Genomic DNA, 72,089 nt, shown 5'->3' on the forward strand with positions numbered 1-72,089 from the left:
GCAAGCAAAACCGAAGGCCAAACTCAACGACCGCAAATCAGGGTGCCGCAGACAACTTTTCCGGCATTCGAATGTAAAGTCTAGTCCTGGAACAACTACATACAGCCTCTGGAGATTCACTATGCTACACATCAGATATCAGGTGATGTGGAATGAAAATCATGTTTACTAGATTATGCGGGCCCCAATGTATTTCAGCTTCTTCTGAAATTCCTGCCTGCTTGTGAACTTGTTGCCTGCTCGGACGAGTCTCGTTTCAAATTGTATCGAGCGGATGAACGTGTACGGGTGTGGAGACATCACGAAACCGTGGACCCTGCATGTCAGTAGGGGACTGTTCAAGCTGTTGGAGGCTCTGTAATGGTGTTGGGCGCGTGCACTTGGAGTGATAAGGGACCCCTGATACGTCTAGATACGACTCTGACGGGTGACACGTACGTAAGCATCTTGTCTGGTTACCTGCATCCATTCATGTCCATCGTAGATTCCGACGGACTTGGGCAATACCAACAGGAAAATACGACGCCCCACACGTCCAGAATTGCTGCAGAGTGGCTCCAGGAACACTCTTCTGGGTTTAAACACTTCCGCTGGCCATCAAATATGAACATTATTGAGCATATCTGGGATGCCTTGCAACGTGCTCTTCAGAAGAGATCTCCACCCACGCGAACTCTTATGGATTTATGGAAAGCCCTGGAGGATTCATGGCATCAGTTCCCTCCAGCACTGCTTCAGACATTAGTCAAGTCCATGTCACGTCGTGTTGCGGCACTTCTGTGTGCTCGCGGGGGCCCTAGGCAGGTGTATCAGTTTCTTTGGCTCTTCAGTGTACTTGTAATGAAACTGAACAGCTCACTTCGCTTCTGTGGAGATTTCATAGTGACGGATTGTACTCAATCTAGTATTGACTCATATCCTATTCCCAAGGAAAAAAATGATGTCAGATTCGAACGATATGAAATTGCTGTATCAGTGCTGTGGAGATGTATTATGCAACGTTCCTACGGACATGCATCGATGTCGGAAGAAACATTGCATCGTACTTCTTTACAGAACAGGTACTGCAATTTCGTATTTATCGGCTGATACCAGGCCTGCAACTTACAAATAAAATGTGTCACCTGTACTGGAATACCATTAATGGTATGTAACATGGGCGAAACATGGTATGAAACATGGGCGACGACAAGTGAAAGTTTTGGTCTGGGAATGAGATACGTTCGGATAGCTGAAGCAGTTAAGACGACCCCTTGCGTAAAGAACGCAATCTGGGTTTGAGTCCCTGTCCAGCACAAATTTTCGCCTTCGTAAATCCATTATACAGCTGGAGATGTTACATATTCGCAACTGTGAGTACGTTTCATGATGTCAAAATTAGCTGGTGGTTGGGTACTTTGCCAAGTTGTATCTTAAATAAGCATACTTGCAAATCTATTTACATGAAGACACACAGAGCTGAATGGTGATAAATACCCCCATTTGGTCTCTACCATTACCGAAGTTTACTCTTCGGAATGGCCCACACACCGAGTTTGTTCCAGCGGTATTTACAACAATCACTCTGGAAAGCTCCGAACGCTGTGATACAGAACGACATAATTTACAGACGCAAATTTGAAATGTAACAAAGGCAAGTGAACCTTCTCTCAACGCAAAGTCGAATTCTTAAGACAAATGCTGTCTGCATACGGCACACAGCATCAAACCTTACAGCTACCAAGGACGTCCAGCAGTCATGTACTGCATTACAACAAATAAAGTACTATCGGAAGTTCCTTCCTCATGAAGCTTCCATCAGTGTACCACTGCACAAGTTGTATATAAGCGAACCAAATGTAACTGGAATAGTGAATGCCAACGTGAAATTAACAAATTGAACTAAAATTTGCTTGATGGCAAATCCTAGCAAAATGCTTCAGTTGTTGCAGATGATTCAGACTACAGCTTCAAAGAGGGCGACAGTAGTACAACGAAATTATAATCAGATCGAGAAGAAAGCTCGTGTGATTATACCTGCAATCAAGGAATTTCATTAAACTTCCTGGAAGATTAAAACTGTGCCGGACCGAAAGGCAAAGGTCCCGAGTTCGAGTCTCGGTCTGGCACACAGTTTTAATATGCCAGGGAGTTTCATATCTGCGCACACTCAGCTGCAGAGTGAAAATCTCATTCTAGAAACATCCCCCAGGCTGTGGCTAAGCCATGTCTCCGCAATATCCTTTTTTCAGAAGTGCTAGTTCTGCAAGGTTCGCAGGAGAGCTTCTGTAAAGTTTGGAAGTAGGAGACGAGGTACTGGCAGAAGTAAAGCTGTGAGGACGGGGCGTAAGTCATGTTTGGCTAGCACTGTTGGTAGAGCACTTGCCAGGTAGGAAAGGTCCCGAGTTCGATTTTCGGTCCGGCACACAGTTTTAATCTGACAGGAAGTTTCACATCAGCGCACACTCCGCTGAACAGTGAAAATCTCATTCAAGGAATTTCATGATTAGATGTACAGATGTAAATTTACCCTCCTCGCAGACCACAAACCATTAGTGGCTATTTTGGATCGACCAAACTTGTTCCTACACAGATAGCACAACGTTTTCAGTGCTGGGAGATACTTCTGTTTAATTAAGACTATGAAATTACATCCAGATCCACAGCACAACACACAAATACAATTTGCTCACACGTTTGATAGTAGGGCAAGATAAAAAGTTTCACTCACCTGTTGGTTTTTCAGTTGACGTCAATACTAAAGGCACAGTGGAAAAGTTCCCTGCATACTCTAACTTAATTGTCAAACTTGTACCTAAAGACTCTGTTTTGTCGAAGATGGAACAGTACATTCAAGCACACCGGCCTAATGATAAGAAGTTGCTTACTCACCAGAGATTTAATATTTTTGGAATATGAGGTATGCAGTTACAGTATACAAAGGTGTCATTCTGGTACTTTCAGAATCACCCAAGATGCCATAGCAGCGCCTTTGGGGCACAGTTTGTACAAAACACATTGTCACTGAGCATTGCTACTGTAAAGAAGTTGACAAAATCACTGAAATTATATTGGCTAAATGATCACTCATGTCAAAAATGCCAATCATTTCGGCCTCGCCGATATTTTCTGTGACCACAGGTAGCAAAACACTGGCCACATCCGAATACTAGTTTAGCAGGGCCATTTCTAGAATATTACTTGCTCATCCTCATCGATGGTTACTCCAAATTTCCATTTGTGATACAGACGTCATCGATATCTTCAACAAAGAGTATTCATCCTCTGCCGAAGGCTTCTCTATTGAACGGTTGCCGCAATCTGTTGTCACCAACAACGCTACACAATTTTTGTCTCGGAAATTTAAACTGTTCTGTGAAGCCAAAGGAATTTCACATTTCACAACTACAAAGTTTCATGCTGAGACAAATCCACTCGCTGAAAGTTCCGTGTCAAATTATACATGACGACGGTGACTCAACGCCACGATAAAGACATTGCTTTACCGATCTTTCTCCCTCAGTACAGAGCCATTCCACACAACGTGCAGTTTCCAGCTGAGAAACTACATGGAAGAGTATGTCGGATATTTATGTCAATTTTAAAGGCACTCATGCTGCCACATACAGAACTTCAGTGGCAGCGCGAACAAAATGTTTTTTAAACTTAATGAACCAGGAAGCACTTCACAGTGTAAAAGTATGGGAAAAAGAAATGTATAGCAGGCTTAGTCATGAAGTAGCTTGGCAATGTCATGTATCACATTAACCTTTCATATCGCAAGCCGTTACAAAAACAAAATCAGACTGCTCCACGCTTACGTACATACAGGAAGAACTCCTACAAATCAGGAGACCTCAATAAATTTGAGGGATCTTCCGCCACCTGCATCCTGCATGAACTGATGAAAGTAGACATCGCACCTCTCACCTCAGAGCAGGCTACAGCCGTCGAAATGGCAGCCCCCTCACTATGGTTTTGTGTGGGGTTCCTGTGGTGCCGCGAGCAAATGTCAGGGGGAGCAACATACATGCACCCACCAAATACTCACGCAAGGAAGCGAGAGAGAGCATTCGAGGGATCTGATACAACGGTTTTGTGACACCATTTGCCACCGAATCAGTCCATGCATCTACGCCAGAGCGGTTGCTAATAAGTGGTATCAGACTGCCAAGTTCTTTGTAAATCTGACTCGCCTTTTAATCACCGCAAAAACACCACATACACTAATTTTTTTTTCTTTACTGTGTTTCGATTCCCCCTGAAGGGGGCGGGCTGGCAGCTACTTAGTACGCCGCTCTTCAGCATACAGAACTTGTCTGAAAGAGATGAAGATATTAAATAATAAAAGCACGCGATAAAATCAGTGGTTTTATGAAACGTCCTCTTAGAAGAATTGTACATGATTGTGCTTAAACTGACACACAATATTTTTTAGCGCAACGCAGTCTGACTTTCAGTAATCCCTACAAGAGAATGGCCCTGACTAACATTGACCTATATGTTTCACAAATCGCTTACCTCACCAAAAATCTTCGTTACTCGAACTACTGCAATACAGCGAGCGCCTCTACTGCCAGCTAAATAAACGATTCAAACTACGGAACGCACTAACTACTGATAGGCATAGTTAGCAAATGAAAGATTTTAATAGAGAACAAACAATGTATTTACCTTAATAGTCATAATATATATAGCAGTTCATGACATCCATTCTTACGCTGCCCAACAGTACAATGGCAGACAACAATGCAAACCAGCCACAGACTGCACATGGCACAGCCAGTGATTTTCATACAGAGCGCTTCGTGGCGGCGGCGTTACCAATAAAAAAACCTAAACAGCCTACTTACAACTTAAATAGTAAAATGGCGGAAAATTGTGGAACTTAAAACATAAAACAAAGGGCTGATGATACTAATAAAATACTCAGGAAGCAGATAGGTAAAATAATAGACAGACAATTAAAAAACACGGCGACAGTCTGGTTTCTCTTCACAAGAGATATAAAATTCACACCCAGTGACAGCATGATTTCTGTTCGCAACGCTATGGAAAGATCCACGACACTGAACACTCACTTGAATGCTGCCCGAAAAAGTTGGCACAAATATGACATACCACAGCTGAGGGCAGACGTGGGCAACCTGGACAGATGATGGGAAAGAAAAGGGTGGAAGCAGAGGAAAAAACGAAGTAGGAGGGAGGGGGGAAGGAGCCAATAGAGGACAAAAACCCATAAGAGAGGGGTTTGGGGGTGGGCAGACGTGACAGGGTGTGGGGAAGGGTAGAGGATGGGAGTGCAAAAGTACTCGGGGGGGGGGGGGGGGGGAGGGAGGCAGAGAGAGGTTAGGTGGCGAGAAAACAGGATGGAAGGGGAGGGGGGCAAGAGGGAGCCCAGGGAAAGGACAGAGGAAAGGAGGGGGAGATGAGGATCAGAATTGATGGGATCATCCAGGAGGGGGAGTTGACAGAAGCCACCTTGGGAAAGGAGATGAAGGGTGAAATAATGGAGGGTAGGGGGGACACAACAGTGAAGGCATGTCAGAGGACGGGGGTTTGGGAGGAGAGGAGCAACCAGGGGATGTGGGGGATCAAGGCGGCGGGAAGTTTAGGGTATGCGAGGAATAAGAGCAGATAGGGGAAAGGAGACAGGTTCTAGAGGATCGGCGTGGGGGCGTGAGCCGTATACGGAATGCGAAGTGCATGGCACTCGAAGATCTGGAGGGACCAAATACACTATCGACCCGTGAAATTCCGTCTCTCCCACCCCTTTCTTCAGGAAGAATATACAGTGAACGAGATCCATGAAATATGGTAGTACGAAACCAAAACGCTGCAAATTTTCCGTCCTAATCATAGCGGAACCAGTGCTCTGTATCTCACGATTTTAATGAACACAACACTTTTCTATTATACTCTTCCTGCATCTTTCTCCGCCAGATCCGCTCTCGTCCTCCAAGAGCGTTTCCCTGTTGGAGCGACAGTAGCATCTACAATGAGCAGGCGGCGTCATCTGTCGCCGAGGCCACGCAACAGAGCGCGCGTCGTGCTGCTACACCAGTCCAGGAGGTGGAGAACGAGCCAGCTCTGTGATTGGTGGACGTCGGACGCCGCGCCACGCCGGCCGGCGGGAGAGGGACGGCACGCGGCCCGACTTGGCCCTCTGCTCCGCGGCCGAGTAATTAATGTGGCTTTATTAACAAAGTTGCGGGAGCCGCTGTAGCCAAAATACTGCTTTCAGGCCGGGCCGGGGCGCGCTGTGTCGCCGTAACGTGATTACTTTGGACAAGTCGCTCCTCCAAGAGCTCAGCCAGCCGGCTGTTCAGCTACCCCAAGACGTGGCAGCACGGTGGCCGCTGAAGGCCGCAGCTGCCGTCTCCCATCGCATTCCGAAGGCTACACGCACCGTGGCAGACAGACCGCTGTGCATACTGTGTCAAACTGACAAGCTGATTCTCTCAAGGAAACGACATCAACTCGCTTTCCTACTTTAAGGACAAAAAAGCACCGTAGCAGGATATCAGCTCCAGGAAACTAACCCTTACCCCGGAAATTTGGACCGTACTTCTCCTAGTGTGCATTTATGACCTTCTGAGAGTACGTGCGCACCGTCTGTTTGTCATTCGATCCTCAGCACTGCATCCGCTTAATACCGAGGGTGAAGTACAGTACAAGGTGCGGTGGCGCGATTCCTTTTTGTGATTAAACCTGCACCTACCTGTGAACTCGCTGCAGCAGATCGCCGGTAGGGATGCCGTACAGAAACCTACCGTAGTGCGACTCGCACCAGGCTGTATACAACATTAATATTCTAAAAATCTGGAAAAAGGTCTTAATTTTGAATGAAAGGTACAAACACTGGCAAACTTCGGTATATTCTGAAGTTTAGAATTACAAGTACGCTGCCAAGCCCATAATAATCCTAACGCGGTCATGCACAAACACTTTCATTCAAGTTAGAAAGTTTATGGTAACGTATTTGCCGAAATCTGAACAGCTAATAAACACGATTTTTCTTAAACGAAAATGCTCGCCACGCTATTAAGTTTATCGGTGTCTAATGAACTCCCGTTTTGGTCACCGAACTTCTCAATATGCCACGAGGAATTGCTGTCTTTTCTCATACACAAAATTACACAAAAAATCCATACTTCCTAAACAAAAAAAAAAAAAAACAAAAAAACACTGGAATAAATGTGCCTTCACTTTAAAGCACTAAAATCGGCAAACAATAACTTTGTTCAAAATTAGAGTTATATTAATACCGTCATCAGCTAATCGGCGTCGATATATATCAGAGAGGAGAGGTGAAAATGTGTGCCCCGACCGCGACCCGAAAGGGGGCTCTCCTACTTACATGGCAGACGCTCTATTCATTTGAGCCACAGAGGGCCCAGTGGAACGTACAACTGCAGAGACTACCTCGCGCACGCCTCCCGCGAAACCCGCATGTCCACACACTACATTCGTAGTGTCCCACCCCAACACACTCATTACTCGTGGAAGACATTCCTACCAAGTCCTGTAAGAGTTCGGGGAATATGTGTGCATCCGCACAGAAGAAGAAGGTCATGGCCAGTATTGCCAGAAGTATATAAATTTATGGATAAGGTGTCTGTTCTTTCGGAATTGTCCGAAAGAACAGACACCATATCCATAAATGTATATAACTTCATTCGGAGCATATAGTACACATGACCGTGCCATTGAAATGCTGGGCCCCTACTCCTTTAGACTGCTGTAAGCATTCTCTATCTCCAAGAGAAAAGAAACGCGAAGAGTACTCCCTTCTAATTGGTCAGGTTATCTTTACGGCTTTTTTTTTGTCATCAGTCTACTGAATGGTCTGAGGCGGCCCGCCACGAATTCCTTTCCTGTGCTAACTTCTTCATCTCAGAGTAGCACTTGCAACCTAGGTCCTCACTTATTTGCTTGACGTATTCCAATCCCTGTCTTCCTCTACAGCTCCCTCTAGTACCATGGAAGTCATTCCCTCATGTTTTAGCAGTTGCCCTATCATCCTGTCCCTTCTCCTTACCAGTGTTTTCCACATATTCCTTTCCTTTCCGATTCTGCGTAGAACCTCCTCATTCCTTACCTTATCAGTCCACCTAATTTTCAACATTCGTCCATAGCACCACATCTCAAATGCTTCGATTCTCTTCTGTTCCGGTTTTCCCACAGTCCATGTTTCACTACCATACAATGCTGTACTCCAGACGTACATCCTCAGAAATTTCTTCCTCAAATTAAGGCCTTTTTTCCCATAGCGAGTCTGCTTTTGATGTCTTCCTTGCTCCGTCCGTCATTGGTTATTTTACTGCCTAGGTAGCAGAATTCTTTAACTTCATTGACTTCGTGACCATCAATCCTGATGTTCTTGCAGTTCTCATTTCTACTGCTTCTCATTACCTTCGTCTTTCTCCGATTTACTCTCCAACCATACTGTGTACTCATTAGATTGTTCATTCCGTTCAGCAGATCATTTGATTCTTCTTCATTTTCACTCAGGATAGCAATGTCATCAGCGAGTCGTATCATTGATATCCTTTCACCTTGTATTTTAATTCCACTCCTGAACCTTTCTTTTATTTCCATCATTGCTTCCTCGAAGTACAGATTGAAGAGTAAGGGTGAAAGGCTAGAGCCTTGTCTTACACTCTTCTTAATACGAGCACTTCGTTCTTGATCGTCCACTCTTATTATTCCCTCTTGGTTGTTGTACATATTGTATATGATCCATCTCTCCCTATATCTTACCCCTACTTTTCTCAGAATCTCGAACAGCTTGCACCATTTTATATTATCGAACGCTTTTTCCAGGTTGACAAATCCTATGAACGTGTCTTGATTTTTCTTTAGCCTTGCTTCCATTATTAGCCGTAACGTCAGAATTGCCTCTCTCGTGCCTTTACTTTTCCTCAGGCCAAACTGATCGTCACGTAGCGCATTCTCAATTTTCTTTTCCATTCTTCTGTATATTATTCTTGTAAACAGCTTCGGGGCATGAGCTGTTAAGCTGATTGTGCGAAAAGTCTCGCACTTGTCAGCTCTTGCCGTCTTCGGAACTGTGTGGATGATGCTTTTCCGAAAGTCAGATGGTATGTCGCCAGACTCATATATTCTACACACCAACGTGAATAGTCGTTTTGTTGCCACTTCCCCTAATGATTTTAGAAATTCTTATGGAATGTTATCTATCCCTTCTGCCTTATTTGACCGTAAGTCCTCCAAAGCTCTTTTAAATTCCGATTCTAATACTGGATCCCCTATCTCTTCTAAATCGACTCCTGTTTCTTCTTCTATCACATCAGACAAATCTTCACTCTCATAGATGCTTTCAATGTATTCTTTCCACCTATCTGCTCTCTCCTCTGCATTTAACAGTGGAATTCCCGCTGCACTCTTAATGTTACCACCGTTGCTTTTAATGTCACCAAAGATTGTTTTGAATTTCCTGTATGCTGAGTCTGTCCTTCCGACAATCATATCTTTTTCGATGTCTTCACATTTTTCCTGCAGCCATTTCGTCTTAGCTTCCCTGCACTTCCTATTTATTTCATTTCTCAGCGACTTGTATTTCTGTATTCCTGATTTTCCCGGAACACGTTTGTACTTCCCCCTTTCATCAATCAACAGAAGTATTTCTTCTGTTAACCGTGGTTTCTTCGCAGCTACCTTCTTTGCACCTATGTTTTCCTTCCCAACTTCTGTGATGGCCCTTTTTAGAGATGTCCATCCCTCTTCAACTGTGCTGCCTACTGCGCTATTCCTTAATGCTGCATCTATAGCGTTAGCGTATTGATTCTTTCTGACTAATGTCTTGAACTTCAGCCTACTCTTCATTACTACTATATTGTGATCTGAGTCTATATCTACGCCTTACAATCCAGTATCTGATTTCGGAATCTCCGTGTGACCATGATGTAATCTAATTGAAATCTTCCCATGTCTCCCGGCCTTTTCCAAGTATACCTCCTCCTCTTGTGATTCTTGAACAAGGTATTCGCTATTACTAGCTGATAATTGTTACAGAACTCAGTTAGTCTTTCTCCTCTTTCATTCCTTGTCCCAAGCCCATATTCTGCTGTAACCTTTTCTTCTACTCCTTCCCCTACAACTGCATTCCAGTCGCCCATGTCTATTTGATTTTCGTCCCCCTCTACATACTGCATTACCCTTTCAATATCCTCATACACTTTCTCTATCTGTTCATCTTCAGCCTGCGACGTCGGCATGTATACCTGAACTATCGTTTTCTGTGTTGGTCTGCTGTCGATTCTGATTAGAACAACCCTGTCACTGAACTGTTCAAAGTAACACACCCTCTGCCCTACCTCCCTATTCATAACGAATCCTACACCTGTTATACCATTTTCTGCTGCTGTTGATATTACCCGATACTCATCTGACCAAAAATCCTTGTCTTCCTTCCACTTCACTTCACTGACCCCTATTATATCTAGATTGAGCCTTTGCATTTCCCTTTTCAGATTTTCTAGTTTCCCTACCACGTTCAAGCTTCTGACATTCACGCCCCGACTCTTAGAACATTATCCTTTCGTTGATTATTCAATCTTTCCCGATACTCATCTGACCAGAAATCCTTGTCTTCCTTCCACTTCACTTCACTGACCCCTACTACATCTAGATTGAGCCTTTGCATTTCCCTTTTCAGATTTTCTGGTTTCTCTACCATGTTCAAGCTTCTGACATTCCACGCCTCGACTCGTAGAACGTTATCCTTTCGTTGATTATTCAATCTTTTTCTCATTTTAACCTCCCCTTGGCAGTCCCCTCCCAGAGATCCGAATGGGGGACTATTCCGGAATCTTTTGCCAATGGAGAGATCATCATGACACTTCTTCAACTACAGGCCACATGTCCTGTGGACACACATTACGTGTCTTTAATGCAGTGGTTTCCATTGCCTTCTGCATCCTCATGTCGTTGATCATTGCTGATTCTTCCGCCTTTAGGGGCAATTTCCCACCCCTGGGACAAGGGAGTGCCCTGAACCTCTATCCGCTCCTCCGCCTTCTTTGACAAGGGCTTTGGAGAATGAGGCTGACTTCTTATGCTGGAAGTCTTCGGCCGCCAATCCTGATTATTTTTCAAAATTTAGGCAGTGGCGGGGATCGAACCCGCGACCGAACATGTTTTGAATATGAGTCAAAGACGCCACCCCTAGACCACGGGTAAGATCCTTTAAGGCTACTAGAAGAATATTACTCTTCCGCGTTAGTCCGCGCTTTTCATGACTAAACAATCAACTGATAACACGCTTTCGAATTGTTCTTTTTCCCGAAGTAAATACTTAACACTTTGATATTTTAATTATATTTTAGGTTATTAACTATTTTCATTTGCCCTAGAATCAGCTTTCCATTTACCACAAACTTACTTAACATATTATGATAGAAAATACCACGTCGTCTGCATTCACACTGTTTTAAAAATTTCTCATGTTAGTTCGTACAGCGTTTGTCAGTATAATAATGATCTACACATTCACTTTACACCACATTCACGCATCATTCGCACTAGTAATAACCTATACAAAACTGTACAAACATAAATAAAAACCAAACCTTCAAGAAAGAAACCAGGAAAGAAATGGAGCCGGCCGTTGTGGCCGAACGGTTCCAGGCGCTTAAGTCTTGAACCGCGCGACCGCTACGGTCGCAGGTTCGAATCCTGTCTCGGGCATGAATGTGTGTGATGTCCTTAGGTTAGTTAGGTTTAAGTAGTTCTAAGTTCTAGGGGACCAATGACCTCAGATGCTAAATCCCATAGTGCTGAGAGCCATTTAAACCATTTTGAGCATGTCCTATGGACCAGTACCGTCTTCTTGTCAGAATTTTCATAATCACAATAATGGTCGACGGACGCAGTAAGTCGAATCAAGTAACAGTTGTCTAGCAAAAAAAAAAAAAAAATAATTGCAGAGGCAGTGAGAATCTCAAGCGTTCATTTGAGGTATGTCGTGGTACAGTGAAATTTAGGATTCTTGAGCCAAAGAACTCAGCTATAGATGGGTGGTGTATTGACGAAGGGAACTTTGAATACGTTTTGTTTCCATAAACAGTGTAAGTAAGAGCAAAGAGTACTTGATGTGCATTGTCAGAGAGAATTGTTTAGACCGCTTTAACGTGATGAACATCGGTTATATTTGATTATTATCCAAAAGAGATCGTTGAAGGCTATATAATGTCCCCAACTTGGCTTTAATGAGCGTAAGTTCTCGTCAATGAGCTCTTGAAGTTGTGTCATTATTAATATTGCTATCGTTAATTACCCATTTAGGAGAGCGTTAAAACACAATCAAATCTCATGGGACCTTTTTTTGTCTCTTTCTTCTCACATCCCAAAAACCTCTCATATATTCACTTTGTTTCTTCTTCCTCTCTTCTGTCCACTTCTTTCCTGGTTTCTTTTGGTGTTTCCTCGAATTTCTGTTTCCTGATTTTTTCTCTGTGTTATTCTCTGTTTGTTATTTCTTCTGTGGAGATATTTAGTTTCCTGATGTCTTTTGTGGTTTCGTTTGCCCACTTAGTTTTCATCGTATTACTCATCACTGTGTTAAAAATCTTCTTGATCAGCCTGTTTTCGTTCATCCTATAAATGTTCCCATAGAATTTACCCCTTCTTTTTCTGATGTTGTCTGTAACTATCTCTTATTGTTTGTACAGTTCTTTTGACGGTAATTTTATCCAGATTCCCTGTCTCTGAACTGCCCCATAGCTCTTTCTCAGAAATCTCCTCTCTTGCTTTTCCTTCATTTTCGTTCTTCCCCTGATTACTGTCGTTTCTGAGGCATGCAAGGCTTCTGGTAAGACTACTGCTTTGTAATGTCTTAATTTGGCAGTAGCGGAAATACGTCTTTTGTTGTAATGGTCCATGATGTCTGTAAGCTTTTTGTAACTTTGCAACTCTTTTTTCACTGGCTGTCGAGTTTAGTCCTGTTTTCTGTATGATCTCTCCAAGGTATTTGAAACGTTCTACTTGTGCTACCTTTCCATACCTTGTTGCCAATGGGTTTTTGTCTGTCGATTTTGTGTCCATGTACTGGGTTTTTTCATACGAAATTTGTAGTCCTGTTCTGTTTCATGTAGTGTCCGTAGGGATTCTTTGGCTCCTTTCCTGTTATTTCTTCTGATGGCTGTATCATCGGCAAAGGCCAGACAATTTATGTTGATGGTTCTATTTTTGTATCTCCCAACTTTACACCATTGACTCCTTCGTCCCATGTCCTGATTACTTTCTCTAAAACTGCGTTAAATGAAATGGGTGACAGGCCATCTCCCTGTCTCACTCCTGTCTTGATTTCGTACGGTTCCGAAAACTCTACCATGAACTTCACTTTGCATTTTGGATTTGTTAATGCGTCCTGAATTAGTTTTCTGGTCTTTTTGTCTACCTTCCAGTGTAGTGAAAAGTCTTTCTCTGTCTATGGAATCGTAGGCCTTCTTGTAATCAACGAATGTTATTGTGGTGTTTCTGGACTTTCTCGTTGTTAATATTGTTCTCTGACACCAGATCTGTTCACTGCACGATCTTCCCTTCCTGAACCCTGCTTGGTATTCTCCGATATGTGGGTCCATCTGCGGTTCTAGGTGATTTAATAGAGCTTTAGATAGAATTTTGTACGTCACAGACAGTAACGAAATTCCTCTATAGTTATTAAGGTTTGTTTTTTCTGCTTGCTTGTGGAGGGGTGTATTAGGTCTGGCTTTCATTCCTCTGGTACCTTTTCTGTTTCCCAGATGTCTTTGATTATTCTCTGTATTTTGGGTGTAACGTTTTCATGGTATAATTTCTTGCCAGGTTAAATAAATAAATAAATAAATAAATAAAAATATTGCTACAATCAGTCCCTCTTCTCCTGGTGCTCTGTTATTCTTCAATGATTTCATTATTTTCAATATTTCTTCATGTGTTGGGGGTTCGAAGTCCTGGTTACATTCTGGTTTCGTAAACTATAGTCTCTGTTTTGGTTCATCGCAGCTGAGTAATGTTTCAAAATATCGAGCTAATATTTCACTGATTTTCTTCGGATTCGTCTCCAGTGTTCCATCTCGTCTTTTGAAGCATAAGCTTGGAGGCTGATATCCTGCCATATTGTCTCGGAATACTCTGTAAAGGTTCCGTGTGTTGTTTTTGGTAAGTCCTCTTCTACCTCCTTCAGCTTGCTGTTCTCGTAACCTCTTTTTTTCTCTGCCGATTATTTTTGAAGTGTTTTTCTGAGTCCCGTTGAATTCTTCCCATTTTTCTTGTGTTCTATGGCTGTTAAATTTTTTCCAGGCATGTATTGTCTTCTATGGCTCTGTCGCATGTCATGTTCCACCATCGATGTTTCCTTTTTCTCGGTAATTGTCCCTTTTTATCAGTTCTCTCATTTTTTTGACAGTTCTGCCGGTTGTTGCTGTTGATTTTCGTAATTTCTTCTATTATTTCTTTCTTATTTAGCTACTGGATCTGTTCTGAAAGGTCTTACGGTTCTCTTCATTTGTCTGTTGGGTATAAATGTTGCTTTGTTTTGGAGAAGGTGACGATCAAACTCAAAAACTCCTTTCCTGGTTCTGACTCTCATTATTTCTCTAGCGTTTTTCATGGTTATTGCTGCGTGGTTTATCTGAAATTCTCATAGAGCATTAGTAAGGGATTTCCAAGTTACTAGTTTTCTGTGTGGTTTCAGTGACTGCGTCGATATGATTTTCAGGTCAAAATTCCTGCAGAAATTTACCAAGTTCTCTCCATTTTTGTTTGTTCTCTTGTGGACCATGAGTTTCCCTGTCGTGTCTCGGAAATTTTCTTTCCTTGCCTAAGTGGGCATGGAAATCCCATAGTAACACTTTTACGTGATTCTTGGTGATTTTGCTGGTACTTTCTTTCAGATCTTTGCAGAATTCCTCTATCATGTCTGGATTCTTCTTGTTATAAGTATTGGTGGAGGAACGTGTACTAATTAGTGTAAAGGCTTTGTTTCCAGATCGTATCTTGAGTGTTGAAAGTTTGCTCTGATTTTGAGGTGAAACCTATTACATCCAGTATCGATTTATGTACTACAAATCCTGTTGCGAAGAGTTTGAGATTACTTCCTGGAATGGTTATGGTTGGTTTCCCCTTATATATTCCCTAGTTTTCCGAGTCAAAGTGGTTCTCATCTGCGAATCGTGTTTCCTGTATTTCCATAATTTTGATGTTGAATTTATCCACAGTGTTTGTTGATTGTTCCAATTTACCTGGCTTCAATAGCGTGTTTGTGTTGAGAGTTTCCATGTAAAATATTCTCTTAGTCTTGAGGGTTTTTGAGAAGCTCCAACTCTTCTCTTAATGACATGCATGATCCCTTGGAATTCGATGGTTAGATCTGTTACCCACTCTCACTGACTGGGGCCCATGGTAGTGGATTCTTTCCCATTGTTCTGTCATGAATATTGGTTTGTGTTGAGGTTTTGGTGGTGCAGTCATGCTCTCACATCATTTCGGCAAGGGTTTTGAGTTCCAGGAGATTCAATCTCAGCCGAGCTCAAAGAGCCAACAGACGCTGACCAGAGTACCGATGGCCGCCACACAGACGTGTCTGGATTTTGGAGCTTCACTTGTAACCCTAGGCCGGGACCCTCGCAGTGTGCTACAATCCGGAGCCACATGGACCCAGGATTTTTACGAGGTGTTACTCCTCTCCCTCCTCCTTCCTCGTCACTTGCGAGGTGAGACCCCAGGCTTGGGACCAGCAGTGGTGGAGTTGTTGTGTCATTATATATATGATTTGTATTCAAGTGATTCATGTGGAAAGGTGACCAACTTGATTATGGCCGCTAGATCGGAATTAACAGCCTCAGAATGATGAACAGTAGTTGGAACTAAAGCGATGTACATTCCATTTCGGAAATCCGAGATCAACAGTGTCAACAGTGTGCCGGTAATACCTAGATTCAGGCATTACCTTTCACCACGACCAATGCAATACTAACAGAAAAGCAAGTGTGCATGAAATAATCGCAGAAATAAATGTGGGACATATGTAGAACGTATGCGTTAGAACATGTGGGGCGGCGGATGGAATAATAGAATAAATATTTTGTATTTATGCTGTTTGCCGTTCTCAACACTGGCTCTCTAACTACAATATTGGCAACCAGAAAGTGATTAGCAAAACGTGAAGCCTGTAATTAGAATTCCTAGTGCCCACTTCATCTGAGAAATACATATATAGCTACAGCTTATAGCTCTGAGGAATTAGGAGATTGTCTGGGATTCATAATCAAAAACCATTCTCTCTAAAATGTTCACTATATTCTGAAAGTCACAGACCAAAAAGAATTCACACAATCCAACTACCAGAGCAGTTCAGAGTCTAATGCGCTGATTCCACTATAACTATTCAAATTAAATGTTCAAGTGAATGCTCGCCATAATTTGATGATAATGTTCATCAAACGCCACACTAATAATGGTAGAATGTCTGTCCTGCGGCGGCGCGTGAAAATACGACATACGCAAACTAAAGATAGATCATTTACGTCATCCCAAAATTAACACTTCACTCGTAAACGATTTCATGGTTACGTGTATCCCGAGTAACTTATTAGTGCATCCGAGGCTGTTTATAGCAATGATAGCGACGCTACGCTTCCTTTGCTGATGGCCGATGAAGCTTTCAATTTAATTGCGCTATCAGCACACAAGTAAGTAATCATAATAAAAGTCTGACGTGGCTAAGTCAAATATTTTGGGCGAGAGAATTAATTTAATTACACTAAACGCAGTAGACGAGCTCTGAACTTGCTCTTTGGAGATACGCTATAGCTATAGTTTTATAGTTATTCTTTTGAAACTTCTCACATTTTTATGATTATAGCGGATCTCCCTTCTACTTAAATTTAAAGAACCTAGCTTTATTTATTCGCCTACTTAATCTATCTTGCTTCCTTAATTTCTAAGACAAAACCCAGAAAATCATTAATTTCAACTAAAATTTTAATCTGTGGGATCCAGAATACTAAATTATTATGCAAAAGGAATCTAAATATAAATTTTTAAGTTTCTAGCTCTTTCCTGTTGCGCCAATTATTTTTACAGAAAAACGTCCAAATTTCGAAAATGGTTTAAGTTATTGAACTGATATTCAACATGATTTAGTATTACTCCTGACATGCTAGAAACGTTTCAGGTTATTTACTTGATTTTTAAAGTATTGCGCAACATTTATGACATCAGAGCTAGTTACAGCAGCCTGGCTGGCACACAATGGAAAGACAGATGTGAATTCCCTACAAACAGTGCGATGAAATATGGCTTTAATGGGTCATGGTAGCAGACGACCGACAAGAGTGCGTCTGCTGACGTACTTCATCGCCTGTAGCGCCTCTTCTGGGCTTGTCACAGTATCAATTGGAGCATAAACGGCTGGAAACCCGTGGTCTGGCCAGATGAGGCCCGATGTAAGTTGCTAAGAGCGTGATGGTAGGGTGAGAGTGTAGGGCAGTCTCCACGAAGCCAAATTGTCAACAAGGTGGCTCCATAAAAGGTGTGGGTTGTGGTAACACGGAATGGACTGGTGGGTCCTCTGGTCAAACGCAACGTATCATTGACTGGATATGGTAGTATGCGGTTATTTGCAGACCATTTCCAGCCTTTCTTGGACTTCATGTATCCAAACAACAATGAAATTTTGATGTATGACAGTTCGCCATATCAGCAGGCCATACTTGTTCCCGATTGACTTGAAGAAGATTCTGGACAGTTCGGGCAAATTATTTAGCCTCCCAGATCGCCCGTCATGGGACATAGTCGAGAAGTCAGTAGATAGCGTAAAATGGCGCACTGACATTTTTTTGTTTCAATTATGGATGGATATAGTGGCAGCTTGGTTAAACTTTTCTGCTGAGGTTGCTGCACTAGTCGGGCAAAAGGAGGTCCGACGCGGTATTAGGTGGTATCCCACAGCTTCCGTCACCTCAGTGTAGATACATATTATACAAGAATCAGACACAGAAACAGCACATTGATCAAGCAGCATGTTACAGTTGCACACTATTAGAGTTCCACAGTTATATAGCGGAATAACAATTCATGAAGACTTAATTATAAGGACACGTATTTCAATCTAACTCAGGCGTGTACGAGAATTAGTCCAACTGAGGCCGCTGTCTACACATCCATACAGCTAACCTCGGTTTACGCCATACAGGGTAGCCAATGCCCTTTAATTATTGGTCCATGCAAAATAAAGGGCCAAGGTAAATTTTTTATAGATGAAAATATGGGGAATTGGAATAGTAAATAAAATAAAATGCAATTTTGACCGGAGACACACAAATTCAAAGAAATTTTACGTCTAACGTTACATTACGTCATACTGAATAGCTAACGACATCCACTTTTAATCCCTTTTTGTAATAGAATGTATTAATGTAAAAATGTTTTTTATAAAGATAAAACCAATAGGAATTCAAGTAGTGATTAAAATGCCATTTTCTCTGGAGGTGCAGAAATTCAGAAATAAGTATCACAAGTGTTACATTACACTGGATCATTTATAATAAAGCACATCAGAAATGTGAACCACGTCTCCGTAGAACATAGGACCAGGATTAACAAGTTGGTGTAAAACTGTAATTTGGCATTAACTTAACTGCATAGTCTTAATATAAATAATAGTTGCGGCTGCACATTGTGGAGACGATGACTTTTTGAAACAGTTGTCTTAGCTGCTCAGCGAATGTGACAAGCAATAAGAAGTTTATAAGATGATTATAAACAAACTGCAAGCGATATAAGGAACCTACAGTCATCTAGCTTCACGTTTTTGTAAACAAAATATCTATAGTTTCTGCTGCGTCTTCGCAGGTTGAAGCATCAACTAATGTTACCCACTAACGGTGCTATAATTGGGCGCTAAATTAACAAGTCTCTTTCGCATTTGCTTTTCTCTGCATAAGTTGCAGCGACACGCGCGTGAACGCGATTGTATTTATCGGTTTGGCATTAATCTCGTTTGGCCTACGAAGAAAAACACAGGACACAGACATTAGAACAGAACTGGTTCGTGTATCTATGTATCCTTATCGTACGTCTCCTTATATCCCTTATGTTTATTCCATGTCTTACGTGATAAGCTTCGAAGTGGTTTGATTTTGCGTTTCCTCCTTCATCGCTAAAAAGCCTAACGAAAGCCGGGCATGCTGTATTTGTTTGTATTTGGCATGTCACGATTATAAAAGGCCGGACATATCTGGCTTAATCTAGATACCTGGCGACTCTGTATCCAAAGTTAGTGTAGACAGACGTGGTCGCCTTTCAGCCGTTTTATTTTTATTTTTACATGACCAGTTTCGATCTTCTAAGACACTACCATAGATCTTATGTTCCTTAATGATAGCAGGCTTTGAGCAGCTCTGTGTGTGCTGGCGTAGATAACACACGCCTCCACAGATGGACCTGCTCCACACCAATGGTTCCTACTGTCATCAAGGAATGTAAGATCTGAAAATTATACGTTAGAACAGTGGTTCCCAACCTGTGGATAATAACCCCCAGAGGAGTAAAATGAAATTTTGTGAGGGGTGAAAACTAAACGAGTCGATTCCGTTTCAACCACAAAATTAAATTATTTTCAAAAGATCATTACTATTATGAGAGTTCTGTATGACTCTAATACTCATTATATAAGTTATCAGTAATTACTTTCTCTCAATCAGTTGCATTGATGCGGTTCGGATTATGGGTTAATCACATAGTCCGCCCGATACACACGAATGTTGTGCTTTGTTCGTTCATCGTTGATGATGAAAGTGTGAGGCATACACATAACAAATGCTAAACACCTCAAGAAAGGTCTTCTCCAAGTTGCAGACAGTACCTGCAGTAGCCGAGAAATTACTTCATTACTCGCTTCAAAACGAATAGCTGAATTAATTGACGGCACAATACAGAAGTAACTACATAAGGGCTACTATATCATCATAATTGTTATCACTGTTCAAATCGAAGAAGAATAGCCTGCACTGTTATTTGTATGAGTAGTCAAAACCAGGAAAAGCGTAAGGCATGATGAAAGTGAACAAATACGCAACAGTTCCTAAATATCTCATATCTTCTCCAAGTTGTAGACAGTACCTGCAGTACCCCAGAAATTGCTTTATTACACGCTTCGAAACAGATAAATGAACTGACTGACAGGAAGATACATCAGTAAATACATAAGGGCTACTATAATGTTACACGTAGTACTATTATTATTATTATCATTATCATTATTATTATTATTATTATTACCCTTATTGGATGTGGTTCAAATGGCTCTGACCACAATGGGACTTTACATCTGAGGTCTTCAGTCACCTACAACTTGTTGTTGTTGTTGTGGTCTTCAGTCCTGAGACTGGTTTGATGCAGCTCTCCATGCTACTTTATCCTGTGCAAGCTTCTTCATCTCCCAGATCCTACTGCAACCTACATCCTTCTGAATCTGCTTAGTGTAGTCATCTCTTGGTCTCCCTCTACCATTTTTACCCTCCACGTTGCCCTCCAATACTAAATTGGTGATCCATTGATGCCTCAGAACATGGCCTACCAGCGGATCCCTTCTTCTAGTCAAGTTGTGCCACAAACTTCTCTTCTCCCCAATCCTACACAATACCTCCTCATTAGTTATTTGCCCTCCCCTCTAATCTTCAGCATTGTTATGTAGCACCACATTTCAAAAGCTTTTAATCTCTTCTTGTCCTAACCAGTTATCGTCCATGTTTCACTTCCATACATAGCTACGCTCCTTACAAATGCCTTCGGAAACGACTTCCTGACACTTAGATCTATACTCGATGTTAACATCTTTCTCTCCTTCAGAAACGCTTCCGTTTCCATTGCCAGTCTACATTTTATATCCTCTCTACATCGACCATCATCAGTTATTTTGCTTCCCAAATAGCAAAACTTCTTTTCTGCTTAAATGTCTCATTTCCTAATCTAATTCCCTTAGCATCACCATACTTACTTCGACTACATTCCATTATCCTCGTTCTGCTTTTGTTGATGTTCATCTTATGTCCTCCTTTCAAGACACTGTACATTCCGTTCAGCTGCTCTTTCAGGTCCTTTGCTGTCTCTGACAGAAATACAATGTCATCGGCGAACTTCAAAGTTTTTATTTCTTCTCCATGGATTTTAATACCTACTCCGAATTTTTCTTTTGTTTCCTTCACTGCTTGCTCAGTATGCAGAATGAATAACATCGGGGATAGGCTACAACCCTGTCTCACTCCCTTCCCAAGCACTACTTCCCTTTCATGCCCCACGACTCTTATAACTGCCATCTGGTTTCTGTACAAATTGTAAATAACCTTTCGCTCCCAGTATTTTACCACTGCTACCTTCAGAATTTGAAAGAGAGTATTCCAGTCAAAATTCTGAAATGCTTTCTCTAAGTCTTCAAATGCTAGAAACGTAGGTGTGCCTTTCCTTAATCTAGGTCAGTATTGCATCACGTGTTCCAATATTTCTACGGAATCCAAACTGATGTTCTCCGAGATTAGCGTCTACCAGTTTTTCCCATTCATCTGCAAAGAATTCGCGTTAGTATTTTGCATCCAAATCTTATTAAATTGATTGTTCGGCACTTTTCACATCTGTCAGCGCCTGCTTTTATTGGAATTGGAATTATTATATTCTTCTTGAAGTCTGGGGGTATTTCGTCTGTCTCATACATCTTGCTCACCAGATGGTAGCGTTTTGTCAGGACTGGCTCTCCCAAGGCTATCAGTAGCTCTAATGGAATATTGTCTACTCCTGGGGCCTTGTTTCGACTTAGGTCTTTCAGTGCTCTGTCAAACTCTTCACGCAGTATCATATCTCCCATTTCATCTTCATCTACCTCCTCTTCCATCTCTGCTTAGCCATTTTGCACGTCCTGTTGATCTCATTTTTGAGACGTTTCTACACTTCTGGAAATGGAAAAAAGAACACATTGACACCGGTGTGTCAGACCCACCTTACTTGCTCCGGACACTGCGAGAGGGCTGTACAAGCAATGATCACACGCACGGCACAGCGGACACACCAGGAACCTCGGTGTTGGCCGTCGAATGGCGCTAGCTGCGCAGCATTTGTGCACCGCCGCCGTCAGTGTCAGCCAGTTTGCCGTGGCATACGGAGCTCCATCGCAGTCTGTAACACAGGTAGCATGCCGCGACAGCGTGGACGTGAACCGTATGTGCCGTTGACGGACTTTGAGCGAGGGCGTATAGTGGGCATGCGGGAGGCCGGGTAGACGTACCGCAGATTTGCTCAACACGTGGGGCGTGAGGTCTCCACAGTACATCGATGTTGTCGCCAGTGGTCGGCGGAAGGTGCACGTGCCCGTCGACCTGGGACCGGACCGCAGCGACGCACGGATGCACGACAAGACCGTAGGATCCTACTCAGTGCCGTAGGGGACCGAACCGCCACTTCCCAGCAAATTAGGGACACTGTTGCTTCTGGGTTATCGGCGAGGACCATTCGCAACCGTCTCCATGAAGCTGGGCTACGGTCCCGCACACCGTTAGGCCCGTTAGGCCGTCTTCCGCTCACGCCCCAACATCGTGCAGCCCGCCTCCAGTGGTGTCGCGACAGGCGTGAATGGAGGGACGAATGGAGACGTGTCGTCTTCAGCGATGAGAGTCGCTTCTGCCATGGTGCCAATGATGGTCGTATGCGTGTTTGGCACCGTGCAGGTGAGCGCCACAATCAGGACTGCATACGACCGAGGCACACAGGGCCAACACCCGGCATCATGGTGTGGGGAGCGATCTCCTACACTGGCCGTTCACCTCTGGTGATCGTCGAGTGGACACTGAATAGTGCACGGTACATCCAAACCGTCATCGAACCCATCGTTCTACCATTCCTAGACCGGCAAGGGAACTTGCTGTTCCAACAGGACAATGCACGTCCGCATGTATCCCATGCCACCCAACGTGCTCTAGAAGGTGTAAGTCAACTACCCTGGCCAGCAAGATCTCCGGATCTGTCCCCCATTGAGCATGTTTGGGACTGGATGAAGCGTCGTCTCACGCAGTCTGCACGTCCAGCACAAACGCTGGTCCAACTGAGGCGCCAGGTGGAAATGCATGGCAAGCCGTTCCACAGGACTACATGCAGCATATCTACGATCGTCTCCATGGGAGAATAGCAGCCTGCATTGCTACGAAAGGTGGATATACACTGTACTAGTGCCGACATTGTGCATGCTCTGTTGCCTGTGTCTATGTGCCTGTGGTTCTGTCAGTGTGATCATGTGATGTATCTGACCCCAGAAATGTGTCAAAAAAGTTTCCCCTTCCTGGGACAATGAATTCACGGTGTTCTTATTTCAATTTCCAGGAGTGTATTCCATTTTGTCTGCTTCATTTACTGCGTTTTTATATTTTCTCCTTTCATCAATTAAACTCAATATTTTTTTTGTTACCCAAGGATTTCTACTATTCCTCGTCTTTTTACCTACTAGATCCTCTGCTGCCTTCACTACTTCATCTCTCAAAGCTACCCATTCTTCTACTACTGTATTTTTCCCCCATTCCTGTCAGTCGTTCCCAAATGCTCTCACTGAAACTCTCTACAACCTCTGCTTCTATCAGTTTATCCAGGTCCCATCTCCTTAATTTCCCGCATTTTTGCAGTTTCTTCAGTTTTAATCTACAGGTCATAACCAATAGATTGTGGTCAGACTCCACGTGTCCCAGGAAATGTCCTACGATTTAAATCCTGGTTCCTAAATCTCTATCTTACCATTATATAATATATCTGAATCCTTTCAGTATCTCCAGGCTTCTTCCTTATATACAACCTTCTTTTATTATTCTTGAACCAAGTGTTAGCTATGATTAAGTCCTGCTCTGTGCAAAATTCTATCAGGTGGCTTCCTCTTTCATTTCTTAGTACCAGTCCATATTCACGTACTACAATTCCTTCTCTCCCTTTTCCTACTACCCAATTCCAGTCACCCATGACTATTAAATTTTCGTCTCCCTTCACTGTCTGAATAATTTCTTTTATCTCCTCATACATTTAATCAATTTCTTCGTCGTCTGCAGAGCTACTTGGCATATTAACTTGTACTACTGTAGTAGGTGTGGGCTTCGTGTCTATCTTGGCCACAATAATGTGTTCACTATGCTGTTTGTAGTAGCTTACCTGCGCTCCTATTTCTTTATTTACTATACAACTGCATTACTCCTACTTGATTTTATATTTATTCATCTGACCAAAAGTTTTCTTCCTCCTGTCGCTGAACTTCACTAATTCCCACTATATCTAACTTTAACCTATCCATTTCCCTTTTTAAATTTTCTAACCTACCTGCCCAATCCGTAGAACGCCAGTTTTCTTTCTCCTGATAACGACGTCCTCCTCAGTAGTCCCCGCCCGGAGATCCGAATGGGGAACTATTTTACCCCCCTAATATTTTACACAAGAGGACGCCATCATCATTTAACCATACAGAAACTGCATACCATTGGGAAAAAGGCCGTTTTGGTTAGTGTTACAGGGCCAGATCAGTCAATCATCCAGACTGTTGCCCCTGCAACTTCTGAAAAGGCTGGTGCCCCTCTTCAGGAACCACACGTTTGTCTGGCCTCTCAACAGATACCCCTCCGTTGTGGTTGCACCTACGGTACGGCTATCTGCTTCGCTGAGGCACGCAATCCTCCCCACCAACGGCAAGGTCCATGGTTCTTGGGGGAACTTAGAACTCAGAACTACTTAAACCTAACTAACCTAAGGACATCACACACATCCAAGCCCGAGTCAGGATTCAAACCTGCGACCGTAGCGGTCGCGCGGTTCCAGACTAAAGCGTGTAGAACCGCTCGGCGACACTGGCCGTCAGTGGCTGTGTCAGACACAAAACATTAACTGCCTGAAGTCTTTCAATTTCCGGCAGTTCAGAAGTAAGGAGTGCAGCAATCAAGTGATTTACGAACAGTAAGTATAGTGCACACATTTTAACTTGGGTGATTTTAAATGAGGTCGCAGTGTGCAGATCAAGCAAGTGGCGCAATGGAGAGAAGTAATTCAGGGGAAGAATGTTTTGTAACAAATGTCTACTTACACTGTGGATAGTTAGCTTTCTCATCTGAGATAGAGTTGTGGGTGGCACTTGTAATGCACCGCGAATTCCTTCGTCATTCATTCAAACACGCATCATCATCATCAGTTACCTGCTATATTAGCAGGTCCTTTGCCTCTCCATTTCCTGCGATCCATTGCTTCCTTCTTAAGGCTGCTGTATGTATCTGGAATCTCTTCCTTCCTCGCTTCATGTTCCCTTCTACATAACCTTCTAAGACTGTTTTTATCAGTCCGTCATTCTTTCTTAATATATGCCAAATCCAATTTCTTTTTCTTCTCTTTATTACATCTAGTAACTGTCGTTTCTCTCCCACTCTTCTCAATACCTCTTCATTTTTTACTGTGTCTATCCAACTTATTCTTTACATCCTCCGCCATGTCCAGATCTCATAAGCCTCCAGCCTTTCTCTGTCTTTCTTCCTCATAGTCCATGTTTCAGTGCCATATAGAAGAACAATCCATACAAGACATTTTATGAGTCTCTTCCTGAGTTCTCTGTCCAGACTGCTGCAGAAAATTCTCCTTTTTATATCAAACGCCTCTTTTGCCATTGCTACCCTTGTTTTAATTTCTGTGGTCCGCTTCCAGACAGTGTCTATCCTGCTTCCAAGAAACTTAAAATTTTGTACCTGTTCTAGTATTTCTCCATTCAGCATAATTTTTATTTCTTTATTTCCTCCTAGTCCCAATACTTTTTTTTCATTTGTGTTAATTTCATTCCATATTTTTTCCGTTAGTTTCAATGGTGTCTACAAAATCCTGTAATTCTTTTTCCCCTGTGGCTAGAAGGACCATGTCACCAGCAAACCTCAAACATCCTACTCTTCTTCCTCCAGTTTCTACGCCTTTGTCATTTAATGAGCATTGGTCAATAATATTTCGCAAGTAGAGGTTGAAAAGAGTAGGTGATAGACATCTTCCTCGTCTTACTCCTTTTCCTAGCCCGATCCAGTTTGTACTTTCTCCTCTCACTTTAATTGAAACTTTTTGATTAAGGGATAATGAGTTTACAAGTCTTCTGGTTTTCCAGTCCACTCTCTCTTCCCTCATTATAGTCACCAGCTTGTCCCAAACCACATTGCCAAATGCCTTCTGTAGATTGATGAAGCATATTTATAGGTCTCTTCCTTTTTCAATAATCCTTTCTCCCAAGATTCGGATGAGCCCTATTGCATCTCTGGTGCCCGTATTCCATCTAAAGCCAAACTGCTCCTCGCCAAGATTCTCCTCCATTACTTTTGAAGTCTTTTATTAATTATTCTTAACATCACTTTGGTTGCATGTAAAATGAGTCTGATTGTCCAGTGCTCGCTGCATTTCTAGGTTCCTTGTTTTTCCGGTAATGGAATCATTCAAATACACACACATCTTAAAAGTTTAAAAATAAAAGTGTTCCAAGAAAAGTCTTTGACGCCGCACTTTAGTTGGATGCTACAGTTGGTCATAATGTGGGGGAGGGGTGGGCGCAACAGACAGAAGGGGATAGGAGAGAGGGGCGGTACTAGCTAATGTCTAATTGCATAAAGGCTGGTAACCGCTGTCTTATAAAATCGAAACTAGTCATCTAAAAATGAAAATGAACAACTTAAATGCGTTCACCACCGTGCATATGTATTGAAATAAGTTGTACTTTATAAAGATCACTGATTTTCCCGGAGCAGCGTTTCAAAAATTTTAGCTCTGCATTGCACAAAGTTCTCGACAACGAATTCCTTCTCCTGCCACACGCAGGACGCGCAAGCGCTGGTGCTTCTGGTCTTGCACATTGTAGTGTGTGTGTGTGTGTGTGTGTGTGTGTGTGTGTGCTTGTGTGCTGCGTCAGCTGGTTGCGTCCCCAGGAGAGGTGGCCAGAGGCTGGTCTCCCACAGCCCGCCCTGCGCTGTGTGCCGTGAGGTCGGCAGTCTGCTGCCCTCGTCTGCGCAGACCTGGCTGTTGCCTGCGCGCTGCTCCGCTGCAGCCGGCGTTTCCCACGGGCCTGCGGTCAGCTCGCTTGTCGCTACAAGCCCCACGGCAGAGCGCCCTCTCCCTCCACTCACCCACCGCACACCAGCTGCGCGTGTCCTGCGGTCGATAGGACTTCTTTTCTATATACACGAGTCGTTTACTACTAATGCCGTTCCTCGGTTCTCAACACCCCTGTTTCACATTCCTGGAATGCTTAACTTCCTTAACATCTGCCGTACATCTGTTAGGTGATCGCCCTCTTCCTCGTTTCCTTTTTGTTATTACAATCTACGTCCATACCGACTTTCATTATCCAAAACACTCTAGTAAAAAAAAAAAAAAATAAAAAAAATAAAACCGACGCAACACGATTATTATTATCACAGTCTTGTAAGACTAATATTGATTATTTGAGTTATCAATAATTACGATTACTTAAGTTATCAATAATTACTTTTTCTCAATTACTGGCGTTAATGGGGTGGAGGTTACAGGTTCCTCACGTAGTCCGCCCACTACACACAAATTTTTGCTTTGTTCCATGCATCGCAGACGATACGTAACAGATGCTAAATATCTCAAGAAAATGTCATCTCCAAGTTGCAGATAGAATCTGCACTAGTCCAGAAATTGCTTCATTACTTGCATCGAAACAGATAAATGAATTAATGACAGTACGACGCGGCATTAACAACATAAGGCCTACTATAGTGTTACACACATTAATATTACTGTTACTATTAGTGGCTGTTGTCAGACACAAAGCATTAATAGCCTGAAGTCTTCCAGATTCTGCCAGTTCAGAAGTAAGGAGTGCAGCAGGCAACTTATTTACCAACAGTATGTATAGTGCACACATTTTAACTTGGATGATTTTAAATGAGGTTGCATTGTGCAGGTCAATCAAGTGCGACGGTGCGGAGGAGTATTACAGGCGACGTTTGTGACAAATCTCTATCCTCAATGTGGATAGTTAGCTTTCTAGTCTAAGAAGGAGTTGTGGGCAGTATATGCGATGCACTACAAATTCCTTCGTCATTGATACTAACACACTAACATTGCTCTAGCAAGATGGAGCAAGGCGCTAACCGCAAATCACAAGGTTGTTTAAAGTACGCCAGTGCTGCGTGTGTTTACCAGTAGTAATTGCTGTTGTAACCGGTGTTATCGTCGACTGCCTGCAGTGCTCGAGGGGTTGCTTTGTAGGTGGCCCATGGCGCTGCAACTGCGACGATGTGCGATTGCGATAAACAACGTGTTCGTGACCAGGCTACCGCTAAGTAAACTACTACAGTAGAGCGTCGATTATCAGAAGTAATTGGGCGACATAAGTGTTCAGAAAACTGGTTTGTTCCGATAATCGAACTGTACATGTTTATTTGCCAAAAAGAAGTACTGTACAGTAAATTTATTCATAAAGATAGGCATCTCTTTTAGTATTATAAAGTAACATACAAAGGCAACTTCAGTAGGAATGCATAGTACGTGGCACAGTTTTTTAAACAAAAACATATACATTTTACATAAGCATTTTGCATGAACAATACACACAGTATACAAAAATTAACGTTTAAAAAAATCCTTTATTTTCGTCTGTCTAAGCAAGCCTTACGAACTGCTGAGTCAAGTTCACTTCTTCACGCAGCAGCACACAAGTGGTCGTAACAGAGAACAGAAGGTGACTGTTTGCAACGTGGGAAGCTCTTCTTGGGGGCGCGCAATCCTTCAAACTGCGCGGAGCGGCACGCCTCAACTCTAAGCTGGCGCAGCTGTTGCTGTGAACAGCTTTGATACTGCCACTACTTCTACTGGCAGTGCCAAGCCGACAGAAGTGTGCTGCTTGTTGAAACACAGCGACTGGCGGCTTGGCCGGTCAGCAGCTTCTTGTGAAGGCCCAATTAGAAGAAATCTTCCGACAGCTGTGGCCCAGTGCGTCGACTACCGTGGGAAACTTGGTTTGGGTGTGAGGGCGATGATGGACGGTGGGGTGGGAGAGTAACAGGTACGAGCGAGTACACAGTTCGGTTAAGCGGCCGTTCGGTTGACCGACGTTCGGATAATCGATGCTCTACTGTATTACCGTATTCTGTAGCGGATGATTCAGAGTAATACGACTGTTCGCTAAGGCACTCATAACACAAAACTCCCTTTTAGGTTAGAGTGTAGCGTCAGTTTCTCCTGCTCTGAGTCAGCGGCTGTCCAATCTTCGTCGTGCAACAAAATTTCCGCCAATTCCCTGTCTTTCCTCCAAACAGCGTGTGCGCGGGAATCATCGCCTCACGTCACACAATTCCAATGACTGGCTTCTGCGAGGCGTTTTTAAGTTGAAACGTTCTCGAAGCGTCTCTGTCGCTAACGGAACCAAACGGCATTTATTTATTTATTTTTTATATTGTTTTTGCAGAATCCCACGCAAATAGCGTAGCGGCGCCAGACCCGTTTTTTGTACTAATACAACGCTTTGACCGGAAAAGTTGAGGGTGGGTCAGCTTTCTATGTAGTGGAGAAATTGCAGCTTTGTGTTTTACGGTGCAGGATAAGGCCGCCACCCCCACCCCGTCCTACACAACGCCTGCCACACGCTTGGGTCGGCGTGCCCGCTGGCTTTCTCTTGGACCAAACGTGGAGGCCGCTATAAACCACCCCGACTCCAACGTTCCCTCGTCCCATCATGCAGGTCGCTTGTGGCTCACTCACAGAACAAAAGCTAACTGAAATGTTTCCATCTACTAAAAAATTTTCTATTTGCATGAAATGCATCATTTAATCACCAATTGCCCCATATGGTTACACCCAGGTGAAGATAACTAGAAACGTTCAGAATGATTCCGAAAAACCATATGCATATTGCGTAATTGTCTATTAAAAATGTAAGATGGGCGAATGATGTGGGTCTTGCACTCATTGTCAACGGGCCTCATTCGTTGCCACCTTCCATTACTCCCTCGGTTATACCAGATTTTTGTGAACGGCACAGTTAAAAATTATGTAATTGGTGTGTCACAATCGAATAAATAATCTGAACTACGGCTAGATATAAGCACTGATAAACATGCTGTAATTGTCATTTAAAACAGCCTCGTAAATGTGCCAACTATTACAATGTTGAGTGAATCTACATAGAAAAAACACGAACATGTTCATTCAAGCTGAAATGAGACTTAATTAATAGGCCGATGTGCCCCTGAATGTTGTCCAGTCGGACAGGTGTGTTGAGCACAAGTGGACCTAAGTTGAGACAAATGTTCTGCACGATAAAATTATAATAAATACAAGAGATGACAGCTGCCGGCATACAAAAATTTCCCTAGACTTTCGTTGAGGAAGGTTATAAATGTCACCAGGAGCAGGTCGTCCCTACGAAATTCGTCATTTTCGTCTGCAAGTACACTACTGGTCATTAAAATTGCTACACCACGAAGATGGCGAGCTACAGACGCGAAATTTAACAGACGGGAAGAAGATGCTGTGATATGCAAGTGATTAACTTTTAAGAGCATTCACACAAGGTTGGCGCAGGTATCGACACCTACAACATGTTGACATGAGGAAAGTTTCCAACCCATTTCTCATACACAAACAGCAATTGACCGGTGATGCTGGTGAAACGTTGTTGTGATGCCTCGTGTAAGTAGAAGAAATGCGTACCATCACGTTTCCGACTTTGATAAAGGTCGGATTGAAGCCTATCGCGATTGCGGTTTATCGTATGGCGACACTGCTGCTCGCGTTGGTCGAGGTCCAATGACTGTCAACAGAATATGGAATCGGTGGGTTCAGGAGGGTAATACGGAACGCTGTGCTGGATCCCAACGGCCTCGTATCACTAGCAGTCGAGATGACAGGCATCTTATCCGCGTGGCTGTACCGGATCGTGCAGCCACGTCTCGATCCCTGAGTCAACAGATGGGACGTTTGCAAGACAACAACCATCTGCACGAAAAGTTCGAAGACGTTTGCTGCAGCATGGACTATCAGCTCGGAGACCATGGCTGCTTTTACCCTTGACGCTGCATCACAGACAGGAGCGCCTGCGATGGAGTACTCAACGACTAACCTGGTTGCACGAATGGCAAAACGTCATTTTTTCGGATGAATCCAGGTTCTGTTTACAGCATCACGATGGTCGCACCGTGTTTGGCGACATCGCGGAGAACGCACATTGGAAGCGTGTATTCGTCATGGCTATACTGGCGTATCACCCGGCGTGATGGTATGGGGTGCCATTGGTTACATGTCTCGGTCACCTCTTGTTCGCATTGACGGCACTTTGAACAGTGGACGTTACATTTCAGATGTGTTACGACCCTTGACTCTACCCTTCATTCAATCCCTGCGAAACCCTTCATTTCAGCAGGATAATGCACGACCGCATGTTGCAGGTCCTGTACAGGCCTTTCAGGATACAGAAAATGTTCGACTGCTGCCCTGGCCAGTAGATTGTCCACATCACTCACCAATTGAAAACGTCTGGTCAATGGTGGCTGAGCAACTGGCTCATCACAATACGCCAGTCACAACTCTTGATGAACTGTCATATCGTGTTGAAGCTGCATCGGGAGCTGTACCTGTGCACGCCATCCAAGCTCTGTTTGACTCAATGCGCAGGCGTATCATGCCTGTTGTTACGGCCAGAGGTGGTTGTTCTGGGTACTGATTTCTCAGGATCTATGCACCCAAACTGCGTGAAAATGTAATCACATGTCAGTTCTAGTATAATATACCTGTCCAATGAATAACCGTTCATCATCTGCATTTCTTCTTAGTGTAGCGATTTTAATGGATAGTAGTGTACGTCTCTTGTCTCTTTGTATCCAATGAGATTAATCCCAGTACTTGTGCGACTGTTATTGGGTATGTAACAAGATGACTATGTTTGGTTTTGGCATCAACTATGGCTAGAACTATTGTTCTGCAAGCCAATAGGTGGATATGGATAAGCAATTCAACCAATTCTCCATTGCGGTCAACGTATAGCTGGCCGTTATTACCATTGCTCGACTACTGGCTATCCGCCCTGTCACGCCAGTATGTATTAAATCTGTTGTTTTTATGATTATCTCGGTTGTCCTGTTTGTTGTAGTTCCTTATGTTATTCAGATTGTGACCCTGTTGCCTTTTCTGATGTTCACGCTGTCCGTTATTTCTGTGTGACTGGAAATTATTTCTATCTTTTGATCGTATGTAACGAAAGTTTAGCGTCTTTCGAGGACTCTATGTACAGGTTACATCCAGAGCGCCAAGGGACAAAACCCATACAAGAACAATAGCCTGCGATCTTAGTGATCTTAAGAGTGCCCCTAAGACAAACAGCACATCTTTGGATCAATATTCCTCCAAACTTACCAATACTGACATCAGAGATGCGCTGAAGAACATCAAGGTAGGAAAGGCACTTGGTTCGGAATACACTCAGAATTCCATCTTCCCTGAGGGTAGTGTGCCAAAACCGGGCTTGCGGAGTTTTATAGAAATGAAATGACAAGAGGGAACATACCACAGAAAATTAAGAGCTCGAACTGCTGAAGCTGGGGAAATCAGGCGACCAGCCAAAGAGCTGTAGACCAACAGCACTGCTCAGTGTCGTCTTATAAGCTGCTCAAGATCAAATCTATTCCAATTGAATAAGCAGGATTCTGACCTATATGGAGACAGCTATCAGATAAGGCAAAATTCGTAGATTTGAGCATAGCATTTGACATTGTCTGGAGACGAGGGCTGTTGTACAAATTAATTCAGATAATTCCATGCAGCAATACTGTCAGACTGTTCGATAACGTAATTGCTGGGAGAGCTTTTAAAGTGTTAACTGGAGAAATAAAAAACTCCAGCGAGATACTCAACAGCAGATTATCACAGGGCTCAGTCTTTGCACCACTGTTCTTCAATCTTTACATTTCCGACATTGCAGACACGCAGTTTATGAAGTTCGGCTACATGGACAAATGGGCCCTAACTGCACATCATGTCTCACTTGAGGTCACTGAAGACATCTTGTGCCCCGATCTGAATTCGCTGAGTGGCTGCCTTTGCAAATGAAGACGGCAGTCAAAGCTGAAAAAGACTTCCACATTTGCGCCCTACCAGGAAGAAATCTCAGTGTTGTTTTTGAAGAGAAACGCCTTAACCATAACAACTACCCCAAATATCTAGGATTTACTGTGAAGAGGACGCTCAGTTACAAGGAGCAGCTGACAAAGACTGCAGGCAAAATGAGGACAAGAAACAATTTGTGCAGCGCTACGTGGGGATCCACAGCAAACACAATCCACACCTCAACAGATGGGCTTGCTTTTTCATGTGCCCCAGTATGGATTAAGAGCCAGTACACAAACAGGATTTATTTGGTGTGAAATGACACCATGTTCATTATTAGCGGCACAATAAAATGAGCCCCTACTGTACGGCTGCCAAACCTACGGCGCAAGAATTCTCTCGTCAGAAAATGCAGCAAGGTAATTAATAACCCTTAGCTGCCCGTACATAATGGCACAGATGACGAGGAACGCAGAGCACATAAATCGAGAAGACTATCACTAGCTACTGCTAAAGAGATGATAACCTCTAATTTTGACATCCACAATCTCTGGAAGCCTGACTGGCGAGAACACTGCCCACCAAAAAGCCAAATCTTCATCAAAAATGGGAAACCACACGTCTTTTATCAGTCATGCGTAGTGTGGATAACTTTAAACCGCATACACACTGGCCACGGAAGAGGCGCCGACAGTCTCTACAAATGGGTAAAGATACCAACTCCAAATTGTGACTGTGCTGCTGAAGAAAAAACAGTCGAACACACAGTGGAAAAACGCCCAGTTCGAGCTCACATGGGAACATTAATCGACTTTCTAACTGCAATTGAGGAGACTATCGATCATATTTAATGTCTGGGTGTCATTTTGTAATTAAACGGCATATAAAGTGTATAATAATAGCTATGTATGCCATACGATAAATAAATAAATAAACTCTACTTCCCTCATTAGAGTCTTGAATGTTTCGAAACTCTCGCTACCCCGCCCAGTTAATCCTTGTGGTTACGGGTAGGAGAGTTACGAGTACAAATGCGCACTGTCTTCTCATCCGAGTAAGATGTGTCCAGATATTGATTCTTGCGTTTCAGTTCATCCAACATTTTCGGTAGGTTTTTGTAGTCAGACATCACTAGCTCAGGAAACATCAATTTTTATTCTGGTTTGCCTCTTACGGAATAAATACGTTGCCATGAATGCGTCTCTTAATTCCTCATAAGTTTTGTCGTGCACCGCAGTGTTGCACATCTTGTCGGCCACACCACCGTCCATATGTGTGTATAGAAATTCTAATTTGGCACATATTGGCAGGTATGCTTATACCAATTGCCCGACCTCGCTTTGCGTTGAAGTGTGCCGCCTTCCTTGAAAGCCAGAAACTTCAGTATACTCAAATAGTGTTTACAGTCGAAAGGTGGCTCGACTTCTTCGCTTGCGTATGTAATTGACGTGCGCTGTGAATTTCATCGATCTTGCGTGTGGCGCCGTGCCTATTTAAATTTAGGCAGCTACCTAGTGCTGTAGTCGCACTTAAGTTGACAGGCGTCGCGTGTTTGCATGTAGGGTGGCGACGAGATCACACGACGCTCTCCTTTCCGCAGTGTGCGAGAATGCTCGCACTATTATGCAGGCAGTTAGCGGGTTCCGTCCATGAGGTAAACTGGTGCTAATTTTCTCGTGGTTATTTAAACAGAGCGTAAGAGTGACAGATGCTTACTCGAGAGCCTTAAGCATTAAGCCTTTGTAAATTTAGCTGATACTCGTTCGTCTGTTTCGTGATCTTGCTCGTCTAATTTAGGAACTCATCCGTGTGTCTTTCAGTAGCTTGTCACCCTGCTCTCCAACCTTTGGCTATTGCTTTATTCGCTGTCCTAATTGCGGTTACTTGCGACCTGAGGCATTTTTTTCGCCACTGCCGTTTCTGATAGCGGCAATCGTTCGTCTCTTTTTGCAGCAGTCGCGATCTTTTGAACTTCCAGCACCTTGTCACCCAGTACATTAAACTAAACTGCAAGTTTTTGGTGTTGTTCTTTCGAAGTGCCTGTTTTCTATTTACATAATTCTTGAACAGTTTCTGCCCGTTCCTTTACAGCTTCTTTCTTCCAGGGTTGTTCTGCTGCCCTAGAAATGCGAGTATGGAGTCTCGCAGAACCTCACATTCCATGTCAGTAACAGGAGAACGTACTTGGGATTCTGGTGCACTGTTGACCTGCCACGCTCTGACCGCACGATTTGACATGAACAGTTGTTCGTGATGGGTGTCGAGAGTGGTGCATACTCTGGCTGCACGCACCAGATGATGTGTGAAGCAAGAATATGTACTACACCTCCGGCATGTTACTGATGCAAAGGCTTACTATATGTCTTGTCCCCTTTGGTTTGCACTCGGCACATGGTGTAATAAGACACAGCAGAGTGTTTTTAAGGCTTTGACAAAGGAGATTTACCAGCTGGGGTACTTTCTATGAGCATGTACCCATTGTTGACAGATATCAGCCAATCCGAAGATGCTTTAATAAAGATGAAACACGTCACTGGAAAGTAATAAAAAATTTTAACACTTCCACTAAGGTTGTTTGTTCATATCACAAATAGTGATTGCTATACCAAACCTGCAATGAAATGGAGAAAGTTTTTGAGTTATTTCCATCTACCACAAAATTTGCAATACGCGTAGATAACTACACTGAGGCTCAAAAATTAAGTATAATGCTGATACATGGCAAAACAATGCTCTGGTGGGTGGTTTGCGGATTTAAATCATTTTGGGGTATGACCATGCGGTGCATTCGATTTGCAGTCGTCGCACAGTGGCGCTGGCAGCAGTCCACATTCACAGAGGGGCGCCGGTGCATGTCAGAGTACGGTGCAGCGAGTAAGTGTGCAGACGTTTTCCGACATGCTAATGGTGACTGTGTGTTGAATATGGCTCAAAGAACACATATTTATGACGGTTAGAATATCAGCGCGACTGGAGGCTGGTCAAACACAGCAGGTCGTAGCACGGGCCCTCCGTGTGCCCCAAAGAGTGATCTCAAGATTGTGGCAACGATTCCAGCTGACAGGAAACATTTCCAGACGCTACAGTACGGGACGGCCACAGTGTAAAATACGACAAGAAGACCGATATCTCACCATCAGTGCCCGCAGACGGCCACAGAGTACTGCAAATAGCCTTGCTCGCCACTGGATCAGTTGTCTCCAGACACACAGTCTACAGACGACTGAACAGACATGGTTTCTTTGCCCGGAGACCTGCAAGTTGTATTCCACTGACCCCTGGTCACAGGAGAGCCCGTAAAGCCTGGAGCCAAGAACACAGTACATGGTCATTGCAACAGTGGTCCCAGGTTATGTTCACGGACGAGTCCAGATATAGTCTGAACATTGATTCTCGCTGGGTTTTCAACTGGCGTGAACCAGGAACCAGATAACAACCGCTTAATGTCCTTGAAAGGAACCTGTATGGAGGTTGTGGTTTGATGGTGTGGGGTGGGATTATGATTGGTGCACGTACACCCCTGCAGGTCTTTGATAGAGGAACTGTAACAGGTCAAGTGTATCGGTACGTCATTTTGCACCAGTATGTCCGCCTTTTCAGGGATGCAGTGGGTTCCACATTCCTCCTTTTGGATGAAACCACGGTTCCACCGAGCTGCCATAGTGGAGGAGTACCTTGAAACAGAAGATATTAGACGAATGGAGTGGCCTGCCTGTTCTCCAGACCTAAACCCCGTCGAACACGTCTGGGATGCTCTCGGTCGACGTATCGCTGCATGCCTTCAAACCCCCAGGACACTTCAAGAGCTCCGACAGACACTGGTGCAAGAATGGGAGGCTATAGCCCAGCAGCTGCTCTACCACCTGATCCAGAGTATGCCAACCCGTTGTGCGGCCTGTGTACGTGTGCGTGGTGATCGTATCCCATATTGATGTCGGGGTACATGCGCAGGAAACAGTGGCGTTTTGTAGCACACGTGTTTCGGGACGGTTTTCTCAACTTATCGCCAATACCGTGGACTTACAGATCAGTGTCGTCTGTTCCCTACGTGCCTATGCTTTTAGCGCCAGTTTTGTGTAGAGCCATATTGTGTGGCACCGTATTCTGCAATTATTCTTAATTTATGAGCAAGAGTGTAGAAATATTCGGAATAGTTCCATGAAACCATCTGCAAATTGCGTAATTGTGTATTAAAAATGAAAGGCGGGCTAGTTATGTGGGCCTTGCACTCATTGTGGACAGTCCACATCAGTTGTCACCTTGCCATAGGTATTACCATGGGGAGTTTCACAAACGAGGAATATGCTGACATCCACCTCACCTATGAGTTTACAGATGGATGAGCTGACGTTCCAAGACAACTGTATCACGAGAGTTATCCTAACCGACACCATACATTCGCAAATATGTTTTGCTGTGTCGGTAGGTGCTTGAAAGAGTATGGTAGATGTGTAGAAACTTCAGGATTTAGTTTCCGGGATGGCCGACGACGTACAGTGCAGATGACAACGAAAACTAGTTACAAACTGTATCAGGGGATCTAAGAATAAGCACCAGGTCCCTCGCCACTGCGGTCGGAATGTCGCAATCTACTATTATGGGAGTACAGTACAGAAACTATTTCCACCCTTTTTGCATGCAGAAGGTACAAGCACTGTCGCCGGTAGATTACCAACTGAGGATGGACTTTTGTAGATTCATGTACGGCGTCCGAGGCACGATCAGCATCTTTCCCGAGTAGTGATGTCCACCGAGGAAGCCTACTTCGTGAAGGAGGCTGTAGTCAATTTATATAATTGGCGTCAATGGGCAGCACAAAACCCAGACAGCACAGTGGTATGAGGGTACCAGAAACGGTGTGAGGTCAATATCTGATGTATTATCGATCGGGATCTCCTAAGGCCACATGTGCTACACCCAAGGCTGACCAGACAGCTGTATCTGCGTTTCCTCGATGCTACTTTACCACTTTGTCGGCCTCTTTGTTTGGCCTCACTCATGAATCGGTGGAACATGCATGGTGGAGCCATCACTCACTTCAGCGGCGGCATCTGGACAGTTCCTTCCTTTACAGATTTCTGTAGAGGCAATGTAGCATGGCCAGCTAGATCGCCAGACGTTAATCCACATTGTCTCTTTTTGTGGGGCCATATGAAATCGGTTATTTATGAAGGAGAGATTGCTCATGTCAACAACCTTCGACGTAGAATACAACGTGCTTGTGATATTACGCGAAGGGATATGGACATGATAGATACTGTTCAGCAGTCCTTTCTGCGGAGAGTCGAACTTTGTCCAACACACCGTGGCCGTCATTTCTAACAGTACTTACGAAAAGCAACTGCAGCTTCTGGTCATGTATTTCTATGTTAGTTTCAGTTTGTACAGTTGTATTGTATTCGTTCGTATTAAATGACACATAACTGAGTAGTCATATCTTGTACTCTGGTTCTTTGTACTCGTTCCTTAAGACTGATCCTGGACACAACAGCCAAATAATAAAACGTGCGTACTCAGTAATACAGTTCCTCCTCAGTTTCCTTTCCCTACGCAACCGCCCACGATATTTAATACCGTTTGCCGGAAACGGAACGGGGTAGATGTGGACGCTGTCACAGCTCGCATTGTCACGCAGAACGTCGCTTCACACCGCATCCCTCGCCTTCTACACGGCGGCGTCGAGTGCGTACAACACTCGCGTGTTGTATGGGGTAGCTGGCCTTTCCCCTTGGCCTGTGTTGGAGTACAGGAACACTCAAAAGCCCATTTCACATTTTTCGGTCCTACAACATTCAACGGCATCGCCGTTTAGTGACCTAGGAACATGGAGAAAACAATTTTCTGTTTGTAGCTCAATGTGCTACATTTTGTGTGAAATAGTTTATCTAATTTACGACACGCAACCCTCAACATTTTCAGAAACTATGAACAAGATTTACATACTCTCTAGCCCGCCATGTGAACACTGTTAGTCGCACAGGAAAGACTGAACGTAAATGAACAGGACCTTTTTGTGGGAAATTTCATGTAGTTAAATTTTGTTCTGGGATACGTTTTCGCTAGAGGCTGTAGTTTTCGAATTATTCAAGAAAAACGTACAAAAGTAACGTTCAGAAGTGTTTTCTTGAGTAACTCGAAAGTTGTGGCCTCCAGCAAAAATGTATTTCAGTACAACATGTAGTTACATTAAATTTCCTACAAAAAGGTCATTTTTACTGTAGTTTACTGTAGGTCTAACAGTTGGGGAATAGCGAGCAAGAGAGTACTAAAATCTCGCTAGTCGGTTTTGAAGGTATATAATACAATTCCATCCTGAATTTTCCAAAGTTTACATTTTACAACATGCATCTCTTCGTCTGGAGCTAATCGCTAAGCGACGGCCATGAATGTCCTTCTCCAGGGTCCCAAGAACATGGGAATCGCATTTGGATATAAGGACGTACACTGGTCTTGGTTTGCTTGCCTGGTGTTAAGGACGAAGGTGGTGGTTTTCGGAATTTCTGTTGACGAGCTGTGTGACCTGGAAATTTAAGACGTAATTGTAGCTTAGACGCGTACAAAGGCGCTTCTGACGATGCTGTAAAACTTGTAACACCATAACTGGAGCCTGAGGTGATTTTATTTATTGTTATTACTGTATGCAGCTGCGAATCCACCATTGGAGTTAATATGGAAGAGTTAGGGGATCTAGTATTACAGCCAAAATTTAAAAGAACTTTGGAGAACTTGGCCTCAAATTAGGCAGAAGGAATAGGGATTTCTAAAATCAATGGAAGAGATGGCAATCAAACGACTGTTCAAGTTGGTGTGTAGAATCTATCCGAATGCAGCAACAGTAGATAACTGCGAAAATTATCACACAATCAGCTTAACAACTCTTGCTGCAAACATTCTGACAAGAATATGCACAAAAAATGGGAAAGACAACTGAGGCTGTGTTAAATGGCACCAGAGAGGCATTTTTGCCGTTGCTCTAGAAGATGGTAGCACGACTGGAGAAACATCAAGACACGTTCATAGAATTATTCGGCCTCGCAAAAGAGTTCTACAATGAAAAATGGTGCAAGATGTCGGAAATTCTGAGGAAAATGGTAGAAAGCTATAGGGAACGACGGGTGACATACAATATGTACAACCACCCAGGGGGGACAATAAGGTTGTAAAACCAATAACGAAGTGCTCCAGATTACAAAGAGTGCAAGGCAGAGCTCCAATCTTTCGCGCTACTTTTCAATCTGTAGGGTGAATCATTAAAAACATTTCACCGCAGATGTTGAGGAAATGGGAAGTGCTAATGATGTGCGGTTTCCACGGAATGGGTTGATAGCAAGGGTCATATTGTTAGCCAATACACTGATGTAATAATGCTTAGAAAGGGTTCTTCTTGTGCAAACATACGCTTATTTAAACCGAACAATCTCTATTGACATTAACAAATTAAAAGTAGGGTAAATTAGAATGTTACCGGTGTTTGTTGCAGGATTCTAGTACGAGCAATTAACGAGATATCGTATTTTGAAAATTTCCCAGGCCGACTCTTGTTTGTGCCACTGAGCCTGCGTAGATGCTAGGTGCGATGTTGGTACGTTTGCTTACGTTGCGCTTGTGTGTTCCTTGAATACATTGCTTTCGACATGCTAGTCAATGAAACTTCCGGGCAGAGTAAAACTGTGTGCCGGAACAAGACTCGAAATTGGGACCTTTACTGTTGTGGTTGACAGGAGAGCCAACACCGTATTACTAAAGGAGGCCGAAATGCACGCGTCTCAGCTCATGCAGGCTGGCGTGAGGTCTGGAGCATAACAAGGGAATTAGAATTGAGAAAAACGGACGTAGCTGGTGGAATACTGAACTTTAATCCATTAATTATTAACGTCGGTCTGGACGGTACATATTTCTCAATATCAATAGTACGGATAATGGCGCCTTGCTAGGTCGTAGCAAATAACGTAGTTGAAGGCTATGCTAACTATCGTCTCGGCCAATGAGAGCTTAGAAGTCAGTGAACCATAGCTATCGAAGTCGGCTGTAGAACTGGGGCGAGTGCTAGGAAGTCTCTCTAGATCTGCCGTGTTGCGGCGCTCGGTCTGCAAACACTGATAGTGGCGACACGCGGGTCCGACGTATACTACTGGACCGCGGCCGATTTAAAGGCTAACACCTAGCAAGTGTGGTGTCTGGCGGTGACACCACATTCCTTCCCCCGCAAATCGGCGTACGGTTGTGGCATAAGGCTTCCGCCCGCCATGGGGAGGACCCCATGTTGACGTATGCGACGAGGGGGGAGCCTAACAACAGGCGAGGCTGTGCCACCCGCACCTTGCCATTCGGACCGCGGGGAGCTAGGAAACGCCTGAAAACCTGCTCCAGGGTGCACGCCAACATGCGGTGTATGCGCCCGTAGAGAGACAGGAGGGGCCGAAGGGTCGACCTCCATCGAGCCGGGGCACCCGACCGGCGAAGACGACATATGGTCCGGAGCGGGCAAGAGTTCCATGTCGGAGGACAACTGGTCACGGGAAGCGATCGGCGGCGTGTGACCAGGGAGGCGCCCGGCGGTTGCTTCGACGCGTCCACTGCTTGCGTCGCCGGCTGGAGAAAAGGCGGCGGCGGCGGCGGCGGCGGCGGCGGCGGTGCGGCAACGGCACGTCGCCATGGGGCAAAATGGAAGGCAGCGTCGGTAACACCTGGAAATGACGCGAGCCAGTAGATGGGTCCCCGGGGCGCTGACTGGACGGCACCGTCGCTGAAAGCAGACGGCGAGCGGCAGAACCCGTGCGACGACAGAGGCGCAGCTCATTGAGGCGCCGACGCACCTCACCAGAGGCCCCCAAAAACAGATACATAGCGCCTCCGAGGCAGCGAAGAATGCGCGCTTCGAGCCAACGCCGTGAACCTCGATAGTGGCGATAGTAGACAACGTCGCCTGGAGCAAAAGCAGGTGTCTGCCGCGGCACAGGAACCTGATGCGGCGGATGTAGCAAAGACATCAAGGTTCGATGATGACGACCGTGGAGCAACTCAGCCGGCGAGCGACCATCTCAGGGCTGACAGCGTTACGAGGACAAAAAGAGCAATAACGCGTCCTCCTGAGAATGCGACGCTTTCAACTTCAACTTCTGTGACTTCAAAGTCCTGACCAATAGTTCAGAGGCACCGTTTGACTGTGGCGATAACGGCGCGGACGTCAGATGTTGAATACCATTGGCCTTGCATAATGACTGAAATTCTGTGGACATGAATTGTGGGCCACTGTCGGAAACAATAGTCTGTCAAAGACCTTCAATGCAAAAGATAGCGGATAACGCTTGGATGGTGGCAGATGACGTCGTGAAAGACATCCGGACAACAAAAGGAAAATTACTGAATGAATCTACCACAACCAACCATCCAGCAAAATCGATGTGTAAGCGTTGCCAAGGGGAAGTGGCTTTTGGCCATGCAAACAATTTCCGCGGTGGTGCTGATTGTTGTTCGGCACACACCATGCAAGAAGAGCACATATTCGTAATCGCCGCATCGATTCCGAACCAAGTACAGTGCTGACGAGCAAGATGTTGTGTTTGCACTATACCCCAATGTCCTTGGTGGAGAAGCTGTAAGACAGAGGACTGTAACGAACGTGGTACCACGACCCTGGACTGATCATTATCAGAAAGCAACAGCAAAACAGCACGTCGTACAAAAAGTCTCTCCTTGTGAGCAAAAAATCGGCGAACCAACGGGTTCCCGATCCGTGACTTTGACAAGGGCCATTGCGTAGCAACAAAACGCAGAACGGTAGCAAGGACAGGGTCGGCAGCTGTGGCTGTAGCTACACGACGAAAATCAATCGGAAACGATTCGACCACGTCATCGGTTTGCGCATCAATGAACATGCAAGGAAGTTCGGAGGAATCGAATGCCCTATCCTCTGCAACAGGCAAGCTGGACAACGCATCGGCGTTTCCGTGCTTAGCAGTGGATCGATACAAGATATCGTAGCGGTACTGCGAGAGGAAAATGGACCAGCGAATGAATTTCTGCACCGTACGTGGAGGTACAGGCTTGGTCGGATGAAAAAGCGATGTCAATGGTTTGTGGTCTGTGATTATGGTAAAGTGACGACCATACAAGAAATCATGAAACTTTGTAACACCAAATACGAGAGCCAATGCTTCTTTCTCGATCTGTGAATAATTTCTTTGCGCATACGAGAGCAATTTGGACGCAAAGGCAATAGGGCGATCGTGCGATCCATCTTTGTGCGCAAGCACAGCAATAATCCAGAAATCCGATGCATCCACCATCTATAAAAGGGGCCTCCGGGGATCGAATGGCGTAAGGCAAGTATTTGAAACCCACACCGATTTCAACTGGCGAAAGGCGCGTTCGCATTCCGTCGTCCACACGAACGGAACACCCTTACGGCGTAAGCGATGAAGCGGAGCTGAAATGGAAGAGGCTTGCGGAACATAGCGGTTATAATACGTAGTTTTTCCCGGCACACTCTGTAGCTGCTTCAATACCTGCGGCAACGGCAAGTCTTGTATGGCACGGAGGTGCGTTGGACTGGGATGTATGCCTTGGGCATTGGGTAGATGTCCCCAGTATGGCAAGTCCCGAGCAAAAACCTCACATTTGTCCTTCCGCAAGCGAAGACCATTTTGTCGAAAGACCTGAAATAATGTTCTGAGATTGGCCAAATGTTCTTCTTCCGTCTTTCCAGAGATCACAATATCGTCCAGATAATTTGTTGCAGTAGGGACCGACGCACAAACAGTTTGTAGATGTTCCTGAAACAATGCAGGGGCGTATGCACACCCGAATGGCAGTCGTTTGAATTGATACAAACCAAGATGCGTGTTAACCACCAAAACACGCTGGGATTCTTCGTCCACCGGTATTTGCAAGTACGCATCTGCGAGGTCCAACTTCGAAAAATATTTACCCGGGCACAGTTTGTCAAAAAGATCTTCCGGGCGGGATAAAGGAAAAGCTGCAATCAGTAGTTGTGGATTCACTGTTGCCTTGAAGTCCACACAAAGTCTCAACTTTCCGGAAGGTTTTGGCAAAATTACTAAGGGTGATGCCCAGAGAGAAGCCTGCGCACGTTCAATTGCACCTTGTGATTCCAAATCGTGTAATGTTTTTGCGATCTTAACACGCAATGCGTGGGGAATATTGCGCGCTCTGAAAAATTTCGGTTGCGCTTTTACTTTGAGTTTCAAATGTGCTTTATAGTTCTTAGCGCAACCGAGGCCCGGTGCAAAAATGTCTGCAAATTCTACACATAGACGAGAAACACTGTCTGAAGGCACAGTCTGGTTCACTGATAGGACCTGATTTACTATAGACAAGTTAAACAACTGAAATAAATCGAAACCAAACATGTTCACTGCAGAAGAAGAACGAAGGACGTAAAATGACATAAGTTTTGTTTGTCCTTTGTATGTTGCAAGAAGGCTGCACTGTCCTAACACAGGAATTTTTTGTCCTGAATAGCTAGTTAACATTTGCGGGACGCAACGGGGGTCTGCCCAGCAGTTTGTAAGTGTCTTGATTGATCAGTGAAACTGCAGCTCCGGTATCGAGCTGGAATGGGATCACTTTGCCATTAACGTCCAAGTCCACAAAAAGTTTATTGTCCTGCTGACGACAAAAGCGACTGTCTCGTGCAACGTGAACTGACACTGGTACATAATCACGTGCGACTTGACGGGACTTCTGGCGATGTCGACGCACACTATTTTTGGGACGGACACAGCCACTGTTAGAGCGAGTGGCACTGGGCGGAGTGAAATGAACTACATGAATTTCCATGGGCGGAGTTTCGTGAGCCTGAGTATTCTTGGTTCGATTCCGATTCCGGCGCTAAGCAAAGGGCCTGGAACGGTTTTGAGCTTGCGATCTGAGCTTTTTCTTGCAAACACTCTGAACATGTCCTTTTTTATTACAATAAAAGCAAATAGCTTGGCGTGACGGGCAATTCTCACGTGAATCTTTAATAGCACACCGTGGGCATGATTTGATCACTGGAATTGCTTGCCTGCACGGCCCACGTGGCTGAGAGCCTGGCGGCAGCGGCGCGGCCGGGCGCGAGGGTTGTTTACTGCTCCGTGCAGCTCGCCCGGCGGGCCGGTTAACCTGACACACTGCTGTCGAAGTTTCAAATGATTCCTGAGCAAAGTCAAGTGTGTCCTGCCGATCCAATATGTCCATCACTTGTTGAATGGAGGGATTTACTAGTTTCAAAATCTGTTCCCTTATACGAACATCAGAAACGTTCTGTGCAATTGCATCACGTACCATAGTATCTGAATAAGGGAGACCATATTGACACTCAAAAGCAAAATTCCTAGTAAGGCCTTGCAAGGTTGCAACCCACGCCCGATTAGTCTGACCTACAGAACGTTTTGTACGAAAGAAGTTACACCGTTTCGCAACCACATTGACTGATTCTTTGAAATGTGCATCTAACACAGACAAAATTTCTTCGTAGGACAGAGTTGCAACGTCGCGTCGAGGAAATAATTTGATTATCACACGGTACGTAGTCACGCCTACTGAGGACAACAAAAAAGGCTGCCGCTCGTTACCTTGAATTCTGCAGGCGGCGAGATGGAATCCAAATTGGCGTGACCACTCCGTCCAGCTTTCCAGTGCAGCATCAAAAGGTCGAAAAGTGGGTGCAACAGCGTGTTGTGGCTGCGTTAGCGGTGAAGCGGCTGCTGCCGCATCGTTTGGCATCGCACGTTGACCCTGGACGAGCTGTCGAAGGGCATCCAGTAAGGCCTGCGTCTGCTGATTCTGTAAGCGATAAAATTCGGACTGTACATCCGGAGATTGTGGCGAAGCCGTTACACAAGTAAATCAGGACAATTCAGATAAGAACGCTTTTACTCTAGTCGCCAATGCGTCCTGCCAGGAAGCTTCATATCAGTGCACACCCCGCTGTACAGTGAAAATTTCATTCTAGAAACATCCCCCAAGCTGTGGCTAAGCCATGTGTCTGCATTATGCTTTCTACCAGGAGTACTAATTCTGCAAGTTTCGCAGGAGAGCTTCTCTGAAGTTTGGAAGGTAGGAGACAAGGTACTGGCGGAATGAAAGCTGTGAGGACGGCGCATGAGTCGTGCTTGGGTAGCTCAGATGGTAGAGCACTTGCTCGCGAAAGGCAAAGATCCAGAGTTCGACTCTCTGTCCAACACACAATTTTAACCTGCCAGGAAGTTTTATATGAGCGCACACTCCGCTTTAGAATGAAAATTTCATTCTATGATAGTCAGTGTGTGAAAGTCCAAGCAGTAGTTCGTGAGTGGCCAGTAAGTCGTGAGTGGACGATGCGATTTACCAATGCAGAAAAAGCCAACGTGCTCATGGTGTATGGGGAGTGGAGGAAGGCTGCAATTCGCCATTGCACGGTGTATGCGGCAAGTCGTCCCAATAGACGTCAACCATCTCAGCAATTACTTATCAACCACTTCAATCAGATCCGTGAAAGTGGTATTGCAACGCCTAGACAACGTAACAGAAGGAAATAAGTGACCACAGAAGAGGGAGAAATTAATGTTCTTTCTGCTAATGTAGTTGATCCGTGCTTTAGCCTCCATGCATCCACACGAGGTAGTGACATGAGTCAGACAAGTGTTCTACGCATTTTCTGTCGACATACATCCATCCCTTCGCATCTCTCTCCATCGCGAGCTGCACTGAAACGATTATGAGAACCGTGTTAACCTCTGTACATGAGCATTACGACACGATACTCCAGATGTATCACGTATCTTGTTTACCGATGAAGCCACATTTACCAGTAAAGGCCTGGTAAACCACCGAAACATGCACTATTGGTAGGCTGGCAGTGCCAATTGGCTCCGTCAGGTGAAAGTCAGCGACCATGGAGTGTAAACGTATTGTGTGGGGTAGATGAAACACTGAACGAGCACAAGTATCACAATCTCCTAACGGACCGCCTTCCACGGATGATACAAAACATTCCTCTGCAGAGTGGGAGGAAGCTTTGGCACTAACATGATGATTGTCCAGGCCATAGGACACGAAATTTCACCGCATATCTTCACTATTTTTTTTCCATATCGTTGAATTGGACGCGTAGGACCTGTACCTTCGCCGGCTCGTTCCCCTGGTTTAATGGGGAAAAGCTGAATGACGCTCTGTACAAGGTCATGCCAAAGACACCCAATGATATCCCACGACTTATTACTGTAGCAGGCTTGGACCTCTCCGCTGAAATGCTAGTACGTCTGATACGCCCGCTAAACCCGCTGGGCAGAACAGGTAATAGGATTGTGGTTAGGGCCAAACAGGTTGACGTCAGTTTCACCTTATAATTGTAATTTATTGTTGAGTTCATAACTTATACAACCAAAGCGGCACATATCCGGACCTTTGCCGAATGCAACTCTTTCACGTCTGGAGGCCTCCAAACAAGGAATTTTAACAAATCAACAAGATAAAAATCCAGTTAAATAGCAATAAAATACTTAAAAAAACGTCACAGCAAAGTAGATAGGACAAACATATGCAATGTGCAATACAAATGGCAGAAGGCAACAATTAAGTTTCAAAATTTTAAAATATATTATCATAAGCTTTTAAAGGCAGAAGGCCGCAAAGTTTAAGCTTGAAAGATAAATTTAAGAAAAAAGAAAAAATAACCATAAGCCTTAAATTTTAAACAACTGAAAACAGATAATTAAACACCGATGGCACTCAGAAGCCTCCAGGGAGGTCGGTCTGCCCTTGTTCACTTAGGCGAGACAGATGGTGAGCCCAACCAGCGGACGGCCACGAACCGACTGACACAACGACTTGCTTCCCGTCAATCAGTACATGAGAACTCAAACAGAAAAGGTTACAAACGTGATAATCCACAATGGAGTATGTATTAGCCGTCAAAATTACACACCATGTGGGACAGCGACAACAGGTGAGGAAAGGACGCTGTCTGAAATTACGTTAGTGGCCAGGGCAGGTAACCGGAACACTAACGGCCAAAAGGCAGAAAATTCCGCTGGTGCACTTGAATTGTAGTCAACCAAAATAGTTAATAGCACCGCGGCTAAATTTCAACAGTAGAAACACTCGATGTTACTCAGAGGAAAGCCTCCCCAACAGCAAAACCACCGAAACAAATCACCACAACATGAATGGACGTGGCTTGGGTAGTTGAAACCACTACTCAACTTTGACGTCCTGGGTCGGTGAACCACGAAGATCGAAGCGATTGGATAGCTCCACACACGCACCGACGCTGCGCAGGGACTGCCAGCGGCCGACTGCACCGCGCGGAGACAACTTCCCTCGTCCGCAACAACCGACCGCCTCCTCTCAGAATGCCGACAACATCTAAAGTAGTCGTCAGTGGAATAAACGGCAACTAAACACAACCAGACAAACACTTGCACGAACACCTGAACGATACCCAACAGTCACTAAACACGCACGAAGACAAATCGGGAGTCGATGCACACACACACACACACAGCAGACTCATAAACGATCGGCGAGGCAAAACAAATCGACCTTCCGACGATCCAGCAAGACCGCGGCCCGGCTCCAGTGATGCGTGGTGGCAATGGTCAGGCGAGCCATGTCGACACAGCCCTCACTGCTGCACCAACCCGACTGCACTAGTGGCGCATTGCAGCTCCCCGACTGGCAGGTCCGGACTGGGCTGCAGACGCGTTCCAACTGACTAGCAGACCCGAACTGCCTACGACAGACAACCACCGGGAAGTAATAGCAGTCGAGCAAAAATACTACGAGTAGGCATATATCGACACCGCAAAATGCAAAAGAAACACAAATAATAATTTTTTTATCTTGGTGCATAAGTTCGCATAGTTTTTCCATTAGAAAAAAACACGTAGATGGACACTTAAGTCGTCAATAATATATTGTTCTTTAATATTTACCACAGTCTGCCAACGCTAGGGTAACTTTCTGAGTCTGGGACTGTAGAAATCGCGTGGTTTTGAGGCGAAGAACTAGTAGAATCATGTTCAGAGCCCGTTTTCATCCGGAAAGGAAGTTTCTTGAAGGTTGTTCGAAAGTGAGCGGACAAGGTGAAAATCTTGATCAAGATGAGATGAATAAGATGGGTGCGGAATAGCTTGCCAACCCAATTTCTGTATAGTCTTTTCGTCAGTCTAGCAGAACGCAGCCGGGCTATATTGTGCACTAGCATCACTTCATAAAGTCTTCCTGGTCGTTGTTCTCGAATGGCGTCGGTAAGACGTCTCGGTTTTTGACCATAAATGCCAGTAGTGATGGTTACATGACGAGGAAGCGATTTGTAGTACATCACACCGTCCCTGTTCCACCATATGAACAACATTATCTTTTGTGGACCTGCGCTGGTGTGTGTACGGGGAGCTACTTCTTTCCTTGGTCTCAACTATTCCATTTTTGCCTCATGTTAGCATAAAGACCTCATTAATCGTCACCAGAAACGATAATTTTTACTAATGGTTGGTATTGTTTACGAGCGAATTGATGACAACCAAGCAGAGATGCATGTACGGCAATCCGCTGAGTTTTGTGATTTTGGTTTGGAGCATGCGGTAAATATACATCCGCTTTTTGAACCTTCCTAGTTGCATGCAAATATCGCACGATCGTGGATTGAGCACAGTTAATCACATTTGCCAGTGCTCGAATCATTTTGGATTAATGTATTTAAACAATCTTCAAAAAACCTCGAAGGTCTTCTTGAACATGTAAAGTCACTAATGTCAAAATGATCCTCCTTACAACGAGGCAATCATTTTCTTACCGTGCTCTGTCCAGTGACATTAGCCTCATACACAGAGCAAATTTTTCTGTTTGCCTCAGCTGCTGTCATCGCTCTGTTGAATTCAAACAGAAGACTATGTCGGAAATATTCCAATTTCTTCACTTGGTACTCCATTTTATAGCGCCCACAGCTCTACACTGTGACAATAGCAACAGTGAACTGCAAATAAAAAATAACAGTCGATAAATGACCCCATAGCAACCAGAATACTAACAAGTAGAACAAAAACCCTACGAATTTATACACCAACCTGATCTGAAACTTTCGTCATGCTTCACATAGCAATCAGGTTGAGAGACGCTTGTCTATAATTTTATTTAATTGTATCTAATATTGTCATACCAAGTAACATATCTTGCTTCGAAAGCAAATCACGGCAAAGCGTAAGAAGATGACTGCTACAAAACGTCGGAGGAAACTTTTCCATAGCTACGTATAAAACACTGAATTATCGCAGAAATTGCTTTTTCCTGTGCGAAAGAAACTCCTTAACACCCCACAAAACTTTAGAGACTTGACAGGAAAGGTAAGCTACTAACGGTTGCGATGAACTGCTCTTTATAGGCTGCCTTCTCAACTTTGTAGCATATATCCTCCGCCGAATAAAAGACACGATCATAACTGCAAGGAGACACACTATAGCCAACGTGAAAAAAGTACGGTGACATCCTCGAGCGGTTACCCGCACAACTCGGAATATCTCGCACAATATTATCGCTGATATTTCGTAAAACACGCCTGTCTTTCCGGTCTTTTTATCAGCTTAATAAGAAAAGTTTTAATTGCACCTATAAATTAGGGGCTCGTTCGTTTCGCCAGGATTTAATTATATCAGAAGCAAGGGCTATGTGACTCCCGAGAAGTTGCACCGGCTGGATCTCCAGAAGCGGCGTGGGTGGGCGCCGCTGCGGCCGCTGCTCCCCGGGAAACCCCCGGTCGCACAGTGGAGCGGCAGGCACTCAGGTATAGAAGGCCAGGCCTCGCCAGTTGTTCGCACTTGTTTAAGTATACAAACGTGAGTTGCCGTTAGTAATGCACACCACCTTCTGCCTCCTAAGCTCCAATCGGTAAGGACACTTTTCAAAAGACGAACTCATCAATAGGTTACAAAGTACTGCGACTTTAATTTTCAGAGCCTTCGAAGGAAGGGATATTTAAAGGAAATCTATCAATATTTCGAATGTTTTCAGAGCCTTCAAAGGAAGGCATTTTTAAAGGGAATCAATCAATATTTGGAATTTTTTCACAGCCTTCAAAGGAAGGGATATTTAAAGGGAATGAATCAATATTTGGAATGTTTTCACAGCCTTCAAAGGAAGGGATATTTAAAGGGAATCAATCAATATTTGGAATGTTTTCAGAGCCTTCAAAGGAAGGAATATTTAATGGGAATCAATCAATATTTGGAATGCTGCATAAAAGGTTTGAAAGCCATACACATACTGCGATGTCACCTGATTTCTGGGAATTGTTCTTACCAACATCCTATATGAGATTGCCTTTGATTTCAAATCTCTGTGAAGTTCTAAGAGACTGGTCTTATCAAAATATGTTTACAGGATCAAGCTCATAAATAGTGATCTTACGTAAATGATAACTAAGTACCTAGAAAATTTCATTATATCCAATATCTGTACTTTTCTTCATATCTAACAAATAAATTTTTGAAACTATGGATAAAGGCACGTCGAACAGCCCTGTATGTAAATTAACGACAGAATCACAGCTATGATGAACAACTCTCAGTGTAAGGCGATTCAGATCATATGGAATAATCTGGCAATTTGGAATACCGACGTTTTTGCTCTGCTAAGTGTTGCTGCCTCCTGAGAATGTAATCCACTATTTCTTATGCTCTGTGGTGAATGTCAACTCCGTTCAAATGGTTCAAATGGCTCTGAGCATTATGGGACTTAACATCTGAGGTCATCAGTCCCCTAGAACTTAGAACTACTTAAACCTAACTAACCTAAGCACTTCACACACATCCATGCCCGAGGCAGGATTCGAACCTGCGACCGTAGCAGTCACGCGGTTCCGAACTGAAGCGCCTAGAACCGCGAGATCACCGCGGCCGGCTCGACTCCGTCCTAGCAGCGTTCCTTGGTTGTTCAGGACGGGTTGTATTTCAGCTTTGTTGAAATTCTACGGGGAAGTTTTCATAAACTTATATCAGCTGTAAGAAGTCTGTCTTAGATATTGAGATTAGGTGTGAATTTGCTTGAAATAGTACTAATTTATTATGTGTTGGCCACCTTTTATTTGGAGACTTTTCCCTAAGCGAGAAAGTATTATTTTACAGGTTGCTCTGTCGGGTTATGTGAGACATCTAAGAGTTCTAAAGGAACTGTTCCCTGCTCTTCGTAAATAAAAATCTTTGGTCCCACTCTTGAAGATGTAACCACTACCGCAAAAGAAGACGTCTAATAAACGTGGGAAAGTTGCTATATCATCTATACTTAGACCTGTTATCCACGTAAAGTTGGAACTCGAACTAAGATCTAATCTACAGCCCAAAGCAAACAAATATATTAAGCATCAAAATATAATATCAGTAACAAGAAATCTCCTGAAAAAGAAGAAACAAAAACTCTTCAAGAAATTATACTTTACTCATAAGAATTACTCTAGTCACAATGATGCGTCTTTCGATTCTGACGTATCGTGTGAACTGTGCTTAGCACCACCTACAGAACGAAGGTTCTGTTTCGAGTTAACTTGCCTTACTAACCTGCAAAGCTGTACTGTGAGTTGCATTACATCCAATATATTATCTATGTTTCATTACATCTTCTTTATTGTTAACTGTACTTTCGTTTCGACTTTTCCAACCCTCTTTTTCACATCAGCTGACTGTCCCATAATATTCTCCATTTGTCCATTTCGCATTAAATTTATTACATTTGTTTTCAACAAGAAGACTTTATACAAATTAATTTCTCACGAAGGGTAACTTATTACTATAAATTCCAGTTTCCATTCGTTTTGGGCGTTCTAATCATTCTGGTAGTAAATTATGCGCACAAATGTAAATGCTGCACCATACTACCAGAATGTAAGCGTTAAAACACTACATTCAATAAGAAGAAATCTCCCGAAAAAGAAGAAATAAAAACTCTTCAAGAAATCATACTTAACGCATAAGAAATAACTCTTGTCACGATGACGCGTCTTTCGGTTTGTAGCTCTGAGTGCACGCCGTACCTCGCAGCGTCTGGCCTTGTGCTTAATGTTTATGACTTCATATAGTAGCAACGAGGAAATAAATTTAAATGTCATGCATGTGGGCAGTTTTTCATGCATCTCATTGTTTATTATATCATTTCCCTGAAGTACGTGTGCTTCAGTGATACAATTTTGTACTTACATTCAGTGCTATATGTGCATATTGTCTGCAAAATTTGTCGTGAATGCAGTTAGTAGTAAAAATTTAATAAATTATAACGTCATACCTCGTGCTGTACTTTTACTGTAATAATAGCGAAAAAGTAGTAAGCGATAAACATTTTCCTTTCATCATTTTATAGCGGTTGTTAGTGAGAAGAAATTTCTTAACGGTTTGAGATTATGAGTAAAGTTTGTTGCAAGTCGCTAGGTACTCTCATTCTCAAATACCGAATGCATTAAGTCTGGGAATTACCGCGTCGCGGGCTAGGCTTCATTTTCATCCTCACCTCCACCCCTTTGGTAGGTAGGTGGTTTTCCCCCCATAACGAGGGTCGCCTGACAGTAAGGTATGTGTTTAAGAAGTTCAGGTGAAGTAGTTTAGGAGAAGATGTGGAAAATACAAAGACACACGCACATACACACACATTTTCTTAATATTTATTAATTTAAAACAAATATTCCTTTTTGTGTAGAAACTCTAAACTTACTGTCGTCAAAATATGTAGACAAATTTTAGAAAACAATCATTGTAATCATTTCTACATACGTTTCCAAACAGGATTCCTCCCTGGTGAAGTTGTTAACTAGTATCGCAATGTGGTATTACAGCCATAGATAATCCATTGTAATACAGGTGTGTGTACTTTGGCAAATACATTGTTGTTAAAGATGATTCTGTTGTTGATTGTGGTTGCAATATATTTCAGGATCGGTCCTTGAAGAATCTGGAATGTGTCACTGTTGTGTGCAAAATACAGATCTACAACTACATCTATAACTAAATGACACTCAGCAATTCGCATTGAAGTGTTTAGCAGGTGCTTCATCGAATATTCGGATCACCTTCACACTATTTGAATACCGTTCCACTTTCGAACAGAACGCGGGGAAAACGAGCACATAAATCTTCCCGTGAGAGTTCTGATTTCTGTTATTTTATTACGATGATCATATTTCCCTCTGTAGATGATAGTCAATAAAATATTTTCGCACTTGGAGGAGGAAGTTGGAGATAGAAATTTCGTGGAAAAATCTAGCCGCAGCGATAAACGCTTTTGTTTTAATGGTTGCCATCCCTACTCCCCTCCAATATCCCTGACACTCTGTTCCCCGTTCCATGTTGATTGATCGTACCCTTCAGAATGGTTTATTTGAAATAAAAAGAAGTAGAACTTAAACGTATTTCTGACGCCCCGAATGACTACTAAGGGAGTGTTGTTAACTCATATAGGCCCTACAAATTACATGAAAGCATTTGTCACTATTAAAAAAAGGGGAAAACAAGAAATCTGTATAACTAAATTAAATTTAAGACAATTCGTGCTACTTGTATCTTAAATTGTGTCAAGTTTGGTCCACACCACGGGCATGGTTTGCTACAAACGTTTTTCATGCTGTATAAAATGAACAGTAACAGGAGAAAGAGAAGATAATATTCAAACATCTATCTTCTTGCTGAATAAAATATTTAGAATATACAATGTGTCTTCACATACGCCGTTTACTGGAAAATATCGAGTGAAATAAAAATTGTTCCAAATGATATCATTCACCAACCAGTGTGCTGATGCCGTTACACAAGACGTAAACAAGAATGTCAGAACAATAGCGATGATCTCGCTAATAAAGTAAAGAAATGTCAGGATATGTTTTGATTCACGCAAATTAAAGCAGGGAAACAAACAAAATTTAGGTACTATATTCTTCCATACTTCATATGCGGAAGCAGTACATATGTATTAGGACGGGCTGAATACAGATAACAGACAGTAACATCTTATGTGTATGATAGATTAGCAAAGGTTAGATTAAGTAACGAAGATATTTATAAAGTACTAATTATAAAGGCTGTAATTCATGCATAACAACATGCGGAATTTTGGAGGTATGCGAAGTTACTGTGAGCATTCAGGGGTTGGGCAGGGGCAGTCTTTGCTATGTACTTACACTTATGAGGTCAAGTTGACGATAAAGTGTGGAGGTCTTTATGCTGATGATCATGATGATGACATCTACAGACCTATGAAAAGCCGTCAACATTTTGTCCCACACGAAATAGTTTCTCCCGCACAGAATGCTCTGAAGCGCCTACGTTCCTTTAGAGTAGAAAATCGTTTCTTGTTCTCGGTAATAATGTAGTTAAGTAGAATTTATGTTTCGAGACGTATTGTTATGCGATCGAAACAGACGGTAATTCCGCCACCAAATAATACCGTGGCGGTAACAGCCTGTTTTACGTCCCACAGTCACGCTATCGAACGTGCAAGACAGTCTCAGCTCTGAGAGTCAATGTCTCCGCCGTTGTCTACATCAAACTGTCGATTCTATTGGAAATAAAACTAAATACAGGAAACACCATGCAGCAAGAAGCAACTGCTAGTGAAAATAACTTTATTCTGTGTCGGCCGTATTTACAGCCATAGGTATGTACTGTAAGTGTGCGGATTCCGCCCGGTAGAGCACTCTTACCGGTTATTGTGGTATATTTCTTCTCTGTGGCCAGTTAAATGGCAGCAAATTAACTAAGCAAGAAAGAAAAAGCAGAACAGGCTTAGGTAAAAAGAAGACCTTTCTGAAGCAGTCCATCGGTGCACAGTGCTGTAACAACGTCAAGTCTTTGGTAGTGGTAAATGCAGAAAGTGGGCTCGTTGAAATGGTATAACTTAGTTCACTTTTATGAAGGCCTAGTTTCGGACACCCGCTTATGTGATGAAGTTATGTTTTATGCTAAAGATCTTGAAAGCTAGTTTCCCGTAGTTGTATTTGCTATTTACGTACATTGCACTAGAGTGCGGCAAATTTCAATGACATGAACTACTATCAATAACAATTCAATTGTCAGACTGTAATGCAAAACTATGGTTATCTGTACAGCTAAGTAGAGGGTTGATACCCATCAAAATAATAATGAAACAAGGTAAATTACACAACTGATAAGGAACCACAAGGTAAAATTAATAATATCCCAATTCTGCTAGCATTAGCGTTTGTCAGGATGACATTCCGGGAGTTTGGAGGCAAAAGAAAAATGTATGCGATTCTTTGGCAGAAAATTGGAATGTACGTTATTGCCAGATGACGGCGTATGCATTCAGGCAGTGCGCGAGAGTGGTAGTAATTGGAAGCAGTTGGCCTTGTTCACATGAAGACTGCGACCAGACCAAACGCATTAAAAATTCTGTGTGTTGCGAACGTTCGACCACAGCTTCCGTTCCTTGGCTAGTGATCTAAATTTTACTACCAATTATTACTTCTAGGTGACTGTAGCCGTATCCGTCATTACACGGTTCTGAAGTTTATTGCACTGATACGCGTACCGTAGACTTAGTCGCTTGACTCACTCAAAGGTCTGCTGGAAGATGTGCGGTAAAAATACCAATGTAATATACGTAGTTTCTACGGCGGCACACCTGAAGTCTAATGTCCTATCAAATATCTCGTCCTTTCCTTAAGGATCTACGGGCAATTCTGAAATATTCTCTAAATCTCAGAGAGGGTGGTTATAAAAATCGTCGTTTGTAGAAAATGATTCCCATTCACAGATAAAAATATAAATTTATATTTAAATCACAATACAGAAAAGGCGACGCTAATCTAAGAACAGCACCGCACTTTCAAAAAATTGCTGGAAGATCTGAACAAGGAACCAATTATTTTGGGAAGGGGAAGATATGTTGTAGGATTGAAGGGTGTGGGTAAAAATGTAACGGTGCATTGACTGAAAACAATGGGGCTGAGAGTAGGCACCTGGGTGGGCAATGGAAAGACGCAGATTGGTGTTCAGGGCTTAGTAGCAAGAGGGGAAGCGATGGGGAGAGGTAGAGAGGTACAAGGGAGGGGAACCCGATGCATACAGGGATGGCTCGGGAACAGTTATAATTTGTAGTTTCGTTAAATATTGTAGCGTATATCATTGTTTGGTAGAGGAGTCGGTTTATGGTGCTGTGAGAGAGGAAATAAAATGTGTGTAGGAGTAGGGACGGTGAGATACATTGATAAAGAAGCTGTAGCAAACATGATTGGTGATCAGAGGAGAAATAATGGAGTTATTGGAGTCTAGTTCGTGGATAGTGTAGGATATAAAATGTAGATATTTAAGGCTAGTGCGGAGGGGTAGGAGTTTGATGAGATGATAGAGGATCCACTTTAAGGGAAGATAAACGGATGCGAAAAGCAAGGTGGAGTGTTGGGTGCTCAAGGACTTAAAGATACTTACTCGGCAGGCGAACAGGAACTGTGTTTGCCTGTACATTCGATGGCAGACGGCAGCAATGTTCGCTCTCTCAGGAGAAGGCAAACTGCAGTTAGACGACCCAGGCGCGACTGTGGACCTCTAGTGTCGGCGACCAACAGCGGATATAAGGTAGTCATTGGCCGACCCATCTCGAATCCGAGACTGTCGTGAGCCTCCGCTCGTAGCTGCCTCCTATTGGTGACTACATGATACCTGTCTCGAAATTTCGATGTCTATATGAAAGTCTGGTCCACTACAGTTTCTGTAACACTAGCTGTTTTTCGCTCAAAGTCACAGAGATTGAGGCTCTGATTGTGACTGTCGAGAGAACATGACATCACTGCCACAGCTTACCTGTTATGTCAGCAATTCCACAGCCCTCGCGGTACTACAGTGCTGTCGCCATTGCTGCTTTAGGAATCTCCAGGTGGCGACGTCCGCAATGTCAGCGTCGTGAAGACATGTTCTTAGGCAGCAGTACCTGACTATTGGAGTATCCTTCAGGACTCGTCCTATGAGATTATTCTGCTGAGACAGTCACAAGAAACAACTATGGAGCAACACTGTACTGAAGAATGCCAATTTCGAGTTTTAAACTACGTTTATATATCCAAGCAACGGTGATTAACTGTTATCAATTGGGAGTGCTGGATGACGGTATATTCCAATCCGTGAACTGAAACGGGCAAAACTACTCTATATTCTGATGTACGATTTAGTGTTACCGCAATGCCATTCCAGGTGGCGGACGTACAGCGTGGAAACTAATTATCCGCAGCAAACTCACCACTCGGCTACCAGATTGCCTCTTTATCATCGCACAACTGCCGAACTAGCCGATATTGGGATGATAGATCTGGGAATAGAAAATCATCCCAATGTACACAAAAATGGAATGGCAAATGGACCAAATGAAATATCTATGAGTTCTGGAGCTTCATTGTAAATTAGTGAAGTCTCGAAGGATACTTAGCGACTGTGAACTAACGAAGGCCATTTCCGGCCGGAGTGGCAGAGCGGTTCTAGGCGCTGCAGTCTGGAACCGCGAAACCGCTACGGTCGCAGGTTTCAATCCTGCCTCGGGCATGGATGTGTGTGATGTCCTTAGGTTAGTTAGGTTTATGTAGTTCTAAGTTCTAGGGATCTGATGACCTCAGAGGTTAAGTCCCATAGTGCTCAGAGCCATTTTTATTAAGGTCATTTCCCAAGAAGGCTGGTTGGACAAAAGCACCTACATGTAGACCCTCATCGTTGACGTCATTCCCATTTAGAATTGTGGGAAATGTTTCATGCTCACTTATTATTACGTTTTTGAAAAATGAAAATCTCCTCCTTAAAAATCAAAATGGAGTTCGCAAACAGAGATCATGGCAAATTCAGCTCGCAATGCTCGTCCTTCAGGTCCAAAGCGCCGTAGACAAAGAGGCTCAAGTTGATGCCTTGTTCCTTCATTTCAGGAAGGCTGTCGCTTAGCGAACAAAATACGAGCTTACCGAATACCTACCAGATTATTAACTGGATTGAGGACTACCTTGGCGACAGAATTCAACACGTCAGCCCCAAAGATGTGCGATAGGGCCCCTGAAAGATTTCTTTCCTTTTCCAGAAGCTCTGCATTCTATCTGCCGTATTGTGTCATTTGGACGGTGTGGAGGGGTGTAGTGTCAGCACACCGGTCTCCCGGCCGTTGTCAGCTATGTGGACCTCGGAACCGTTGCTTCGTAATCAAGTAGCTCTTCAGTTGGAATCAGAAGGCTGAGTGGACCATGTTCCAATGCAACCACCAAGGAAAACCTCCTGACAGTATCGGGAAACGAACTCGGGTATTCGACACAGCAGCCAAATTCACACACCACTGAGGTTTTTTCTTAAGCAGAATACAACCCTTCATTCTTTTAATTTCTTATTTTTATTTTTTCCAGTATTTTTATGTGTCATTTTTCATTAAGTCTGTGTGGATTTTGTATGACGTCCGTTAAAGTTCATCGTTGAAAACTTTACTCAGTTTTCTGGGGTCTGCGCCTCACTCTGCAAAAACCGAACCCTTATAGGATCACTTTTTTGGCCATATGCCTGTCCGAAAGTTAACAATCCTTTTTCTCAGGAACGGGTAGACTTATCAGATTGGGATTTATGTCACATACTAAACTTCTAAGTCACTTCAGTCTCAAGATACGGTCATTTATGTCACATATTTTGATAACCGAAAATTCACTCATCAAAATCTATGGTACGTCCCGTTGACCTAGAATCATGAAACTTGGCAAGAAGCAAGGTTTCACAGTAACAATAGGTTAAAAAATCTGAAACTTGCTAAACTTGAACTGTCTTACAAAAATATTTTTTACCCTTTGTACATGCATTGCATTCATCATACATCAACAGCGTAGTAGACGAATAATGCTGCTTGAAGACGTACAATTTAAGTTTTAGGAATACTTTAGTAAGTAAATAAAAACATTTCATTAAGTCTTCTCTCTACACATATACAAACTGAAGACCCATGCTCTTTTCCTTCTGTATATACGAGCTAGTCGGGGGGGGGATTCATATCCCCTCGGTGCGCGAGTCCTACTCGCACGCGACCAGTATTTTACTACATAAAGTGGTCAGTTCTCTGACCGAACACGCTGAACGTTCTACCTACCGACAGCTACTGATTCGGACCCTCAGCATAAACAAATCTAACGTATTGCGTATAAATAGGCGAAGAGATTCGCTATTGTTCGATACCACTATAGGTAAAAAATTACTGGAAACTGCAGATACTGAAACAAATATAGTAGTACCTAAAGTGCAACGACTTAAGACAAATAGTAGGAACAGTACATGCCAGACTGATATTTTTTTTTTTTGGGGGGGGGGGGGGAACATTGAAGAAAAGAAATGTCCATCCACAAAAGAAGTAGCATACAGAAAACTCATTCGACCGATACTTCAGTACTGTTCGTCGGTCTGCGGCCTTTACCATGTTGTTTCCATAGAGAGACATATAAAATCCAATGAATCACGGGATCGTTTACTGGGAGCTGCACCGTTACGAAGATTACAAACTCGACTGGTAGAGATGACAAGTCATGGGATAGCGATATGAACATATAGGGATGGCCTACGGTATCAAAGGGCAGAGCATTGGCGGAGCTGTCATTACGCTTAGACTTCAGGTGAAAAGCTTTCCGACGTGATTACGGCAGCAAGATGGGAATTAACAGACTTCGAGCGCGGAATGGTTGTCAGAGCTAGACACATCGGGTATTCAATTTCGGAAATCGTTAGGGAATTCAATATTGCGGCATCCATAGAAACCAAAGTATGCGAGAATACCACATTTCCTACATTACCTCTCACCATGGACAACGTAGTGGCTTTTGCATAAAGTTGTTAGTGCTTACCGATAAACAACACTGCCTCAAATAATCGCAAAAATCAATTTTGGACGTACGACGAACCTATCCGTTAGGACTGCGCTGCGAAATATGGCGTTAATTGGCTGTGGCAGCAGACGACCGACGAGAAGGCCTTTCTTTGCTAACAGCACGCCTCTCTTAGGCTCGCGACCACGCGGCTTGGAACCCTTTCTTTTCTCTCTCTCTCTCTCTCTCTCTCTCTTTTTTTTTTTTTTTTTTTTTTTTTTTTTTTTTTTTTTTTTTTGACTGGTTTGATGCGGCCCGCCGAGAACTCTCCTATGCCAACCTCTTCATCTCAGAGTGGCACTTGCAACCTACGTCCTCAATTATTTGATGGATGTATTCCAGTCTCTGTCTTCCGCTACAGTTTTTCCCCTCTACAGCTCCCTCTAGTGCCATGGAAGTCACTCCCTGATGCCTAAACAGATGTCCTATCACCCCGTCCCTTCTCCTTGTTTGTGATTTCCACATATTCCTTTCTTATCCGATTTTGTGTAGAACGTCATCATTCCTTACCTTAACAGTCCATCTTATTTTCAACATTCGTCTGTAGCACCACATCTCAAATGCTTCGATTCTCTTCTGTTCCAGTTTTCCCAAAGTTCACGTTTCACTACCATACAATGCTGAGCTCCAAATGTACATTCTCAGAAATTTCTGCATCAAATTTAGACTTATGTTTGATACTAGTAGACTTCTCTTGGAGATGAATGCCCTTTTTTCCATTGCCAATCAGCTTTTGGTATCCTCCTTCCTCAGCCCATCATTGATTATTTTTCTGCCGACGTGAGACCTGGTTTCAGGGAGAGGCAGGATAAGACAAAGATTGTGGATGGGGCGTAATCAGCTACCATTGGCTACAGTATACACATACACTATATTTGAGGAAATAATTTTCAACAATCATTTTACAGGAATTTACTACACTGACGGCTGAAGGCCTCACTAAGAAAGAATTCAAAATTATTTGTGGGCTGAAGGCCACAAGCAATTTCGAAAATATTCAATGACTGAAGGCCTAAATTACAAATAAGGTATTCAATTACACGTTAAAAATACTAAACCCTTTTCAAACAATCTCAATAAACTGTAACAAGCTATAGTGACGGCTGAAGGCGTTATTAAGACAGAATTAAAAATTATTTGTCGACTGAAGACCACAAACAGTGTTACAAACAATTAACAGCTGAAGACCTGAATTACAAGTGAGGACTGCAATTACACGTTAAAAATACTAAAACCTTTTTAAACAATCTTAACAAACTGTAACAACCTACGAGGTGCATTCAAGTTCTAAGGCCTCCGATTTTTTTTTCTCCGGACTGGAAAGAGATAGAAACATGCGCATTGTTTTAAAATGAGGCCGCGTTCATTGTCAATACGTCCCAGCGATGGCAGCACCGTACGGCAGATGGAATTTTACCGCCAGCGGCGAGAATGAGAACTGTTTTCAATACTTAAAATTGCGACATTTTCCTTACTTGAACAGCGTGCAGTCATTCGTTTTCTGAATTTGCGTGGTGTGAAACCAATTAAAATTCATCGACAGTTGAAGGAGACATGTGGTGATGGAGTTATGGATGTGTCGAAAGTGCGTTCGTAGGTGCGACAGTTTAATGAAGGTAGAACATCGTGTGACGACAAACCGAAACAACCTCGGGCTCGCACAAGCCGGTCTGACGACATGGTCGAGAAAGTGGAGAGAATTGTTTTGGGGGAACGCCGAATGACTGTTGAACAGATCGCCTCCAGAGCTGGCATTTCTGTGAGTTCTGTGCATACAATCCTGCATGACGACCTGAAAATGCGAAGATTCTGGAGAGGCAGTGCTATCTGTCACTTCGCCCTCGCCTGAATTGTTCCATCGTTGGGCTGGTTATCTAGCGTTTAGGTGGATTTGGTAAGAGGGTTGATCGGCGTTTAAACCGTCTCTAGTCTGAGTTGCCTCCTAAGGTGAACATTATACTTGGCTGCCAGTCTCACAGCTTACACAGCTGTAGTGACTTTATTCAGGTCGATCCAGGGAGCACTGTCTATGGATCACTCCGTCTTACTTGATCAAGTTGTCATAATTGTTTGAAATTTACCTTAATGTTGTAATGTGTAATTGCCTTCCTCACTTGTAATTCAGGCCTTCAGCCATTCATTGTTTATGATATTGCTTGTGGCTTTCAGCTGACAAATAATTTTAAATTCTGTCTTCATAAGGCCTTCTGCCATCACTGTACGAGGTGTATTCAAGTTCTAAGGCCTCCGATAGTTTTTATAATTAACTACTCACCCGAAATAGATGAAACTGGCGTTACTTCTCAACGTAATCACCCTGCAGACGTACACATTTTTCACAACGCTGACGCCATGATTCCATGGCAGCGACGAAGGCTTCTTTAGGAGTCTGTTTTGACCACTGGAAATTCGCTGAGGCAATAGCAGCACGGCTGGTAAATGTGCGGCCACGGAGAGTGTCTTTCATTGTTGAAAAAAGCCAACTAGGAGCCAGGTCAGGTGAGTAGGGAGCATGAGGAATCACTTCAAAGTTGTTATCACAAAGGAACTGTTGCGTAACGTCAGCTCGATGTGCGGGTGCGTTGTCTTGGTGAAACAGCACACGCTCAGTCCTTCCCGGACGTTTTTGTTGCAGTGCAGGAAGGAATTTGCTCTTCAAAACATTTTCGTAGGATGCACCTGTTACCGTAGTGCCCTTTGGAACGCAATGGGTAAGTATTACGCCATCACTGTCCCAGAACATGGACACCATCATTTTTTCAGCACTGGCGGTTACCCGAAATTTTTTTGGTGGCGGTGAATCTCTGTGCTTTCATTGAGCTGACTGGCACTTTGTTTCTGGATTTAAAAATGGCATCCACGTCTCTTCCATTGTCACAACCGACGAAAAGAAAGTCCCATTCATGCTATCGTTGCGCGTCAACATTGTGGCAACATGCCACATGGGCAGCCATGTGGTCGTTTCTTTCATTTCCATCATGGCTTCTTGAAATAGAAACTGGACAGCAGGGGCGTCCTGTCGTACGCTAGGCGACTATAAAGCAGTGGCATGGTCAGATGAGTCCCCGTTTCAGTAGGTAAAAGCTGATGATAGTGTTCGAATGTGATATAGACTCCCGATACCATGGACCCAAGTTGTCAACAAGGAACTGTACAAACTGGTGGCTCTATAATGGTGTGGGCTGTGTTTACATGGAATGGTCTGAGTCCTCTGGTCCATTCTGGACAATTTGGTCAAATGATTTCGCCACCCAGAGCCAGATATGAATCCGGTCGATCATCCAGTCAATCCGTGCGCAACATCCTACACTGGCAACGGTTTCGCAGTTATGGAGGCCTATACAGGCATCAAGGCGTAGTATTTCTTCAGGGGGATTCCAATGGCTTTTTGAGTCCCTGCCACGTCTAATTGTTGCACCAAACCGGGCAAAAGAGATCCGGCACTATGTTAGGAGGTATGAGTTTTGTCATCTCAGTCTAGACAACGAGACAGGCGTTGTGCATCACAAATAGATTTACTGCTGACGTTTCGAGAGCGTGGAGTGCAAGACGAGTCATAAAACCTATTATCTCCTCTCGATTGCGTCTCGTGAGATGATGACAACGAAAAATTGAGGAAATTAAGATGTCATACGGAGCTTTACCACCAATCGTTCTTCCGATATGCCATGCGTGAATTGAGCAAGAAAAATGTAAAAGTTACTGGTACAAGAAGTATCATCCGTCGAACCCAATGAGTGGTGTATTTGTATTTGCATATTACTACTGAAACGTCACATAGTACATAATACATTCTGTTACGACAAACTGATGGCTTTTTCCTGGCTTCTGCTGAGCTTATGCACTCGTGAATATTCCTTTCGTTGGTGGTGTATGCTACATTTCATTGCAATTAACCCACCAGTTATTACTAAGACTGTCTGTAATGGATTGCTGTTATTTTGGTGTAGGGCAATCAATATCGAAGTTATCAGAGCCTATATAAAATCACTTTCGGAGGAAATGACTCTGGAACTTGTAACATTTTTGAGTCAGTGTATCAAAATTGTAATAATAGTCATGAGATAAAATACTTTCATACTGACTATATTTCACGTATATGCTGACAACTAATACACTGGGCGTCATAAAAAGAGTTGCTTCCAGAAGGACCTGACCTATTCACAGCAGCAGGACAGATACGTTCCACACCATCAGGTATGTCGATGAGTACTTTCGCGCGGTTGGCCACGTACACGAGGATCGTAGGTGGGCTGTGACGTAATCATCGCTTGATGTAAGAGAGGTTCAAAGGGCCGTGCTAGCCAGTACGACAGCGTGTAGCGTCATTAGAGCATCATCTGAAGGTGCACTATGCCCAGAGGAGACGTTCGACAGCGAGTTGTCCACCTACACAAGTTCCAGAGGGACCACGTCGTGAGTCTACGGGACGCTGGGTGTTCTTCCTGCGAGGCACACCAGTTGTACGGACTTCATCATGGCCCCTTACTGGTGGCAGGCACGCTTGCATGAGATGGAGGATCTGGGATTCCGACACGCACCACGGATTGTCCACCATGCCCGAAAAAATCCTTCACCAATGATACGGGCCTCTCACCGGGATGCCCTGCCTTCTATGCAACATCCCCTATGTGGTATCACCACTGGCAGGCAGTTCATAACACAGGGCTCATGGCACATCAACCGTTACTTCTCCTGCCACTCACACCTCCATAGGGACGAGCCCAACACTCCCGGATTCGACAGCAACAGACATGAGGCCCTGCATACTGTCAGTGGGTCATCTTCAGTAACGAGTGTCACGTCTAACTCGGAGGTGACGACCACTGGTTCCATTTCTGGAGTCGCAGTGAAGATCATCAAGAAGAGAGGTTTGTGGGCTGCCATCACAATCCGCGCTAGCCTGGTGTGGGTAGCGATATGATGGTGCTAGTTTTCCATTAGTGTTCCTAACGGGCTCCGTGACACCCGCACTGTACATGAAGGAGACACTGCAACCGATGGCTATGCCGTTCCATGAACGCATAGGCCAATGCTTTATCTCAAGAGGACAACGCTCGTCCTCCTACTGATGCCTCCTCCCGAGCGTGCCCTGCAGCTCTGGAGACTCTATCACACCGCATGATCTTCCCCGATTCAATAAATTTGGGATGCCATGAAGCCAGTCACCAGGACTCCACCTCCACCCACCAGTCTGCGAGAACTGAATGCTCACGTACAAGTAGCATGAGAGGAAGTAACACTGAACTACATCCGAAACCTGCAAGACTCCATGCTGTGACGTCTGGACGCTTGTATTCGTAAGTACAGGTGCCTGGCACCATACTGTCACCCACGTTTTGCGGCCGTCTAGCGCATAAAATGTTGGTCCTCCGTAGGTGCGGTACAATCTGTCTGTCTCCTAACAATGATCGCAGTCTGCTTTGTCCTTCTGGACGCATCACTTTTCATGACGATTAGTGTGTAATAAATGGAAATCAACCAATGATTGTGATACTTTAATACGATTGGATGAATGCTAACTAAACTCGTAATCTGACAAAATTTTAAACTGCAGAAGCTTTCACGTTCAGACATAGACTAAAATAGACTAAAATTAAGTATTCTGAGGCATGTCTGTGACTGGTTGATCACGTAACATGTAAGGTGAATTTTGGTGCATTAAAATCTCCTGCTTACAATTTTAGCTGCAGAGTGAAAATCTCATTCAGGTTTAAGAATGCTTGACACTCACAATTAGTTCATTGGTACCAAGGATCACGCGTAAAGTGCAAGCGATTGAAACATGTTTCACAGAAAAGAATGTGTCTACAGTCGTTACAAACCGGCGGCTCCTCGCGCTTGAGCAGAGACCCATTCGATAAAAGAGCTTGACAAATACACAAGCGTGAAAGAAGACTATCTGTTTTTCGTGCCTGGACAGAGATGGTCCGTGGTCTTGTTGTTAGCTTCACAGATCATGGTTTACTGTCACTCACACCGAACAACGTGTGTTCCCATTAGCCCATGTTACGACAACTGTGCGATAACAGCGAACACGGCAATATGATCGGTTTTCTTAGGACTCCTTCACCATTTTACCATTTTTCTGGTTTCCTACATGATTGGGTACCCAGAAAAATGCCATTTCCTATCTTCAGTGCTGTAAGTTGTGGCTGTGTTCTGTGTTCCGCGGACAAATTTTTCTGGTTGGAGGTGCTACAGGAAGAATGATGATTACTGTTTAATGTCCCACCGATAGTGAGGTCGTCAGTGAAGGACCACAAGCTTGGATTACGAAGTATTGGTAAGGAAATAGACCACGCCATTTTCAAAAGAACAATAAAGGCGATTGTCTGGAGCGATTTAGGGAAATCGCGGAAAACCTAAATCTGGATGGCCAGACGGGATTCGAACAGTCATTAACCCAAATGCCGATCCAGTGTGCTAACCAATGCGACACCTCGCTCGGTAGTTACAGGTATTGGATGCAGAGAAAAGTATTTCAGGAATCGGAGCTGAAGAAGAATTTTAGTGCCCCGATGACGTCTGAATTGTTCCACTGTTTGTAGAACTGAAAGACTTTGAGTCGGAAGAAAAATTTTGAAGACAAGGCCAAAGAAAACGACTTCACCATCTACGTTATCATCATACTTCAGAATCGGTTTTGTCGATTAAAGGCTGATAAGATTCTATCATAATGATTTTGAATAAGTGAAATTTTTTGTAAATTTGAAAAAAATCATTGGCCTTTATAAGGAGCATGAGGGAACGAGACAGAACCCTTGAGCCTGCTACGTCTGTCAGAAACTGCCTCGCTCGCATTCGAAAAGTCGTCGTGGCATTTGGGTGTCGTCGATATACGTGCTTTTCATGCGAATGGCCGACTGAAGAATATAGAGCCTGCTGTTCGATGGAGTGGTATTTGCAGCCACGTCGCATAACGATGAGCTGCCGCGGAACGAATAATGGCGGCTCCGAAGCCTCAGCGCAGAGAATATCCCCTGCAACCAACCAGATGTCCTTATTTTGGAGTGCGTTTGGCATCTTCAAATACGAAGACTGAGCTGATTTACCAACGCTACAGGTGTAATAGAGGTAAGAACGAACAATATGCAGGCTGTGCTCTCAGCTCCCTCCCCAATTGACATATGCGCTTAGCAAGACACCTTACCGTGCTTAGCCGAGGATAAAGTTTGTGGCACAAGTCTGTGACTGGGCTGTCGGCCTGGTTGCAGGTAGAGTGCAGTCTTTCCATTCGCTGTGGAGCTAGGAGGGGGAGAAGCTGCTCCTCCCTCGCCCCAGCCGCCTTTCTGCGCTTGGGAAAAATCCTCAGTACTTATTTTCACAACAGGCTAAGTTGTAATGAGGTGTTCTAGATGGACTGGAAAGAGAATAATCCACACCCTCATCCACTACTAAACCAGGACCCCAGCCGGAGTCTAGCGTTCTACTCTGTAGACCACCATGGTCCTCGGGTACTTTATGTACCACTGTCGCCTTACGCAAGAAATACATAGCAACGTAAAATATTGGTTAACTCCTATGAAGGTGTTTTCTCGGAATTTTAACAGGAAACGACATCGTTATGCACAAAGTCTCTGTTGTAGCGTCTATTACTGGACTTGGTTGAGCATCTAAGTGACACAATGCATCCGTCCGCTGTGGCTGAGTGGTTTTAGGCGCTTCAGTCCGGAACCGCACAGCTGCTACCGATGCAGGTTCGAATCCTGCCTCCGGCATGGATGTGTGTAATATCTTTAGGTTATGTTAGGTTTAAGTAGTTTTAAGTCTAGGGGACTGATGACCTCAGACGTTAAGTCCCATAGTGCTTAGAACCACTTGAACCATTTTTGACACAATGCGTTACTCTTAATTGGAATTTCTCTATTCCTCTATTTGTCCCACCTAGTAAGGGTCCCCAGACAGTCTAACAATATTCAAATAATGGTAGATCTAGGGTTTTTTAAGCTAGTACCTTCATGGAAGGCCTACATTTCCTGACAGTTCTTAAACTTCAAATCATATGGATGTGACTGCCTTCAGTGATTGTTCGGCAGTAGTATGGTAAATTGTAGTAGGTATTTGTTCCTACTTTCTCGGAATACAATTGATTTCCATTCATGAATCGTAATACTTCTAGAGCTGTCACTGTTCTGTCTTTAAATATTTCAAATGTTACAGATCAGCCTTTCATCAAATGTAAGTCACAAGAATTTTACAGAATCCTGAAACAGATAAGTGTTTTAATGAAGATCGCGACCTACGCTTTCAAGCGAGGCCTACAGAATCGACTTGGTACTTTTTCTAACATTTCTGGTGAACATCCCTTTTTCTCAACACATATTAATCGTACAAGGTTGAATTAGGTATCGTTAGAAAGGTTTTTAACCAGCTTCTGACATTGCATACAGATTTTGCGCTAAAACTTACTATCTGAGTGATAATTTAACGTAAAAGACACATTATCTATCATAGGCAAAAGGACATCACAGATGTCCAGCTTCATTCTTACATTTTACGAAGCTAACATATTAATCACAAACAGGTGAAACCCTTTTTAATATTATCTTGTTACAAATATCTTTTTATTTGTTTTAAAGTACTTATTAACCCGACAATTTGTATGCATTATTGTTGTAGATAACTGTGACCAATGCGGCAGTTCATTATCTCTGTCCGTCGTACAAGTTCACTTTTTCAAACGAATATACTTTCCGAAACGACAAATGTATTTGTCATAGTCGCCTTGAACCGTTATATACCTATTGCTACTACGGCTCAGCGTGGTCACATAGAATACCAAGAGCAATAAAAATCTCAAAATACAGTTACAGGCTACTGTTGCCTTTGTGATGTACAACGTAAGAAATGAACACTACGTTATAACATCTACATTTCACGTTTACTACTTTTGTGAATCCGCACAGTCCAACGAAGAGACTGACAATCAGATGTATCCTGTACAATCCTTACAGTCATTAGATCCGTCAGGATTACTGCCACATCAACTTACACTAAAGAAAAACACTACTGTTACGTTAATAAGCAATCTAAAAGCTAATCAGGACTTAGTCAATTGAGCACACATCGTTGTAACAAAGTTCAATAAATTCACAATCAGTGCTCAGCTTACTGACCTCGTTGACACTGCTGTAATATCACGAATAAAGTTAATTTCATCTGATCAAAGAAGGATTTACCAAACCCTATCTTTACTCACGGGCAATAGCATGTAGCTTTCTCAAGGGCAATTAAATCAACTAACGTCTTTGTTTCCCTCATAGAAAATGAAAAAGAACTAGTACGCGAAGATTACACCCTTACGTCAAATATCCTATTGTAATGCTCTGTAAAGAATTCTGTTCAAAATTATGTACATGGAAATTAAATAGAAGGTTGTATCATAAATTCACGATTGCTTTTTCACGTTGTTAGGCTCATTTTTAAAGATTTTTCATTCCCACAGCTTGCTTTCGCATGGGAAACCTGGTCTTTTTTACTAACTAGGAGCAGTTCTTCCAACGGAACAAATGTAACCATATATTTTATGGTTTAAAATGATGCGACTGCTGGTAAACAGAAGATAATTTGTCATGTGTTTCATGTCACTGTAAAATCTATGTTCAGATATCTCATAACGATGTGACAGACAACACCTGGTATCAGGGAGTTAGTTGCGAGCGTCACGTTGAGTGTAGTTGGCGAAGGCTTTAGATTTTACACTGAGGTTAGCTAGTAATATCGTGCCGGACCTCCTTTTGTCAGGTGTAGTGTAGAAACTCGACGGGGCATGCACTCAACAAGTCGTTGGAAGTCCCCTGAGGAAATACTCAGCCATGCTGCCCGTATACCCGTCCATTATTGCAAAACTGTTGCCGATACAGGACTTTGTACACAAAATGACCGGTCCATTAAGTCCCATGACGGGCGATCTGGGTGGCCAAATTATTCCCTCGAACCGTCCAGAAGGTTCTTCAAACCATTCACCTGACGCGGTGACTAGGCGCATTGACATAAAAAAATTCATCGTTGTTTGGGAAAATGAAGACCACGAAGGGTTGAATATGGTCTCCAAGTAGCCGAGCAAAAACATTTCCAGTCAGCGACCTGTTCTGTTGGAGCAGAGGACCCAGTCCATGCCCCTGTAAACACAGCCCACACCATTATGGAGCTACCAACAGCCACGAGAGTGCAAATGCGACCTTCCACTCTATTCTCCGCCATGATGAATCTCGAGCTGTGACGACACCTGGCAGCTACTGCAGTTTGGTTACAACGGTGTCGCTTGGTGTTTCTATCGAAGGCGTGCATGTGAGTTCGTGTTACAAGTTAGTTTGTGTGTAATTCTTGTCCTGCCGAGTGTTCAGTTCGAAAGGAATTGTTCCGTGAGTCTTGTAGCTTCGTTCTTGGAATTATGTCTACAAATACGTCGTATTGTGCAGTTGCTGAATGTAGTAATAGTGGACGTAAGACTGAAGGCGTAATTTATCATCGTTTTCCAAAAAATGTTGAACTACAGCGTAAGTGGATTGGTCGTTGTAAACGAGCGGAAAAAATTAATGTTAATAACGCAAGAATTTGTTCTGAACATTTTTGTGAAAGCGATTACAAACGAGACTTGCAGAAAACTGCTACAGGATAATGCTGTTCCGTCTCTAAAAATACCGAACTGGTACGGAAATATATTCAAAGTTACAGGTACCAGCACCGCGAATTTTACCGGTAGCGTTCTATCAGAGAGAGAGCGTCACCGTGACACTAGAACAGTAAAAAAAAGAGCTCTGAAACCTTTATCTCCCAAGAAAAGTAAGCTGGACAAATCCAGCAACACAGACGTTTTTACTGATCCTCCAAATTCACTTAAAGACTAGGAAATTCAACCACTGAGGAAAGAATTGTTTAGTTTGAAGATTAAAAATGTTCGACTGGAACAAAGAATTAAGTCCATGAAAGAAGTTATAAAGCAAGCAACATCTACAAAACGTAATGTGTCTCACACTAAGAAGTACAAATGTGAATGCTCAGATGTAAGAAGTACAGTTTCTCAGTGTTTCACACCAGCACAAATTCGTTGTCTCTTAAAGAAGAGGAAGCAAGTAAAGTGGTGTTCAGAGGGCATTGCAAATGCTCTCACATTGAGAGCTTTGTCTCCTAAAGCATATGCCTATTTGAGGAGGAAGAATTATCCTTT

This window comes from Schistocerca gregaria, chromosome 2, assembly GCF_023897955.1.
Source record: "Schistocerca gregaria isolate iqSchGreg1 chromosome 2, iqSchGreg1.2, whole genome shotgun sequence".
NCBI lineage: Eukaryota > Metazoa > Arthropoda > Insecta > Orthoptera > Acrididae > Schistocerca > Schistocerca gregaria.